Here is a 71,589-nt window from a genome sequence, read left to right as displayed (position 1 = left end):
TTTTAAGCGATGATGGCTAAGTAACCGGGCTCCTTCATTTGTCCAATGTCGGAGTTCGCGTCAAAATGCTTGAATGGCTAAAAACTAAGCATTCCCCCTGAAGAAAAAAAAAATCAAATAAGTGGGGATATTCTAGAAAAGAAAAAATATATGCTAAAAGTGAAAAATGGGAAGTATTTGAATGAATTGTTAGCCCGCTAATCCATGAATTTTATTGTTGAGATTTTGCTTAATAGTCGAACCATTTGCTTATGGATGCTGGTTGAATATTTTATATTCTTAGATTAGTTAGTCATAAATTGGAAGAGTCCTTAATCTTGAAAGCTAACTGGAGAGATATTGCTTAAAAAATAACCACTAATACTTGACATATGTTTTAATTGTATCTTCGCAATAGAAGATTTGAACAATAGCCATTGCTTGATTTTATTTGTTTGATTTGTTGTTCTCATGCTTGAGGACAAGCATGGTTTAGGTGTGAGGGAAATTGATAGGTTATAATTTGTTACTACATTTATAATTATTTTTCCCCTTTATTTTAGCCAAATATTATTTTAATTGTCGGATTCTACTTATATTTGATTAATGGTACCAATTGTAGGAAAATGAGCAAAACGTGATTAAAAGTGGCATTTTTCCAATTCATTGGATGGTGGCACGTTTGGGGTTGGTTTCCAAGCCCGAGTCGAATTCAAGGCAATTTCTGAAGGAAGATTTTGAAGATTTTAATCTTCATTATTAGTTTTAATATTGGATTAGAAAACTTGGGATATTTTCTTTTATGGTTTCTTTTCCTATTTAGGAGATTAGTTTTATTTGCTAGTAGATTTCAATTAGGAAACAAAAAATAATAAGGGAAGCTAGATTCCCATTTGATTAGGACTTCAGCCAAAAAAACAAGAAAAAGAGCCGTGACTCTTTGGGAAAAGGAGAAGGCCGGATCCCGCGTGATTGAGAGTTGAAGGCAGCAACAAATTCGGGAGGAACAATTCGGCTGGGACTGAGGTCTTTGTACTTTTCCTTTTTAGCCGACCTTGGGCAGGACAATTGCTTCGTTCTTATTACTTTTTCTTTGGCTAGTTGGCCGATTTGGCCAGTAACAATTTTGTAAGATTCAGATAGCTTTTTCGCATGGTTGTTCTCCATTAATGGAGGACTAACCTCCTAATTCTAGTCAAGGGACAACTGAAGATTTGGTTCTGCAATTACTGTGAGATCGAATTTATTTTAATCGTTTTCTCATTTATTGGTATTTATATGATTCCTGTTTTTAATTGTTATAGCTCTTGTGTATGATTGATTAGTGCGCAATAATTAATTATTCATATAGGCTATTTTGCTAAATAGGGGTAATTGAATCCGTAATTATTCGTTACCTCTATCCCAGTAGCAACTGGCGTAATTGGGTTTATGTCAGGGAAACATACGATCTAATTTAAACAAACCCTCTTAGCGTGTTTGTTAGTTAGGATTGGGCCTTTTTAATTTTTAATGCAATCTAGAAATTAAATCCTACGGTCGTACCTAGCATTGTTTTTGGGTTAGGGAAATAGTTAACGGTCGTACCTTGACTATCGATAAATTAAGGAAGGGTTGGTTGTTTATCGTGTGTATGACAACTATAACCAATCTATTAATAAATGTGGAATTATCTGTGAATCGATGATCAGTGTATGAACCATTTCTGAAGTGTACCCTTGGCTAGAGTTTCTTTTAATTATTTCTCTTAATCAATTATTTTCTGCAGTTAATTTATTTAGTTAGTATTTGATCCAAAAATCCCCCATACTTTGGACTCTAGAAGAAACGAATTATCCCCAGTCCCTGTGGATTCGACCCTACTCACCGCTATATACAAAATCTGTATTTTTCTCGAGTAGGTTTTTATTATTGCACAGGTTCGGCACCTGTCACATTTGCTGAATGCGAAGTCTCCTCGAATTTTCCAACAACGAAATCCAAAAAAAAAACAAAAAGAAAACCAGACCTCGCATTTATGAAATGCGTGGTCAGGTACCTCGCATCTCTTAAATGCGAGGTCACTGAGATGCGAGGTCAGTGAAAAGAAATAGAGCATAGGATTTGCTATGTCCGCGAACAGATCCGAGCTCGGATAATATCTGGCATCCCTCGGATCCAACAGGGTTCGGATCCGTCTCAACATATGATCAGACGAGCCCGCGGATCTAAGTGAACAACTATGGATCCGAGGTCGTATCACCCAATTTCGCCTTTGATCCTCAAAGGATCCGACGTCGGATCCGTCTGGGTTGAGTCGGATCCGAGCTCGGATCATGCTTTTTCTGGACTAATTGCAATAACTGCAAATAAACTGCAACAAATTGGAAACAGAAAAATTGCAAGAACTCGAAAAATGTAACGTATATCCTCAAATTCACCACAAAAATTGCAAAAATAAACACAACCCACATCAAATTTAAACCCAAATTTCACAACAAATCTGAACTTGTCGTTGGATTGAAGTATTCAAGTATTAATTAAACTTAAAATGCTATAAGTGAGGCATTGCAAATGGAAAAGGCTCACCTTTATACTGTTTGAGAGTCGCAATGGGACGACAATGCTGGCAAATTTTGGGTCGACAATGAGGCGGCAGTGGGTGGTCAAAGGCGCAAATGGGTCGGCAATCTGGTGGTTGAAAAAGCTCTGCAAAACCGGCTGCAATCTGGAGGGCTTGCTTCAGCGAGGCACAAAGAGAAGGAGGCGTGGCTTCCCGCGGGGCAGAACAACAGAGATAGTGGCGCCGCTCCTCCTATTTCTGCCGTCCGGCGTTTGGGCAGCACAAAATAAGACAAATGGTGGCCAGCTTCGGTCTTTGGATGCTTCGATGTGCAGAACCCAGCTCTGTTTTCTTTGTTTTCCTGTTCTACAGCTATGTTTCGATATTGCGTTCTGCTTCTTTGACTTACTTTTCTCCTTTTTTTTTTTTTTTTTTTTTTGAAATGGGGCTTGGCGGTCGGCGAGCTCGCACTGAGCTCGCATTCGCGGAATGCGAGCTCGCACTCAGGGAATGCGAGCTCAGTCAGCTCGCATTCGCGAAATGCGAAAATTCCATTTGTAGAATACCCTCCAAAAACCGCCCCAGTTGTAGAATGCCTTTTTATTTTCATCATAAACTAAGAATTCACCCTGGATACTTTCAACTGATATGATATGAGGATACCACAACCAAGTTGGCGTGGATCCAAGGTGTGCTAGCAATACTTGGGAAGTCAGGTTATAAAGCAACTAGTCTTTATTATCTGAAGGCAAGCAAGAGAACAAAGGGGTTTTGGGCAATTCAGTCTACCCGCGAGTTTTCTAGATATACCGGGATCCATTTTGAGCTCTCCCTTTCAGCGGAGATTCACGAAGAAGTCTTGCGCTATTTACTTGGGAGAAAGAAGTCAAGCTACAGGCACTCGACAACAACAAGAGGCCAGTCACTGAACACCACGCCAATCTCGATTCAAGTACAAGTCTCCTTCAATGTCAACGGACGCTTTCTTATCTTATGATATTTTGAGTTACCTCCGATCTCATTTGAGGATTGTACTAGCAAGGGCCAAAAGATGATTAATCAAAGTTTATGATAGGCTAGAGTCATAGGTATGGCTTACGAAAGATTTATTGAATGAGGATGGCTCAGAAACCACCAACTTTTGGGTTGGTGGCCACCACCAAAATATTAAAACTTAGTAGGTGGGAGGCAAGAGTTCAAACCTTGACTTCCACCAATTACCACATTAAAAGTGGCTTTGCTTTAAAAAAAAAATCCAGATGGATGCGTAGTACACTCGTTTGGTTTGGTGGTGGTTCAATCCCCTCTGAATTACCCCTGAGCCTCCTTAGGTCCGCTCCCTCCCTCTAGTATAAGATAGAATAGGTTATACAACAGTTATTGTCTTTTAAAAAAAAAAAGAATGAGAATGGTTCAGGGAGGCATTTGAATGGACAAGCGAAGAGAAGGAAGGTTGGAAACTCTTCCGATTGAAGCGATTTGCTGCGGGGATATTCCCCAGTCAAAGGCATTAAGACATGCCGATTTTGTGAATACCATGGAATAGGATTAGGACAAGGATTCCAAACCTTTTGATCGGTATTCGCTTTCTCTTAAGAAATTGTGAGTTTGACAAAGGGGTGAAACTACTTTAAATCAGTCCCAAAGTGCCCTTTCGCCTTAGCGCACACTCTTATCACTGCAGGAAAAATGAAGATTATACAAGTAGCTACTGAAAGGAAGGGGTCGACTCCATACTGGTATTACATGGGTGCTTTTCTTCAAGTCACATAGTGGCAAGGCATACGCTTGAAAGCCCTCCCAGGGCTTCCAAGTAGCCTTGTTGGAGACTGAATTTGAAGAAATAAGCTCCATACCAAAAGGTAAGGCTAGCATAGTGAAGCCCTTGCTCGCGTCCAGCAAAACTAGGAATTCAAAACTTGTTCAGTAAGGGAAAGCTGCTGATTAGCATACAAAAGAGAAAATGATATAAACCACATACATCCGCAAGACATCCCCCGTGCTCTTAATTGAACTGTAGGGGCGAAACTAGGAGGTCAACTATTTGGATTCTAATCTTAGTAAAGGCAAGAAGGAATGTATTGAGCTGTGCGAAAACCGTTGCGCTAACGCGTCAGTAGCGTTCAACTGATTGACTGTGGCTGGTCAATTACACTTTGGGCGCTCAAATCGGCTATATATTTGACACGGTTTGCCGTAATGCTAACATTGTGGTGAATGCATCCATCTAAATCCAATGGGCCAGACCTGTTCGTGCTGCGGAACAAAGAAATTCCTTTGGGCAAGTATGCAAGAAGAGCAACCTGAAGTGAGCTACTAGAGTACCTAGGAATTTCGACATTAGGGCGAGCCTATTTAATTAATGTGGTCATGTAATAGATTTCAATGGGAAGACCTCATGGTAAATTTATAGGATCGTCCTTGCTTGGAGCTATGTATTCACCTCACCTTCCACTCAGTTTCCTACAAATTACACATTGCCATTACATGAAATGCACCAAAACCAAAGCAAGCCACTCCTGAAAGAAATAAATGAATTTCAAAGATCTTAGGCAAATCCAAAGAAGGTTTTCTTGTACATTCATAGCTCGGGGAGGCTTCCGATCGAGGCGATAACCACGTTGAGAGGAAGGTACAAGCTAAGCTTGCTTAGCAATCCCGCATTCAACAGAACTTCGATAGGCAAGAGGTGTAAGCACCGTGAGGTGCGAAACGATCTCGTACTAAACAAAACGACTTTCGTCGCCCTAAGACAGGAATCTGATAAAAGCTCAGTCCAACGCACAAATTTGGGAATTGCTCAATAGGGGGAAAGGGATATTTTAGTGTAAATCAATGGGCCCGGTCAGCTCAAGCTCAACTCGTTCCGCCCGAGAAAAAATTTGATGAGCTTGACCTTTCAGTGAGCCGGTTTGATTCTAGTTAAATTTGAGCTGAGCTTGGGTCTTATTAGGCTCAAACCCGATATAAGCCTAACCCTTAAATTACCTATATATATAATATTTATATTTTGATATTATATATAATTATGTATCCAATTATATTATTATTAAATACTAAATATATGCAAATTACAAAATACAAAAATACATTTGAAAACTTCTCTACTAGCTTTCTTGAGAGCCAATATTGGTAATGCATAACTGAAATTCTAACTTTTCTTATTGGTTGAGTAAATTTTTGTATTGACATAATATTGGTTGATTTCTTTTTGATTTAGAAACACAAATCATCAAGCATGTTTGGATTCAAGTCACAAAATTATGAAGATGTTCCAACCTTTAAAGATATATTGGTTTATAATCACATGTTTTATTACTATTTTTCTCATACTTTGAACAAATTAGATATAAATATTATTAAAAAATTCTTGATTTATGTACTTTTTAAGAACTATTATTTGTTCATGTTTAGTTTTAATGTTGTAGTCCTTTGAATGTTGAATTAGTTTTACAACTCAATAGTTATAGTAATTATATTAAGAAAATTGAGGAGCAATAAGTGAGTTTGAACTAATCCCGAATAAGGCTCAAAACCCAAATAATTTCGGTGAATTTCTTAGAATATTGCTAAAACAAAAAACTATCATAAAATTGGTGTGAATTGAGAGTTGGTTTTGATTTTAGGGTTGCCGCAATTACGATATGAGGCTACCAATAAAATTAATTTCTATTTATTTTGGTGGCTTTAGTTTCCTAGAATTTCTCCCCCTTTTTTCCCCAAGCTTTTGCCGAGTTGGTTCTGATTTAAGCTTTGTGGTTTTTTTTATATTTTTTTCCTGACGCCGCAAATTTGATTTACGGCATCAGCTTTTTTTTTTTTCCTGGACAGTCATGCACCATTGATCACATTGTGATCAACGAACGCAGATTGCGGCCAAAATAATTTTTTTTAAAGTGAAAAAGCAATTTTTTTAAGTAAAACCGCATATCTCGATTGCGACGATAGTTTTGCCACCGTCCATCCAATCTAACTTACGGTAACCAACGGTTGTAATTGCGCCTCTTAGTATTTCTTTATCAAAAAAGTGCTAACGGCCATGCACTAATTTTTTTTTAAAACTAATGCCACAATTTGAATTTTCGGCATTAGTTTTTACACCATCGATCGATCACAAAGTTTTTAGATCTACAAATCAAAGGTAATGATTCAGTCAAAAAACAATTTCTAGTCAAACTAGCACTACTCCAATTATTTGTTCAAATTAGCATTAACATTAAAAAATATGACTTAGGCAAATTTTAGAGTGTTTTTAATAGCATACTTGATTATCATCTAAATTTATAAAATTAACATAATTCTAATATTGTATATTAAATTTTTTACAATTCTGATTTATAATAGGATTTTAATAACACAAATTAGGGATTTTGATTTTAAAATTAGGGTTAAAGGGTTTATGTTTATATTAAGGGTTACACTGTGAGGGTTTGGAAATCAGGGTTTCATATTAGGTAAAATGCTAAACCCTAAACCCTAATTATGCCTAATTTATTATTATTTAAGTTTATATACTAATTATTACATTCTATAAATATTGTTCATGCTGCATTATTTATCATTATTTAAATTAACATTAACATTAAAAATTTTAAAAATATGACTTAGGCAAATTTTATTAGTAATTTAATAGCATACTTGATTATCATCTAAATTTATAAAATTAACACTATTCTAATATCATATATTAAATTTTTGACAATTCTAGTTTATAATAGGATTTTAGTAATAGATTTTTAGTAATACAATTTAAGAATTTTGATTTTAAAATTAGGGTTAAAGGGTTACACTGTGATGGTTTGGAAATTAGGGTATTATGTAAAACGTTAAACCCTAAACCCTAATTAAATTAAGCCTAATTAAGGTTACGTTTTATGAAAAAAAACTTCGCTGCAGTTACGTTTTATTAAAAAGAAAAAAAAAAAGAATGTATCGACTCTCATGTCATGACCGGCAATGAAAAAAAAATAAAAAAAAACCGCCGCTCATCAAATGGGCGGTGATGAAAACGGCCCAATTCCTTCGCCGCTTACAAAAATAAAAAAAAAATAAAACTAAAGCGACCCCAAAATAAATGAAATTTAAAAGTATTTTTATTACCCCTTATTCAAAACCCCCCTCAAAAAACACCAATTTTTTTGACAATTTTCAATTTTGACAATATTCCAAGAAATTCGTCAATAATTTGTGAGTTGAATATGTTGATCACATTTATTAATCTGAAATTTACAATCCAAAGTTCGAAAAAAAGTATTACAAATTAAATAAATTAAATCTGAATTTATGAAAATCCGGGTCATATAACCCGATTGACAGGCTTAACAATCCAGACCTGCATCTCAAATCACAATCTCCTGCTCAGTGCTCGCTCGCTAGTCTCCCTTACTAACACTTGCGTAGCCACAACCCCGACTTCCACCGATACCACTATAAATACGTCTTATTCCCCAATTCCCTGGAGGCCACCGGCGCAATTTCGCTCCAAGCATCAATTCCCAGGAAGGAAAGGGAATAGATTTTGAATGTGATTTTTCTGTAATGGCGGCTGCGTCAGCTTCCTTGACGAGCCTTTTGATCTCAAAAACCTCGCCCTGGTCGAACCTCTCATGGAAGAACCAGCTTCCGCTTCCTTCCGCCTTCGCCACCATCTCCCTCTGTGGCCGCGGCAGCAACCACCGCCACTCCCCCAGGCTCGTGGTTTTCGCTATGGACGACAAACCTACCGTCCTGGTTGCGGAAAAGCTTGGCGAAGCTGGAATAAATATCTTGAAGGACTTCGCCAACGTCGACTGCTCCTATAATTTGAGTCCGGAAGAGCTTTGCACCAAGATCTCGCTTTGCGACGCGTTGATTGTTCGCAGTGGAACCAAGGTCACTCGTGAGGTTTTTGAGTCCTCCGCTGGAAGGCTTAAGGTCGTCGGACGAGCTGGCGTGGGGATTGATAACGTGGACCTGGCCGCCGCCACCGAGCATGGATGCCTTGTCGTTAATGCTCCAACCGCTAACACTGTCGCCGCGGCAGAGCATGGGATCGCGCTGCTAACTGCCATGGCTCGTAACGTTGCTCAAGCCGATGCCTCCGTCAAAGCTGGTTAGCGTCTATCGATGCTTGCTTTTATCAGTATAAATGTTTTCTACAAAATTTGCTCGTTGGATCCTGTTCGAATAGTTAGTATGGTCTCTGCTGAATAACATTTTCCTTTGTGAAGCTCTACTTTTGATTGCATGCAAGCCGTTTGTGCTGATAGCGTGGAATTTTATCAGATCCGATTGCTTTATGCCATGAAATATTATTCTAATAAGAGGAAAGTAATGGAAAAGTAATCGGATGGTGCAAAAGCAATCTAGTGAAATATTTTTACTGAAATTTGAAAGTTTACGTCTATCACTAGTTTCCGCAATAAGGCAAACGCTATTAATGTAAGGGTCGAGTAAAATCTTGGAAAAGTGGAGAAGCAACAAAATTTGCTTTCTGAAAAGTGACGGTCTTGGTAATTTCGCATCGCAGAAGGGCAAATTACAAGTGCAATAGTTCTATGTTGCCTTTCTATAAGTTTTTGCTTAGTTAGGAGATCATATTGTTACTATAACACTGGGGCAATAGCATCTTAGCAGTTAGCATACCAAATTTGCTGTTTCCTGTTGCTCTGTCCGTCTGCCATTGATAACTACTTTTCTCTTGTTAGGCAACTCTTCTGGCAATAGTCACCTCCTCTGATTCAGTAATACATAATGTTCTTAGCATAAAAAGAATACAAATTTCCCAGGTTTACGTGATAAGAGGAGTTCCTTGTCTTTGTTCTCTTTTTCTGTCAATATCTACAACTATCTTCTATGTTAAGTGCAGTGTGAAACTAAAACCTTTATAAATACCCTTCGACCTCTAGAAACCAGAAAGTCTGATGAAAAAGAAATGCATGTTTTTTTTCAACATTTTCCTTTGCTTATTTTTTTTATTTTTTACCCTGATTTCTTATGATTGTTTTTTCAAGTAGATTTTTCCACTCCAGATCTGAAATGATGTTTGGACTGGCATCATTCATGAGTAGCATCTTTTATCTACTCTTTTAAATACACTTGCATGGCTAATCTGCTTGTTGTTCTACATAGACTGTAGTTTATGGTTGTTAAGTCATTGAATTAAGTTTGGAATGATACCTTGGTGAGAAACTGTTGCTTTGAATTCAGGATATATCGACTGTTATTAGACTAGAGATTCATGCTGAATAGGTACTCAAGACATACATGGTCTTTTTGTAAAGACCATATTAGATCTTAATTAATTAGAATTTAATATATGTAGGGAAATGGCAGAGGAGCAAATATGTTGGTGTGTCACTTGTTGGCAAGACACTTGCTGTAATGGGGTTTGGAAAGGTCGGGTCTGAGGTTGCTAGGCGAGCAAGGGGACTCGGGATGCATGTTATTGCTTATGATCCATATGCCGCAGCAGATCGTGCCCGTGCTATGGGAGTTGATCTTGTGAGCTTTGATGAAGCCATCGCAACCGCAGATTTCATTTCACTGCATATGCCCCTTACTCCTGCCACTTCTAAGATTCTTAATGATGAAAATTTTGCAAAGATGAAGAAAGGGGTGCGGATTGTAAATGTTGCTCGTGGAGGAGTAATTGATGATGATGCACTAGTGAAAGCGCTGGATGCGGGCATAGTGGCTCAGGTTCTTGCTTTTAATCTTTGACATTCAAATCAGTTGATAATGTGCAAGAAAATTATTCATATTTGTGCATGTATTGTATTTCAGGCAGCTCTTGATGTTTTCACTGAGGAGCCACCTTCAAAGGACAGCAAGTTGGTGCAACATGAGAATGTAACTGTGACTCCACATCTAGGTGCCAGCACTATGGAAGCTCAGGTATGCTTGATTATGTAAAACCAGATCTTGCTTTTCGTTGTCCTTAAACAAACTGGTTAAAGTTCTTTAATATGATTTGCAGGAAGAAGTGGCCATTGAAATAGCTGAAGTTGTTGTTGGAGCATTGAAAGGGGAGCTTGCTGCTACTGCTGTTAATGCACCCATGGTTCCTGCTGAGGTATCATATAAGGATACTTATTTACTTGTATTATCTTTAGTTTTTCATTACTAAGTTTATTTAGAGACTCGTATTATTGTACCTTCAATTGAGTATCATTTAGTTCTGCATATCATCAGAGATTTGCCTTTCCTCTTTCTCTTCTTAGTCTTTGATGAAATCTAGCCTCTTTGGACATTGGGCTACTTTGCACCCAAAAGTTTCGTTTTTAGGGTTTCCCGCTTGGCTTTGGTTTCTGAAACCACTTAAGTGAGCTGCTCTTTGTCCACTCATTTTGTCCCTGTTTGCTAAGAAATGGACCGGCTACTCATCCTGATCCAACTCTGGTATGGGATTTGGACTCGAGGGAAATGTGCTGTCAATTTAGGAATTTTTACATTCTTAATATGAGGGTTTCAATTTGCATGAAGTTCTTATCATGCTTCTTCTTTCATCTGTGTTTTGTCCCTTGACTAATTCAAGGTGATCAATATGTTGCGCTAGAAATTACCCCTTCTACAAATTCTGTGCAGTAAGTTGTTTCTCTAGTGACCAGCTCTTTGTTTCAATTTTAATTATAGCTTCATTCATAGATCTCTTTCCAACTCCTTTTTTCTACCTTAGTTTTCCCGTTTCCCTATAATTTAAGTACTAAATGGAAACAATTAGATTGATCTTATTTGATTACCTGCCTGCAGGTCTTAACGGAGCTGAAGCCGTTTGTTGTACTAGCTGAAAAACTTGGAAGACTGGCTGTCCAATTAGTAGCAGGAGGAAGTGGGGTGAAAAATGTGAAAGTCACTTATGCATCGTCAAGAGCCCCTGATGATCTTGACACAAGGGTACTCCGTGCCATGATTACAAAGGGTCTAATTGAGCCTATTTCTAATGTCTTTGTGAACTTGGTAAATGCAGATTTTACTGCTAAACAGAGAGGACTTCGTATAACTGAAGAACGAATTCTTCTGGATGGTTCACCCGAAAATCCGCTTGAGTTCATCCAGGTTCAAATCGCAAATGTAGAGTCGAAATTTGCTAGTGCTATTTCTGAGCCGGGGGAAATCAAAATGGAGGGACGGGTTAAAGATGGAATCCCGCATTTGACGAAGGTTGGATCTTTTGAAGTGGATGTCAGCTTGGAAGGCAATATCATTCTGTGCAGGCAGGTTGATCAACCAGGACTGATTGGAAAGGTTGGGAGCATTTTGGGTGAGGAAAATGTGAACGTTAGCTTTATGAGTGTTGGAAGAGTTGCTCAAAGGAAGCATGCTGTAATGGCAATCGGAGTAGATGAACCACCCCGCAAGGAATCATTAAAGAGGATTGGAGAAATCCCAGCAATTGAGGAGTTTGTTTACCTTAAGTTATAGTTAAGTTTTTAGCCCCACTGATTTTGACTGTCATTTCCACTGGCAAGGCGACAACTCGGTTTTAGATTTGAGATTGTGTGATATGCATTGAGTTGCTGTTGTCACCTGACAAATTTTGAAATGCTGCTGTCTGTTAGTTAATTTTCATTCCTGTCAATTAGCAATTCTTTCAACTCTGCTTTCTTACAGTAAAAAGCTGAATTTTTCTGGTATATTTCAACCTATATTTTGCTAGTTAGAACCAGTTAGTATTGCAGGAAAGTTAGTGTAAACAGAAACTTGAAAATGGACAACTTCTCTAGGTCCGTTTGTTTCGGGTGAAAATATTATCTTTTCCAGGAAAATATTTTCCTGGAAAGTATTTTCCTAATTTTTCATGTTTGGTTGCACAAAAGTTACTGAAAATATTTTACTGTGTAAAAGATTTTTACTCATTTTATGGAAAACAACTTTCCATCCAAACTTACTGAAGTTGTTTTCCGAAATGCATGCATCCCGTCTGATAAAGGTATCTGTCAAACTTTCAAAACTTGTAGTATGTTCAAAATCAAAAAAAGACTTCACCCTACTCATCCTATGCTAGTAATTAATTATGTATAATAGGGATATTCTTTTCTAGAGAAACTTTCAGCAGTGAGAGTGTAAGATATATGTCACAATAAGCATTGCGTGTGATTGTTATTTGAGAATAAATGGCCAGCAATTTGTTTATTGCTTAAGGAGAAATTTTTTTCCATATACACATTTCTCCAAGATTTTTTTAAAGTTAAACAATGAGATAAATTTTTTTATTTTGCATTGGAAGAAGTATGTGGTTATAATGTGTAGAAAGTAAAAATAGAGGTAAAAATGAAAATATTTCAAAAGTTAAACAAACACCAGAACATGAAGTAAGAAAATATTTTCAATAGGTTAACTAAACACCTGAAAATGATGAAAGGGAAATGATTTTTCAAGAAAAATACTTCCATAGAAAATATTTTCCCAAGGAAAACATTTTACTTCCAACCAAACGGACCCCTAATAATAAAAGTCATCTGGAACTAGGCTAAAAAGAATAAAATAAAAAATCCTAAAATTATCTACTTATAAAAATCACTATCCTAAAATTAAACGTCTTTCACTCGAGGAGATAAAGAATCAAATCTTAGACCTCCCATCATTCCTTGAAGGAGGGACATGACTGACTGAACTCAATAATGTAAACTTTCTTTTTTCCTATACTTGCCTTTGGTTAAAAATCAAGAAAAAAGTGATTTCTAGTCTATTTCTTCACTACTCCTACAAAGCTTAACGGAGTTGAGTTGTTTGGAAGAAATCATTTTGGGTATGTTTGGTTCTTATAGAATTGAGGTTTAGAATTGGAATTGGGGCTCCAATTCCAAATCTGTTGTTTGGATACTGTTTCACTCAAAGAATTAGAATTGAATCTGAATTCTATAAGGTCCAATTCTATTATTTGAATTCTTTATTGATCAAAAGAATTCTAATTCTAATTCCACAGCTTAACCCTGCAGAACGGGTCTACACGCGGATCTCGTGGGTAAAAAATTAAAACCGGGTCAACAATGCAAGCAGCCCTCTCTCCCGAACTAATTAGTCACTTTTCCTCAACCGCAACTGCTTCTGCTCTGCGTCATCGCCTTCACCTCCACCCTAACATTTTGCCTCTTCCACCACCGTCTCCGGCATCGCTTTTTGCTTCTCCAGCCATCCCTCTACCCTTCGCCGCTCCTGTCACGCATCTACCCTCACCTCACCAATCGCAAGACTGCTGGAGCGAAAGTGAATTCCCCTAAAAGGCCTTTCCTTTCATTATCGGAAGTTCTTTCTTCGCACCCTCCTTCTCGCATTCTCACCACTGGACTTCAGTCCTCTGTCGATGGAACTACTGACCTGACTAAACATCAATCAACGAACTATCAGCTCCTGCCACGCATCTACCTATCACCTCACCAATCGCAAGACTGCTCCGAGTCCTCTCTACTTATCCGTGCTTAATTTTCTTGAACTGGGTTCTTCAGTCCGGAAGGTAACAACTAAAAGCTCTCCTTTGCCTTCGATTTTTAACTTTGCAGCATTGAATATTGAATTCTGAATTTCTTTGACTGGCAAAATCTTTGTACAAGAGAGTGATTTGATGTCTTTCTTCAAGAGAGTTTGGTTAATTAATAGGCTCTAGTGCTTAATTACAAACCATTGGTTGTGAAATGATTTTCCGGATATGAACCCCATATGAAAAATGATTTTCAGGGGATTTTTTTAAAGTTATTAAATATTTTAATCGATTTGGACATAAAAATTTTGGGTGTGAAATGATAGAATTAGAATGAAATCTGGAGGAATTTGGGATCTCAAAGCCATGCTCCTAAGATTGATACGTACCAGGTTGTTGCCTAAAGAAGGAAACTTAGGTCCAAGAGGATTGTTACTGATATCTAGCTCTTCAAGCTGTGATAGGCCTTTCAGATCTGGAATACTTCCATTTAACAGATTATCAGCCAAAACAAGACTTTTCAGATTCTTGAATGTGGCAATCTCTGGGGGGATGCCACCCTGAATGAAGTTGGAACTAATGTTTAGCACCTCTAGAGAATCAAGCCTATCAACCTTGGCAGGCAATGGTCCCCATATTCCCAGGGATACTAATGACAACTTTTTCAGATTGGAAAGCTTAGTTATGACTGTAAAGAATGAATCAATTGAAAATCCCTGGGACAGAGTTCTCTGCGGTATGGAAAAGTTTGCAGCAGATGGTTATACCACAAAGTTCAGTTTATCTTTACTGCAAAAATTAATATAATAATCACTTTAAAAAATTAAGTGGGTTATTTTGTAAAAAAAAAAAAAAGTAGACCAAAGATATCTAAATTTGAGCAGCGGAATAATCTTTGAGCAAACGAATTAGAGCTTGAATTAACACTTGAAGTGACACTTTGAGCGACTTAGCATGACTACGCCCCAACTTTCAGGCTGCTTCTGTTCGTGACAGATTTTACCTGCGGGACACTAAGCAGATCAACTCTGCAAATGATTTAACATAGAATGTTATGGCTTCTATGCTTCTAGGAGGTAACAGAAGAAAAAGCTCTTCCTTCTCTTTAAACAGGAAATAATCAAACAGAAGAAACTTTAATGTACTATCTATATAGATTACTGTTGGATTTGATTCACATGGATTGATAATAGAATCAACAATGATTAGAGCATCTTACACCATCTAGATGACATGCACAAAATATTCTAAATTGCCGCATTGGTCAAGGCATCACCATGAACCTTCCACTTCTTAAACTCAGTAGAGGCTAACATAAATGAACTCGCATTCCGATGGCCTCCACCACCGAATTCCTGCATGTGATTCTATGATGTATTAACTCTTAACTCTAGCTATGCATTTTCATAACGGAACAGGAGAAGTGCTATGAGTTGTGAAGATATTAAGAACCTGTGAAATTTGTGTTGTATCCTCATTCTCAATGCTTCTTAAGCTTATTTTCAGCAGTCGATCATTTTCATATGTTGTACTAATGTCTGTTTCTGAAGAACATGTCACATGATGATGTTGGAGTTTTCATTTAGGTTGCGATTGGCTGTTTGATATCCTACTGTGATGTAGGTTGCATTCTAAAATTCTCTTACTTGACTCCTGAGACCTCTTCTCCCCAAACCTGCAGCTGATATCTTGCCATATCTGTTGGCACTGAATGAGTTTTTCTTCATTTAACATATGTATGAATTTTTCAGGTGCATATTTGCCTTTCATTTTTAGTTCTATAATGCAGTAGCTATTAAATATGTTTTTAAGAACATGACATTGTGATGTTTTTCTGGTGCATATCTGCCTCAGATATGGCATCTGAAGCTAAACTTGCTTAGCTCCTATTATTTATGATGGTCGAGTGAGATATTATGTTCTGCCATGTCTGCTGGTCTTGTTTTTGTTATTACGCTTTGATTGGTACAATGGAATTACACTTGCATTTTTTAGGAACATTGTCTTCTGATGACTACTAGTTGTAGCTGTGTAGTTGAGCTGCATATATATATATATATATATATATATATATATATATATATATATATATATATGCCCTTTTGAATTTGATGCTTGTGTAAGTTCAACATCAGAAGAACTAGAACAGTAGAACCAAGGTCCATAGTTGCGAAGTGCGTTTGAAAATGTGAACAGGTATAGCTAAAAGTAAGATAATATATTCCCTTTGGCATGACAGAAAGAGCCTCAACTTTCCATTGATAGCTAAAGGATCCAGATTCAAAGTGAAAGTAATGGAAAAGATGATTATGTCTAATTGAGAAAAGAAATCTACATCAAAAAGTGAAAAGAGAGAAGATTAAAGAATGCGGTAATTGCTACCAATTGGTAGGTAATGCATCCATAACAAATGCAGTAATTAAGCAAGCAAACTAACAAAAGAAATATAAGAAAGACACACATAGTGCTGCTTTTATAGAAGTTCTCTGAAGCTCTAATATACATGGATTTCTATAGGAGTAGAGGGATATTTAACCTGTCCTCTGTTGCTGCAGAAACAACATCTAGAAATATCATGACACAGTCAGTTCCTGATAGTTCTGAGAACAACATCAGTTTCGGTACTGGACGGTTGAATTCCAAATTCTGTTACACTTTTTATTCCAAATCCATGTTACGAACCAAAGCACATTGTATTGATTAGACATCAAATACCCAAATTCAATTATCCTTTCCTTGCGATGCATAAGATCTTTTGATTCGTTATAAATTCACGCTTCCTCCCTTTATCCACTCATCACCAACACCCTTCACAAACACATGCATGTATTGAAGCAGAACAACAGTTCTAAATCCCATCTGAACACTAAATACAAAAATCTGCATCAATCAGGATAGACTTTTCTTTTATTCTCATCCACCATTTCTCGTTAAATCACGCTTCCCTCACTTTCTCACTTCACCTATGCTGATTTTTTCTACCTTCCCTCAAAAGAAGAATGGGGAAGCGATCATGTTGAGCACTACAAAATTCAAAGTAAACCAAAATAACCTCTTTGAAACCTAATCCTAACAAAACTACCCAACTTTTAAATCCAACTATTTTTCTCTTTAAATATGAAAATTAAACCAAACACATCTCTACCCAAAAAATTACCCGATGCAGTACCCACAAAAAAAATCAATAAACATTCAGCAGGAAATTAGACATAGCATTTTCACCTTGATATCAATTATAATTAATAGTCAACAAAAACAAAGAAATGATAATAAATCAGCGAATTGGGCAACTTGTTTGCTGACCCAAAAATTTTTTTTTTTAAGTTGCTTAATTTATTTATTTATTTATAGATTTTAGACCAAAAAAATTTATTTTACAATTCAACAGGCTAAGAAAATAACGAATTATGGAGGAAAACTTTGAAAAGCCGAAAATAATTGAGTTGCAGAAATGAACCTAGAATTTGTGAATCAAGCGATCGTAAAACCCTAGTTCTCCAGTAGCTGATTTTGGGGGTTTTGAGATTTTTTGAAATTGGTTCTGAAGAGAATTTACTGTTAACCCCAGTTTCTAGGCTGGATACTGGGCCTCACAAATTTGGGCTTCATTGTGGACCTTCTGATTTTGGGGGTTTTGAGATTTTTTAAAATCGGTTCTGAAAAGAATTTACTGTTAAGCCCAGTTTCGAGGCTGGATACTGGGCCTCACAAATTTGGGCTTCATTGTGGACCTTTTCCTCTGTTAAGATCCTTTTCTAGATAACGGAAATAGAGTTGATTGAGTTGGGCCAACAAAATGATAAATATCCAATGCTAACAAAATGAATTACATAGCCTTATTATACAACTCAATAAATAAATTATTATCAAAAGAAAAAAGTCATAATTATTGAATAGGTTCACATGGTGAAATCAAATAGATATATATATGGGTTTAAAATAAAATTGTTAGCTTTAAATTCATGTATATATCTATTGAATAACATGTGTACAACTACAATTAGCCTGTTTAGGTGAAATCAAATAGAGATATATTATATGTTATTCGTACTGTTTAGGTGAAATCAAATAGTTATATACATGGATTCAAAAAAAAAAATTGTACATATGATCAATGAGAGATAAAAAAAATTCATTTTATGAAATGTAAGGGACTATGGATCGGATTATATATAATTTGATTTGACAATTTAGTCCCTTAAAGATGATCACATGCAAGGCACGTGATGAATTCCGATGAAAAATTAGTCGAAAACCTAGGTAGGGACCAAAATTTGTAAGAGATATAAAATTACACTTTTAAAAATGAGGAACGAAAAAATCATTTTACAAAATGTGAGGGACGTTTTGAATGATTTTTTCTAAAATTTATTTATTATCCTTCTTGTGGTTGAATATAAATAGAAGTGAATTACATAATAAAAAATCATTCAAAATGTTTCTCACATTTTATCAAATGAATTTTTCATCTTTTATTTTTAAAATGATAAATTTATGTCTCTTACAAAAAATAAAGTAGATAAATTTTGGTCCAAACGTAGGTTTTCAAACACTTTTTACTATGAATCCAACATGTGACCCATATTCGGTCATTTTTTTAAGGACAAAAAGGTTAAATCTCATTTGTGGTTAAGTAAATGATATGATCTATATTTATTTTTTACCCTAAAAAAGATTCGATCCGAACCATATTCTTTTTTTTTTTTTGCTAAAAAAGTTAGATTTGCGTAATATATTCATTTTTGCTACTAAAAAAGTGGATTCTAACCTTTTGGTATAGAAAAATAGTTGCATGCAGTGATTTCAGGATAAAAAGTGGTAAAAAACTTAGGTTAGGACTAAATTTTGTTGATTTGAATTTGTAAGGGATTTATAGTTAATATTCATACTGAAGTTGAAGTATGACTGATAAGTCTTTTAGAGACATAAATTCACTTTTAAAATATTAACTGTAAGAGACGTAAATTTATCATTTTAAAAATAAAGGATGAAAAATTCATTTGATAAAATGTGAGGAACATTTTGAATGATTTTTTATTATGTAATTCACTTCTATTTATATTCAACCACAAGAAGGATAATAAATAAATTTTAGGAAAAATCATTCAAAACGTCCCTCACATTTTGTAAAATGACTTTTTCGTTCTTCATTTTTAAAAGTGTAATTTTATGTCTTTTACAAATTTTGGTCCCTACCTAAGTTTTCGACTAATTTTTCATCGGAATTCATCACGTGCCTTGCATGTGATCATTATTAAGGGGCTAAATTGTCAAATCAAATTATATATAATCCGATCCATAGTCCCTCACATTTCATAAAATGAATTTTTTTAATCCCTCATTGACCATATGTACAATTTTTTTTTTAAATCCATGTATATAACTATTTGATTTCACCTAAACAGTACGAATAACATATAATATATCTCTATTTGATTTCACCTAAACAGGCTAATTGTAGTTGTACACATGCTATTCAATAGATATATACATGAATTTAAAGCTAACAATTTTATTTTAAACTCATGTATATATCTATTTGATTTCACTATGTGAACCTATTCAATAGTTATGACTTTTTTCTTTTGATAATAATTTATTTATTGAGTTGTATAATAAGGCTATGTAATTCATTTTGTTAGCATTGGATATTTATCATTTTGTTGGCCCAACTCAATCAACTCTATTTCCGTTATCTAGAAAAAGATCTTAACAGAGGAGAAGGTCCACAATGAAGCCCAAATTTTGAGGCCCAGTATCCAGCCTCGAAACTGGGCTTAACAGTAAATTCTCTTCAGAACTGCTTTCGAAAAATCTCAAAACCCCCAAAATCAGCTACTGGAGAACTAGGGTTTTACGATCGCTTGATTCACAAATTCTAGGTTCATTTCTGCAACTCAATTATTTTCTGCTTTTCAAAGTTTTTCTCCATAATTCGTTATTTTCTTAGCCTGTTGAATTGTAAAATGATTTTATTTGGTCTAAAATCTAAAAATAAATAAATTAAGCAAGTTAAAAAAAATTTTTTTTGGGTCAGCAAACAAGTTGCCCAATTCGCTGATTTATTATCATTTCTTTGTTTTTATTGACTATTATAATTGATATCAAGGTGGAAATGCTATGTCTAATTTCCTGCTGAATGTTTATGGATTTTTTTTGTGGGTACTGCATCGGGTAATTTTTTGGGTAGAGATGTGTTTGGTTTAATTTTCATATTCAAAGAGAAAAATAGTTGGATTTAAAAGTTGGGTAGTTTTTTTAGGATTAGGTTTCAAAGAGGTTATTTTGGTTTACTTTGAATTTTGTATTGCTCAACATGATCGCTTCCTCGTTCTTCTTTTGAGGGAAGGTAGAAAAAGTCAGCATAGGTGAAGTGAGAAAGTGAGGGAAGCGTGATTTAACGAGAAATGGTGGATGAGAATAAAAGAAAAGTTTATCCTGATTGATGCAGATTTTTGTATTTAGTGTTCAGATGGGATTTAGAACTGTTGTTCTGCTTCAATACATGCATGTGTTTGTGAAGGGTGTTGGTGATGAGTGGATAAAGGGAGGAAGCGCGAATTTATAACAAATCAAAAGATCTTATGCATCGCAAGGAAAGGATAATTGAATTTGGGTATTTGATGTCTAATCAATACAATGTGCTTTGGTTCGTAACATGGATTTGGAATAAAAAGTGTAACAGAATTTGGAATTCAACCGTCCAGTAGCGAAACTGATGTTGTTCTCAGAACTATCAGGAACTGACTGTGTCATGATATTTCTAGATGTTGTTTCTGCAGCAACAGAGGACAGGTTAAATATCCCTCTACTCCTATAGAAATCCATGTATATTAGAGTTTCAGAGAACTTCTATAAAAGCAGCACTATGTGTGTCTTTCTTATATTTCTTTTGTTAGTTTGCTTGCTTAATTACTGCATTTGTTATGGATGCATTACCTACCAATTGATAGCAATTACCGAACCCAAAATGTATGCATCTGTGTTGAGATCAGCCCTATGTGCCGCTTGTGTGAGGTATTCGTGAAGTGTCTATGGCTTGCATGGATCTTGATGAAATTTGCTTAAAGTATTTTTTACTTTTCATTGTCCCATTTTGTCCAAATGTTTCCTCCTACTCTTCATTTCATTCCTTGTGCTGTATGATTTTGTCTGACTGAGTCACTGACTCAATAAATTTCTTTTTACATAGCAGTTTTGAAGAAGCAGAAGAGCTTGAGATTGCTTGTAAGATGGCTGGTTTTTCAGCATTTAATAGCCTCGCACCCAAGACCAAGAACCTGGTTGTTGCTGGTGGCTTGACAGCTTTTGTTTTTGGGGTGTACTACTATACCATGCGAGCTGTTGGAGGTACTGATGAGCTGCAGGTAGCCATTGATAAATTTGAAGCAGAAAAACGCAAGACTGAGACACAAGAAGGCTTCGCACCAAAGGCCTAATGTAATATTTGTTGTGCATATAATAACGTGACTTGGATGGAATGTGGAATACAAACTGTTTTTGTAATTGTTCTTGCCTATCAAGCTTTGTTCAAGAACAGTTCGATACAAAGACCTACATAATTTTTCATTATTGAGCTTCTTGCATGTAGTTATCTTGTGGAAGTGCAATTTTGTTGAAGTATCCACGCAACGTACTTTCTCTGGAACCAGCGAATGTCATGGTCTAAGGGTCTGTGTGTGTTCATTTGTTTAGGACACAGTAGTGATGATTTGGGACCTGAAGCTTTGGTGGACTTTGGATCATACGATTACAACAAACTCATGTTACACAGGAGAATTGGCTGCAAAAGGAACCATGAGTTCTCTTTGACATTTTTACCACATTTATAATAGCCAGGACGTTAATGGAAAGACTGATGATTTTGTGTTTTTGACCATCAAATTGTTGGTGAGGCGTACCTATTATGAGCATACAAATCAAATGCAAATAAACAGCAGTCGACAATAATGATATCAAGTTTATGAATGGTAAAATACAATTTGCCAATATTTCAGCTTGCCATATTGAGATTTTCTAGAACTACCAGGAAGATGCTGCATTGTGATCTCTTTCTAGCTGGTGTTTGTGAAGCAACAGAGGAACTAGTGTCTCAAATTATCAAGGTGCATCTTCACATTTTCCGGTCAACTGAAGTTATCTCACAGGCAACACGGCAATTAGTATTAATACCTAACAAACTGAATTCAAGTACTTGAATTAACAAATTTATTTGATTCTCCATTGATAACCACGAGATGTCTTGAAAATATGTGCTTACTTTAATGTTCTTTGTATGGTAAGTCCCTCCGGTCACTTGCTGCTTAGGTCATTTGTGACCATGGTTCAAAGACTCGGTCGAGATCGAGACGAGTCTCGAGTTGTTACCGGAGCGGGGCTTTCTGATTTGATATCGGAACGAGATGATTTCGAGATAATGAATCGCTGAGAACTCGGCCGAGATGTCTCCGAAACGGATAGAAACGGTCAAGTCGCTCCGAGTCATCCCGAATCAACTCGAATTTTTATTATTTTTGCTAATTTTTTTAATTATTTTTGTTTATCATATTTTTTACAATTTTTAGAATATTAAATATTTCAAAAATTTGCGTCTCGCCGAGACCGTGACCAATATGCCAAGACTGATGTGGAACGATCCGGATCGCGACCACGACTTTGAACCATGTCTGGGACTCAACATACTGTACCGTTTGCCAATGGATATTGAACTTAAAAATGGATTTTTCTATATGAATGTTGAGCTTAATCCTGTGCGTTATAAAACCATAGTATAATTTTACATGCTGGTGCTGTTATTTTTGCAGTATGGCCATGGTTTCTTTTCCTTGGCATCTTTTTGTGTATCGACTTTCTAATCAAATAAATGTTTTCTGCAGTTTGCAGTTTTAGTTGTTAAGCAAATGGAGGCCTTGCACCCAATTCCTGGAACTGGTAGTTGCTGCCTATCTCTGGGCCTTTAGGCTTTTTGCTTGTTCACATTATACAGGATGATTCATGCTCATAGTCATGCTACACCACCCGTACAGGGTGGAAGAGTATCATGCTAGAAACAAGTTCTCAAAGTTTTGTATTGCCTGAGATGCTCGGAATTGCTAATCCGGAGTCTGGTATACCAAAATTACCCTTGATTCTGGTGCACCAGATTTGAGAAGGCATGTTCATTTTCTATGCATAAATCTTGAATTATAAAATTTAAAAATTTTGTATTATCTACTATTGAACAAAACAATATGTCGTCGGATAGGATAAACTTCAAAGATTGCCTCATCATACAATGGCATAAATCAATATGCTGAAAATGCTCTATCAGAAGGGTTAGAGTTGTTTATCAGCGTATACAGCTGAATTCTAAGGTTTTGCACCTATTCACTGAATGAAAGAGCAGTTTTCAGTCTATCGACAAGCGAAGGCAATGTCTTGACACTGTCCTGGACTGACTGATCAACACATGATTCTAAATCCTTCATGGCATCGCCCCTGCTTCGTTGGAGCTTGGCTGTCTCAAATTTGTCTTGGCAGACCATCAAAGCCCTATTCAGGCGTTCCTGAATCAAGTAAAAAGATGTTTAGATCTTCCAATCTCAAAGCCATGAAAAAGAACCAAGACTTCGCAATATGACTTCTATCACACGTAAGGGAAAGGCATGCATTCACTATGCGATAAAAGAAACAAAACTAAAAAGAAACTCTGGAACTTTAAGCTCTGAAGAAATTCACACGTAACTCAACAAAGATACAACACCAAACAAAAACCAGAAACAAAACTCAGCAAATAGCATAACTTCTGCAGACATGAGAGGTAATTCATCACACTGTGCAGGCAAGGCTGAAACTTCTTTCTTGTGGAAGCTGCACAGGCATGGACGTAAAGGAAACACAAGGAATCACTCCTTCCCACTTAAAGAAACAACAGTTGACACTAACAATAATAGGTTTATGTGAACCAACATCAGAATAATTTGTCTGACTATGTCAGCAATTTTGATCCCAAATGATATGCAATTTGCAGCAAAATCAGAAAACATGCAACAAACATCTTGTTCTTCCAATAGACTAATTTCTGCCTGTGTTTCTTCACATTTACAAATTGAAATTCTGCACCTACATCTCTATGTTTCCCTCAAATCTTATGAATCTGCACCTCAAGTGTAAAATGTATCCATATATAAGCTAGTCTTCAGAATCTGCAGTCAGAAATGATGAAATACTAAACATCCACCTGTATCATTGAGCTTTACAAAACTTAACTGGAAAAGAGAAATTATGGATGCATGTTTCTTCCAATCACATTATACACTTGACATTACAAGAAAAGTTCAGAGTACGATGACCAACTGAAGGCAAAATGAAAAAAAGAAAAACAGAAATCAGCAGATTGCATAATTCCCTCAGATTAGAAAGCTGTTTCATCAAGCAGCATTCAGACAAGGCTGAAACACTTATATTTGGTCCAATCATTGGGAGCTGCCATAAGCAAGGATACACAAGGAACAGAAAAGTGATAACTTTCTATCAAGCAAGCAACAATATAAACTACCATAACAAGTTATACCACCTATACTGAACTAACTTGTCTTGAATATATGTGCAATTGCTTCTGGTAGCAACCACTAAACACCTATAAGTCTAGATTTAAAAAGACAAAACATTAAGAACAGATAAGATAAAACCTTGTGCTCTCCCTATTCACTTTTTGTTTGGCAAAAAGTTCTTCCACGTAGAAAAGAGAAACAGAGCTCAAATCCATATATCTCTATCTGCTTGTAATTCAACTTTGACATGTTTAAATTCCTTGTTGAGAGGAAAAAGATAACATACATCTGGCAACTGACAAGGATAAAACAAGAACTTTCCCATAGTACGGTGTGTTTACAACTTAACTGGAAGAGTATGCTAAGATCAATGCATCTCTCGACCACAGAATAAAATGTCAAGTACAAATATTGCCCAACTTGTAAGATCATCAACGAGGCAAGATACAGAAAAATGAATACCGCAACTCCCTCAGACTCAGAAGCTATATCAACAAACTCTATTCAGGCAAGGCTGAAACTTTTATCTTTGATTCAATCATTGGGAGCAGTATGGGCAGGAAACTACAGATTAATGTCCTCCTCTTACATGAGTAACATTGACACAGCTTACAATTTTATGTTTGCTATCCAAACAAAAGTAAGTTAGCAGCTGTGTCAGGTGACAGTAACTGAAGCCATACCTGCACATACAACTGCAGCAGGCAAGACTACATAAACAAGTTTTGTTCAACCTATAAGCATTTTTTTCCCCTGGTAACGTATATCTTTTGAAGCACAAAAAGAAAAATAGAACTCAGAGTATTGCATAACTCCCTCAGATTTAAAAGGATTTCATCAAATTGTATTCAGACAAGGCTGAAACTTTTACAAGGGGTCCAATCATTGGGAGCTGCCATAATCATGAAGGCAAATAAGGCAAAAAAAAGGGCATATCACAAGCCCTTCTTACACAATATATGGCTCATGCTCACCATAAGAAGCTTATATTAACCAGTATTCAAATAAACTGTCTCAACATATCACAGGTTAACTAATGAACAAGACAACTGAGACAGATAAATGTGAAAAAAGAAATCAGCAGATTGCATAACTCCCTCAGGTTTAGCAGTAATTTCATCAAACTGGATTCAGACAAGGCTGAAACTCTTTTCTTTGGTTCAATCATTGGGAGCTCCACTGGCATGAATGCAATGCGGGGGGGAGGGGGAGGAGTGACCTGATGACTTTCTCCACAACGTCACAATTAAACAATCAAACAATCAAACCAACATTCGAAGAAGGATAACCTCACCCATTTTGCCATTCAAAGCCCACAGGAAAAACAAATACACTAAGAAATACTTAATCAACATCCAACGTCAACTATCTGCACAAGTATATTCACAAATTCTACCGGAAATCATATAGTAAAATATCTTACAACAGACACCAAGGATTCAAGAACCTACAATCCACACTCAAAACTCTGCAACCAAAAAGGCCCAAACCAAGAAAAGTAATCATAAAAAGTAACCTGAAACTTGGCCATCTCAGATTCAACGAGATTCTGGGCTTGAAGAACAGGGACGCTACAATGCTCCACACAGTTACTTATCTCCTCATTCTTTCTTCTTCTGTCAAAACACTCATATGCACACTTGAAATAAGCTTGCTGCCTCACCAAAAGCAAAAAAAAAAAAAGCAAAAAAAAAAACATCAATTGTCTCAAATATTTGAAGAAAAAATGAACCCAAAAAAAATTGTGCAGAAGAAGACCTGAAGGGTGAAATTAACATGGTCTTGGACAGGTGAGAGTTCGGATTGAGCAGCTGTATTGACTTCATTCAATTTTTGCCTCAATCTATCGTTTACTATTCGTTCTTCTGCGGCTGCTATGGCATCCATCGTTTTTGGTGGGTTGCGGTTCTGATTAGGGTTTTAGGTGGGTTTTCAGGGTTTTATGGTGCTTTGCCCCTTTTTTTTTTTTTCCTTTTTTTGGGGAGAATAACAAGTAAAGAAGGAAGAAGGAAATAAATGCATGTTTAGTCCTCAAAGTTTGGGGTTTAGATTAAATTTGTTCTCAATATTTCAACCAAAACGAATAGAGTCATTAAAGTAATTACCTTATAGTATATATTTAACATTTTTAGAGTTCTTCAATTCTTTATTATTAAATTCTATGAAAACATTACATAGAATTAATGAAAAAAGTCACAAAAAAAATTTGATTATAGCAATAAGAAAAATAATTATCTTCATTTGATGAAAAATTATTACCTTACACATATTTTACGTTTTTATAGTTTTTCAAATTTTTGTTTTTTGTATAATTATTTTTATAACTTTTATAGAATTTTCTGTATTTTTTTTGGTCATAGAAGTAGATGTTTTTAAGATATTAAGAACCAACTTAGCCAATTAATATACTTAAAGGACTATATTTGTTTAAATGAAAAATTAGGGATAAATTTGGTCAAAATTATGTACTTTGAAGACTACATTTGTTTTGATTAAAATACTGGATACCAATTCAATCCAACCCTCAAACTTGGTTTAAAACAAAAGCTATTTTCATTTTTAATTGGATGAGGGGTTTTTCTCCCGAGAAAATACCAGTTATCATCCCAAAACTTTGGTCCATGGACATATTTCGCTCTCAAACTTTTTGGCATAATATATTTAGTATTTGAACTATTATTTTTTGACAAATTTTATCCTCAAATGGGAAATTAATCAATTTGGATGGGAAAATGCCAACTTTATCCCAAAAATTTGGGCCATGAACACATTTCATAGTCAAATTATGTGTTTCAGCTTTATCCCAAAATTTTGGGTCATGAACACATTTCGTAGTCAAATTATGTGTTTCAGCTATGATGTTGATTCTATCTGTTATTGGTAGCAACCGGCATGCAGTTATTTGAGGACGAAATATGTCTATGGCCCAAAATTTGAGAATGAAAACTGGCATATTCCCATTAATTTTCTGTCTGAGAATGAAACTGCAAAAAAATTCATAGTTCAAATGCCAATTGTGTTATGCCAAAATGTTCAAGGACAAAATGTATCCATGACCAAAAGTTTGGAGATGACAACTGGCATTTTCCCTTTATTTTCCCTTGGGCAGGGATGAGGAAGGTGCACGAAGGCATCGAAGCATGATTAAAGATTTTACAGGAACAGATTTTGGGTACTTTTTAATCCTAGAAGGTGGATACTTTTTAATCCTGGAAGGTACAAAGTTCAAATTTTGCGCAACGTGTGTCCAATTGTGCATTAGACTGAATAGTGTGGAACAACCAACTTCACACTTTTTTCTGGAAAAACTACCATTACATATATTTTATTTTTTGGACATTTCACCTACAAAAATCCTAGGCCATCTCCATTCAAATCATCACTTCCCATCAAAGGGCAATCATTGGCATCATGACCAAAGTGGCCACAGCAAGAAAATGAACATCGTCTTCTCTTGCTGTAAAAGTCTAGTCCATCTCTGGATCTTCTCTCTTTCAGTTTTATCATAGATTCATAAGCAGAACTTTGAGCCACACAGTCAGAATCTTCAACTTCTGGGAGAATAAGTGAGTCGGAAGGGCTGTCACAAGGGATTTCTTTAGTACCATTCGATGGTCCCGGTAATTCCTTGATCCGTGCCAAAATAAAATCAACTTGCTCACAAGCAACATCAAGGCGTTCGTCTGTCTCAATTGATTCTGCAATAAGTGTTGAAATCAACGACTGAAACAAATGGAGCTTTCCCGGATGGTCCCCTGATGAGGAAGAAGGGGCCTTTGAAGATGCTGATAGGACTTCACGCCATCGCAGGGGCAAATACTGATCGGGAATATGAAAACAGTTGTTTGTTGACAGAACACGGAGAACATGTCTACATAGGATGCCTGTGAACTCAAAATGGTGGCAGCTACAGCTAATGAACTCATCATGGGGAACCCATAAAACCTTGCACCCTCCATCCATTTCGGTATGGTGTCTGACAATGAAGTAACTCTCATCTACCATAAGGGATGCATATTGTGGTGCTAAGACAAGTTCCTCTTGTAGTTTGTTGAAGGCATATGGTGTGAGAATATTGGCAGCATGCAACTCAATTGGGGAACCTGTTTTAAGCAAACCTTTCTGCACCTTCTGCTGCATCTTTTGTTTTCCACCTGGTTGATCTTTAGCATCTACAACTGCTCCAACCTAGACCAAGTAGTAGAACGAATCATATACAGGTAACTGTCAAACATCAAACATCAGTTGCAAGTGACTGACCTGCTCCACAAAATTATCAACTGCAGATTGTGCACTGAGAAATCGTTGGATATAGGAATTTATCGACTCTGAATGTATTGTATTTGTCATCCCTGCAAAGAAGAAAGTTCTCACGTACGGCAGTGCCCAGAACATACGCAAGGCATACAAACTGACTGCGTGCTTATTTCCATGGAGTCCATAGCTGTCAATCATTTGTCTCCATCCTACTTCAAATTCATCAACCGAATGCAAATTATAAAGCCGAAGGAACTCGGATTTCCACTTGTCATACTGTGATGCAAGTAAGGTGGAGAACCAGTCAGAAAACTTTGAGATGATATGCCAGATGCAGAATGCATGCTTGGTCCTTGGCATTTCAGCAGCCAGCGCTTCTTTAAGCCACATGTTTTGGTCAGTCAAAATGGTCCCCGGAGCTTTACCATTCATGAAGCTCAAAAATGTCTGCTACACACCAAAAACAGCAATTCTTTTGTAGTGGAAGAAAGAAGTTTATCAGAAAAACCAACTTTTTAAACAGATGTAAATATGGCAATAGACCTATAACCCAGTATAGCAAATCAACTGAATTTTACTCCCAGTTGCCACCTTAATGGTGCTCAATCATAAATAGGGGCATGATCAACTTGGTGCCATCTTAGCAAAAGGAATATTTGATAATTACCATTCACAGCAAGGGCGAGACTAATCTGCAAGTGTACACATACATGCATGGAAGAGGGAATGGAAAGGGAGCTGCTCACGTTCGTCATGATTCACTTTTAACAGAGCACAGATTTGGCTAGATATTTGTGTCCCTCTTAGTAAATGCAGTGTGGTCAGCTTTGAGTTTACTATTAAAGAAATTTTGGATGATGAAGAGACGAGGATACTCATCAATAAGTAAATACGCTAACCAAATCCGAGGTAGACAACTGAAATTGCATCCATCTCCAACAAATTTGTCAGGATCAAAAGTTTAGGTCGTATCAGTACTGGTCTCGGCAAACTTCATTTCAAGAAGCCTTATCACATCAATCTTTTTTTTGCGTACAGTATTAACTCCCCAAGGCACATGGAGATCCAACCTCCAAGACAAATGGTACTGACGACAAGCAGACTAGGTACAGTAAAGTGTTTCACTAAACTCATTATAAAGCTAAAAGACAACCCAAAAGCAAGCAGAAAAATGCACAATAACTGAGGATTGCTGTACTTACCTTCAAAGCCCACGAGAAAGATTGCATGTTTTCATCTCGAAGAAGTGCACAACCAAACAAGCAAGTCTTTCCATGATTGTCCACTCCAATCCAGATCCCAAGAAGCATATCATAAGCATCCAAGCGGTGAGTCGTGTCAAATACTAAGACATCTCCAAAAGCATCATACAACCTAATACATGAAGCATATGACCATGCAATGTTCTCTAACCTGTTGCTAGCATCTATCTTAAAGTTATATTTGAAGTTTGGATCTTTGTCTTTCTTCTCCTTGCATAACTTGAGAAGGTCAATGGGGTCATTGTCATGATCCACATTTCTGATGGATTGCAGCAAGTTCCTCACATCAATCTCAGTGAATGGAAGACAACCAATTTTAACACCCTTTTCTAACTCCATTAACCGTAGCATTTGTCTGACTGACATCCCAGCTTTAGCAAACATGCAAATACGACTTTTATCATCAGCAGATATCATGCAGTAGGCTGGTAGCAGCTGCACCTCATTTGATTTCAAGAGTTCATGGTTGTGGACATTGTTAAAACCAGTTATACGCCATTCAGGGACATCAAAGTCCATTCTTTTAACTATCCTCATATAAGCTTGACATCCACAGCGGGATGATTTTCGATTCCTTTGTAATTTTCCATCCTCAGAGGGTTTTAACTGAGGAAACCCACCCCGATGGCAGGCAAAATCCCTTCTTGTAACTCCCCTTCCCACACCATCTTTTCCACGGGTGCGATGACGCCTGATAGAGAAGCCATATTGCTTTGCAAAACTACAATAAAATTCATAGGCAGCGTCTTGTGAGACAAACCGCTGGCCAATGAATGGGACAAGGTTCACGGATGTTTGGCGAGACAAAATAGTATCCTCAGGCATCTCCTCAATGGCACCAACATCATCTTGAGAAGAGTCGGCACCATATTCAGAATTCTCTTTCACAATGCTTACAATATCAGGCATCTTTTAGAAGAAAATAAGACCTCAGACATTGTAATGACATGCTAAGTTTTTAAACAACAAAGATGGGCACACCCAGCCAAAATAACAGCCACTATCAAGAAGCACCATTTTCACCGATATCATTTAAGAATATAAAGGAACCTGGGGAGAAAAGGAAAAAGGAAATTATCACACAACTCTGAGCAATCAACCTGCACACTGATAGGCCAAAATCTAGGGAACTATAATAAGATTGCAAATTCATGCAGCTTAAAATTCCAGCAGTAGAAATGTAGCCAACAATGCCAAAACAATATTCTCCGGATTGGGGAAACAAAAAAGTTCATGCAGCATGTACATTTTTGCTACAAGGAATTTTAAAACAAAAAATGGCCTTCAATGCCTCAAAAGGATATGAACCAATTGACTAACTGCTCATATTATAGCTGTGTCAGATATGGTTAGAATCTTTCTTACTGGGTGTAACAAATCTGAGCTTGAGATGAGGTCCACATCAAGCACCACAGATATGTGATGCTGAGTTCCGGCACTTCCTTAAAGAATAGATTATGAAGATAACATTTCTGAAAAACTACTGAAGAATATGGGGCAATTAGCAATCATGTTTAATTACCTAGAGATAAGGTAAAACAAGAAAACTTAAAGATAAAGAGGTGGGGATGACCAACAACTCAAAAAGTGTTGCACTTCCGTTTCCAGAAAATACTGCAAGTTGTTGTAATGAGTTATCATGCCGCATGGTCATAAAATTATTCAGTGAGAGAATTCTGTGCCATACACTACATCCACCTCAGAAGTAAGCATTTGCACTCCTATAGGCTTTTAGCATAAAGTACATTCCTACCCTTTTGTTGCGCTCCTATAGGCTTGTAAAAATTATCCTACCCTTTTTTTTTTTTTTTGCTACTACATTCCATGATTGGATTTCAACTCCTATGTTTCTTATCCGCAATTTGCTGATCATGATTAAAACCCACTGAACTCCTGCAACTAGGTAAGCAAAAAACATCGTAATTACATCATAGGAAACAACAACATTCCAACCATCAACATCCACCATTTCACCAATCAACAAAACAATAACACAACCTAACACAATCAGTGAAAAGGGCGTCCAAAGACGCTTAATTCATAAAATGACCTAATTTTGCGTTACTTAACATCAAGGGCAGTTATACTGATTTTTGGTACAAAATGCTCACCTTCAGGGCGTACATTTAGCTTCACATTTTGCACAAAAATAAGTACAAATGTCCTTCAAAACAGACAGCCTAAAACTACACCATCTTCATCTATTAGACATCCAAGAACGCCCTTTTCATAGAATTTTCCAGTTACATTGAGTATAACATTAATAAACCGGTGGATCACCAGCTAAATGACATTGTCAAATTCCAAAATTGCGCCAATCTTTAGGAAGCAGGATAGACGATATTGGACAATGATCTTACAGAAACAGAGAAAAATTAAAATATAAACCTGAAAATAGCAAGGAAACGAAGAAGCTAACCAAAGAACAAACTTTAATTGAACTTACCTAAGATTTATAGTTTTCCACAATTGCCTCGGATTTGGTAGTGCTGAAGAGCTCGAGGTGGTTGGGAGTCCACGGAGGATAAAAGGGTTCTCGTCGGCGGTGAAGGAAAGGCTGAACAATTGCAACTTGAGGTTTTTGACGGTGGTGGGTAGCGGCGGAGCGCGGCGGTTGAAAGGTACTGATGGCTCTGTAATGTAAATACCGAAAAGGAGTCGTACGAGAAAGGGAAAATCACGTAACTAGTCCCTTTTCTTTATGCTTTGTACGTTTTTAGTTCATCGTATATGAAATGAATTGTTTTGGTCCCTCAAAATTTGAAAAAAGATGCGTTCTAGTCCAAGCTCTATTTGTGGTTTGTTACGCAAAACAACAAATGATTCGAACAAATTTTTTCTTGCTTTTTTTTCCTTGATGATTTTTGGCCCTCTACAATGTAAGCTGCATATGAGAGACTTACCCTTTTTAGGGTATGGTAGATTTATCTGGGCAACCAGGGTTCGAGCCCCCTTGCTACCATGCTCGAAGTGGAGTGGGGCCTCCTCTCTCGGGTCAAAGTGGGATTAGTCGAGTCAAAAGCCCGGATACCCACTCCGTCAGAAAAAAAAAAAATGCATATGAGAGCTTTTCATTAGAGAATTAGGTTGAATATGGAATAAAACTACAATTTAACATTTTAAACTGTTAGGGACTAAACACTTCAAAACAAAAGAGAGGAACTAAAAAACAACATGGTTCTCCCATTTCCTTAATTATCATTTCTGTTTTCATACATCCCAAATTATTTTTCATGGCCTAAAAAGAGGAAGGAAAAAAAAACATCTGTATTTTGCCCTTAAAATGGAAAAAAAAAAAGAAACTAAAGTCATACTTCAACATAAAAGACTTAAATGATTGAATTTGAAATTTCAAAAGACACTAATAAGATTTGAGTTTAAATTAAGAGCATTTTCTTAGGTGGTCAAACGTCAAAACTTTTGAACTATGGACAAACCTGACCATAACAAATAAAATAAGATGCGAAGAACTTATAAAGATTATTTGTTTGATTAGAGAAAAAATTATGTAGCAAAGTAAATGAAAGAAAGTGAAGTAAAGAAAAGAGACATTCACTTTCTCATGCATGTTTTTTTGACAAGAAGAAAAAATTTGAGAGGAAATAGATACAGTAACCCTCAATAAATAACAGCCTTTATTAAATAAGTAATTTTTTCAATCCCAATTTGGGCTAACGAGTTAAATTAATAATTTTAACAAAATAATAAGATAATAAATTTTTTTTGAAAACCCTACATAACCTTTGGTCCCATTCATATCATAATTCAATAATCCACTAAATTTATATATCATAGTTTCCTCAACTATGAATCTATTGTTGTTTCTTTTTTCCTTAAGATATGAGTCTAAAATGACATCAGTTATGTACGTGCATTGAAGACATCAATAGAATTAAATTATAATTGAAAATAAAAAAGATATGAATTGGTTTGTGTTCCTCAGACTTTTAGCCTCCTTTTATCAATAAAATAATTCATATTTTTATAAATTAAAAAAAAACTTTAGTTGAGTACACTCGATAAATTAATAAATTAGGAAAATGTTTATTTGCACTCTATCTTTTGTTAATTTACACTCCCAACATTTATTTTATTATATAGTCTAATAAATGAAAATTATATAACTAAAATGATAGTGGGAGTGTGAATAACAAAAATAAGAGTGCAAATAATATTTCCCATAAATTATTAATTTATCGATTAATTAATACGTCATTAAATTAATAGAATTTGTGTGATCCCAAAGCTATTAATTTATGGGGATTTTACTATAATTAGCTATAGTTATTAGGAATGTTGTGTGCAACTAACTTTTTTTCCTCCAAAGTTACAAAAAAGGTGCAAGAAAATTTTGTAACTTTCCTACTAAACAAAGTACTTTGTTTGCGGGGCTTGGTCTAGTGATTAAGCTTGTTGAAGATGGAGCCTTAGGTCCCTAGTTCGAACTTTACTGCCTTAGGTCCACTCCCTCCCTGCGGGACACCTCGAAAAAAAAAAAAAGGTACTTTGTTTGCTTTGTTTGCGTGCAAAAAGGGAGAAAAAAAAAACTTATTTTCCGTCACTTTCCTTCACTATTACACACGAACAGACACTACTTTAAGGAAGGAATATTAAAGCTTCGAATTGAGGTAGATTTCGATTAAAGAGCTAATTCGAATAAATCCTCTTGAAAAATACTACTCTTTTTCTCATCTTATTCTCCTTAAGGTTGAATTGCACCAATCTACCCAACATTACAATATTTTCAACTAGGTGCAATGGGGTCGAACAATTCAATTTGTGAAAAGTTCGATCATGTGTACCTCATATAGTTCTGTAAAGTGACCAGATTATCCCCATGAAAATTAATAATTGACATGGCTAAAATATATATATATATATATATATATATATATATATATATATATAAGAAGTGAACTATTACAGTCTAAGCAGAAGTTGTCTGATAGGAATTTTCTTTTGTTATACTCACAAGTTTCAATCCAATATATTCTGTATTTTTCATAAACTAAATAATACCAATTATTTTCTAACTGCTCTAATATTATTTTTTTATTAATTTCTTTCTCCACAGAAACTCAACAATGGTACTTGGGGTAACTAATTGATTGTAATATTAACTTTCTACTTTCGTCTTTTTGTTTTCATATTATTAGCCAAAATAGCAAAACAAACATAAACTAGAGGAAGATTAAATGATCAAAATTTTATGAAGTAAAGGACAAAAGACCACTTAAGCTTGTCGGCCGAACCTTACTATTTATCCCGCTAAAGTTTGAAGACTAATGCATTGATTTTTCATTTATTAGGCTCTAGAAGATTGTTTTACTTTATCAAATTACTGTAGAAGAACAGGAGGCAACAACATTATCCACGGCCAGGAGTCCAGTAGTACTAAAACTTATGTATAGAAGGAGAAAGCTCAAGGAGAAAGAGGCAAGCCCTATAATTAGAGTTGTAAATCGAAACAAGCAACTTGGCACTCGGCTTGAATTCGATTCGAGCCAACCTCACTCAAACTTGTTTATTTAGGTATCAATCCAAATTTGAATATGATTTCAAATTCAAAAATATTAACAAGCTATTCACGATTTTCACGTTGTCCGACTCGACATGTTCAGAAATATATATAATAGGTAAATTTTATAAATATATACCTATAGTTTTTCTTCCTTAACTCCACTTCTATTCCTTCCTGTATATTGCTTATCTTCTAAAATAGCAAGCATACAATACAGACTTAAAGTCATCTATTACTCAATTAAAATATTAGTAGTGGTGCTTGTATTTAATAAATGAAAAAGATTGAATGTTCACTTGATTAGCGGACAAATTGACAGTTAATTATAACTTGTAAGTTTATAAGATTGTGCAACTTTTGATTTCAAATTTTGAAAATCCAGACTAGTAACTATAAGACACTGAACGAGCTTTGATTGTATGTACTTGAACTTGAGTTCGATACTTTAACAAGTCGAGTCAAGCTTTCTATAAGTCAAACTCGATCAGTTTCTTTCCAAAAATTTTCAAACATAAGTTAACTTCAAACATTTTTTTTTTAACTTTCGATTCAATTCTGAACATACCTCTGTCCATCTCGTTTAAACTTGTTTTCAGTCCTGCCTGTGACAGAGAAAAGCATATGGTAGACTGGACCAAGGGCATGAAGGCTATGTGCATTTTGCACACAGCGTGACTCTATTTATACATGGTGTAATTTATTTTCCACAACGTGTAATTTTAGAACAAAATTTTGTGGGTCTCACACATGTTGTTACAAACGAGATACAAGATGATATCTGAATAGTACAATTATTTTTTACCAAATCTTGGCCGTGAACTACTTAGGACGGTCCACCTGATGACTATCCTTGTCCCAGATCCAGACTGGACTAGTAGCAGGCAGGCCAGCCACTCGAATACTTACTTTATAACAAGCCAATCTAAGATATTTTTCGAATTCTTAAACAATGAACACCCTTGTCCTTTGTCTTGTAAACTATTAAACTACAGGCAGTACTTGTATTCTAGTAGGTTTGTAGCTAGAATTTTTACCCGACAAATAACATTCAATAATCGGCATTTAGCAGTCAATATTGTCAGTTGATATTCTGTAAGTATGTTAAAGAGTTTAGAATCCAAACTTAATAGATTCCCCTCTTTTTTGAACAATTTATCATCGGTGCTTCATATTTCATTTGCGTGAGATTTTAATGATTTAGAGATCATAACAACAAAAAATCTTATATAAAAAACTTGTCCAAAAATTGTTTCATTTTTTTAGTTGATAAGTTTATCTCAGTCCATTATGCTAAAATCATAAATTAATTCGGCAAGATTCCCGAATCTATTTTGTGTCTAAAAGCACTCGTTCAGGTATTAAACTATTTAAGGGATAAATGATTTTACTAATTTAGACATGTCTAAAAGAATTGAGAAATAATTTTACTATAAGGAAAGATGGACTTATTGATATAAAAAAGGGCTATTGAGAAATTCTTTGCTTCAGTAGTAATGACTCTTACTATTTATTAGATCAAAACTACTATTAAAGAAGTAAAAATTTTTCACAAAATATGATAAATTAATCAATTGATTAAAATAAGGTTGTAATCTGGGAATTTTAAAACTTTTTACCAAAATACTATAGGACAATTTGGGCAGTAATTTATAAAAGACAAAGTTGACTAGCATCTGAATTTGAGCAATTGTATACGGTTGCTCATGCAACTATAGAGAATCCGGTTCTTATTTGTTGTCTTCATACTAACTAGAATTTTACCCGTGACTTAACATGATTTTTGTTATTTATTGTGAATTTATACAAATATGAATAATTTAAATATAAAAATTAACAGCAGTTCTACATGTTCATTCATATTAATTTTAAAAAATTAATGTATTTTAAATGTTCAATTATGTACTAATTTTTAAAAATTTGTTGACATACTTTCTCTATAATATGATAGTATGCATCAAATAATGTACCCTATATCCAAAACTTGGTAGATATTCTTTTTTATATATATTTTTTAGATAATTTAAATTTTTATAATGTCCATAAACCTAGAATTATATATTCATATTTAATTAAATAGAAAAAGATCCATTAATCCATTTTTCTTCATCAATAAATATTTAATTTTCAATAATATTGATAAATCTATCGATGTAACAGTTAATTCTCTTTTTTACACTAAGTTAATTCAAAATTAAGAAGAGATGATGAACAATTTGAATACTAATCAATGATATGGTGGTGAAAGGAAGTAATTTATGGGATATATCAATAAGATTTCAATAATTTTGATTTAAAAAGGATTTACTATACTTCTATGTAATAATTTGGTAGAAAGCAGATATTATTAAGATGAGATTAGTTATTTTTTAAAGTTATTTTAAAATTAGAAATAATTTATAATCATTGTAATAATTTGATAGAAAGCAGTTAAGATAAGATTAGTTGTTTTTTAAAGTTATTTTAAAATTAGAAATAATTGTTAAACACATAATATAATCCAAATAGGATTCAGTATATGTAAAACCTAAGTGATCCATAACCTGTTAATTCTCTTCAATTAGGCATGCCACACAGGAGTGAGAAACATTGTGATTAAAATAGTTACTTTCATATATATATATATATATATATATATATATATATATATATATATAAGTCTAATATATTGTATTAAGGTAGAGGGGCACTATTATTTGGGTCTGTCAAAAGAGTATTTATTAAACAAGATATTAAATTCTTGAAAAAGTAAAGTTAATTAAAAAAATATACAAATGAGATAATAATTGTTAGTATATACATTCACATGGTAGATTATGTATATTTACATGTGCATCTGTTAGAAAAACTATCATCTCAAGAAAATACAAATATTTAAGGTGTCTATAAAACCATGATATTCAAACATAATTTGACGTTATTATTGAATAACATTGGAAAGAATTATTCAATGTACGAAGGGAAGTTTAATTTGGTTATAACGAAATAACAATAGGATATTAATGACATTCAATTATTAAGGATACTCTTGCAAAAGTGGAATATAGATATAATATTCTATGGCCCCACGAATAACTTTAATTTAGAAATAAAAACATTCTCAGAATTAATTAATCACCAGAAATTAAAAAAAAAAAACCTTAACATTGCCAACCTTAACATTGCTGTAAAGATGCATATCCACCATTTTTATTCATGCCCTGGCACATTTGCCAAGAGCAGAACCGTCAGTATCTGATTGTCCATTACCCAATTTACCTTGGCATGTGTAACCACCACAAAATCTGCACTCTTCATTACTTCTGCAAAATGTTACTTCCCAAGAGCCTCTAAAGGCTTGTTGTATCTTAGGTTTGAGCAAACCTCCATCTCCCCTTGCCGATATTAAAACTGCGCATTGCACACCATATCAACAAAAGAACACTAGCAAAATATCGTACTTAAACATTTGATGGCATAATTAATTGCACTAATAACAAAAGTTCAATCTTGTCAATAAAGCTCCCAAATGTTTTATTTCATAAATTTTTCTCTTCAAACAAAGATGTTGTGCCAATGTAACTCCTTGACCACATATGAAATAAAAAAAAAAAATTTGTTTCGAACGTTGTTCCTCCTACTAAAAGGAAAAAACTGTTGCAAGTTGAAGGGGCAAAAGTAGAAGAACATTACAATTAAGAAGATGAAAATGGGGGCTTTCGCTAGGGCTACAAACAATGCACGTATATTTTCGGTGCTAAATTAAAAATATCTAGTAAATTGGAGTGCCAAAACTAAATGAGAAGAAAGTTTTGAAGGGTTAGTGGAAAGGAATTTTGTAATAGAGACTTCTGTTGAAATTTCTTGAAGGCTTCAAGCTGGTAATTGAATTTGAAAAAATAATTTTTAAAAAATATGGTGGTAGGTATATATATATCCTTCTTTAAGGTCTAGTAGAGACTGTCCTACTAATTTTTCCGTAGTCCCACATCGTTTCTTCGGAGTTGGGGGGTTGGGTAGTTAAATCCCCAGGTTTGCCTCAAGAGTTGCCGGCTTTTGGGATTAAATCTGGGATTAGGTTTAATTAACTAACTTCAAAAGTTTGAAAAAAAAGATATATATATATATATATATATATATATATATATATCCTATCAAACATGACTTTGATACATAGAATGCCAAAATGCTGTCAATTTGCTCTCAAGTTGTGAAACATATAGGTCAAAAGAGTAACGTTCAGTACTTTAATGCTATTAAAACACTCTTCTAAATAGTGGGGAGATAGGATGTAGGGGGAGAGGGGAAGAAGAGTACTAACAAATTGAATTGATGAAAAGAGCCAACAGGAAAATGAAGGTAAGCTGCTTCATGACTTCTTGTTAATCACTGCAAATGGAAATGCGAGAATGGTTTTGGAAACAATTTTCGCTGAATTTATAGGAAAACAAATTTTTATCTTTAGGATTTGTTTTGTAGGCAATGAGTTTATACCATGCACTTTTATTAGTCCATGTGGCCTGCGGTTAAGACTTGAGAGCCAGCATTCAGCCCAACAAAACAAGTCTAAAAAGTTGCCTTTTTGCCATTTATTTATTTGTTTTTGGAAAGGATGGTACTCGTTATTCTTCAGCTACGGGGAATCAAAGAATTGACGTTTGTCAGGTTTGGTCCTTTAATTGTTTCCAAAAGTTCATGGTCAAAATTTGGCTAAAAAATATATATGGGGTTCATATTTTATTTTGTACCTCACTTTTCACATTATGTATGAGACTCATAAAATTTTATTCTATAGTCATACGTTATTGAAAGTGAGTTACATTGTGTATATTTTACATAAAATCGCTCTGAACGGTTTTCTGATAATCGTTCGGACTCTTGTTCGTCCTTAAATGGATTGGATAGGTACCAATTCCTTTTTTTTTTTCTTTAATCCTTCAATAACACCACCATCCCCCTCCCCCGCCCCCCAAAAAAAAAACCAAAAAAGAAATGGGAGCCAGCAAACAATAATATATTCAGAGGTATTGCAATCACCGGCACTAAAAAAAAAAATTTGTTTTTTCTACCCATAGTAAACCCAATATAGAGGTAAAAAGTTAAATCTTACAAAGATAGTTTACAAATGTAATTAGTTCAGAAAATGTACGTCCATATTTGAAAATTGATGAAGAGATTTCAACTTTTGGAAATACAAAGCAACACCACTTAATATTCCTTCAGTTAATTATTTTGAAATTAAACCGTTTTGGCTGAATTTTGTAGCAATGGATTTAATCCATTTTAGTGGAATCGACTTACAGCCTTCATGATGTCAATACATAAGACAAGACTAAAAGTTACCCTTTACTATTTATTAATTTACTTGGTGTAGAATAAATACAAGTCCGCTAGGTATTCTGCAGCAATTGGGATTCAAATAAATGGGGTTTGCCAATTTTGTGACTCGATTATATCACTTTTGCTTATTTCTTTTTCACCAACAGGACCTGAAGAAGCTGATATTTGTCAACAATAAGCATTCTTAGCAATTTTGTTTTGTTTTTTTTCCCTCGTACCCATAGTGTTGAGTTGCTAAAAAGGTTTTGGTATATGATAATCATACTCCACATTTTTTAAAAGTGGACAGGTATTAAAAAAGTGAGCTGGCTTAATGATAATGTAGATGATGAGTCCTTCTTAGCTATAATCACCAGAGATATTAGACAGCAGAAAGAATTCTTCTGGAATTGTACTTTTACTTTAATTTGTAGAAGCTCCAATAGAACTAGACCAATTTTACACGTGAAGTGGGAATTAGATTTTCCCTTGTGGCTTGCAAGAGAGACACATAGTCTTGATTAGAAGTGTCACTGTGGGTGACTTGGATGGATTGAAATAGGTAATGAGTATAATTGAGTCAATCCATTTACATTTATTTAATTAGGAATGTATACGAGTCGAGTTTAAATTTGAGTAGTGCTATACTTGAATTCGACTCAAACACTATTGACACCCTACTTAAGCTCGATCAAGCTCAGAAATAGAGAATTGAACTTAACTTGTTGAAACGGTAAAAAAAACTCAAACTCGACTCGATATGGCTCGAGTCAAGATCAAGCCATATCGAGCTCAAGTACTCGATGATGCTTCAAGCATAGAACCTGGATCAGACCCATTTTTGAGCCATTAAGCTCTAAACTTGGAGAATGAAATTGAATTGTGTCTACAAATTCTATTACCTTTTTGCCATTAAAGAATTTTATTAAGTATGCAAATCAACTTGTAAATTATCTGAAAGCATAAACCCTTAGTGGTAATGGCATATTTAAAAATATATATTATTTAAATTAATAAGTACTTGATGAATAGCTCATCAAGTTCCACTAGTATATATTTGGGCTTGAAATTCGACTTGCTTCCCAATCAAGCAGCTTGAGCTCGAGCCCAAACTTGGTCAACCCGAGCTGAAGCCGAGCGATTGATCGAATTGCTTGCGAGTAGCTCGATTCACAATCACCCTTACATTTAATTAGATGGATACAAATGAATAAGTCAAAAAATGAGTAGGATAACTCAATTACCATTTACAATCCATTTATTTTATCTTTTTACAAATTCATTTATAAACTAAGTTACCAATTTATAACCTTCTCTGCACTTATCACTAATTTAAATATTTCCTTATAATATCCAACAAGACTAATTAACATTTTTTCAACCCGTTCAAATGTTGCAAAATTGCAAACTATTTAATAATTAAATGATAATAACACAAAAATTTGAATTAAATAATATGTAATTAGTAGATGGCACAAATTTCATTTAAGAAAATAAAACAGAAATGAGGGTCTCCAAAAATCACCAAAAATCAGTCATGGTCTCTATAAATGGTGCCACAAAATGAATCAAGTACCATTCCAAAGAAAAAAAAATATAACATCAAGTACAAGTTAATGATTCAAATTTAAATCTTGTTAAAGTGTCCAATTGTTTCCCAGAAAAAGGACAAAGAAAAATGAAAATCCACATGGCTAATTTCTCTAAACAAAGAATTCCTTTGTTGAATCACGCAATATGTCACCAACATCGAAAAAGGAGAGGAATATATACTGAGTAGAAGATAGATAGATCAGAGGATGTTACGAGAAGCACCAATTGGAGCTAACAAGAATTTGGAGGACTTCTTCTTTCGTTCTTTTAGTCAAACCTTTCATCTTGCTGAAATGTTCACTGACTTTAGCAAAGAAAGGAATTCATTAGTTTCAGGAGAGAGTGATTGGTGGAAGAGATAGGGTGATGGGGGAGGGAAACAAGAAGTGGCAGAAAAGAGGAAGTCGGGAGAGGACTTACTGGTGGAGGCGGAGGAGAAGACAGTGGTGGGGAGGCGGGGAGCTCATCAGAGGAGGAGTGACAACAGGTGGCCATAAATCCGTGAGTGGTGGTGCAGAAGTGACGACTTACGGGAGAGACGTGGCTTTTACTCAAGACAGTTCTTTTTTTTTTTTTTTTTTTTCCACAGTAGGCATTTAACAAGCGAAAAACTAAACTACACTCAGTCACATCAAAGAGAGTCTCACTCAACTTAAGGGGGCATTCATTGAACTTCACCATCCAGGCATTACTGACTGGAGGGAAGCTCTGAGGATCTTAAGTCTTGCTACTCACCCATACTAAATTTCGATGTGGGACAACTCCTAAGGGAAGCACTCATCCTTTTTTCCAAGAGCACACTCTCACACTCTCACAGTTCTAATTGGGTTTAATTGAATTTAACGGGTTATGCAATTATACTCATTTAATAAAATGAATATAATAGACCAATCCATTTAAATCCAAATTTAGAAATTTAAAAATATCCATGCCCCCTCATTTGTGGGTGTGTATGGGTAGATTTTAGTTAAAAAGATTTGTTTGACGCCTCTAGCCTTGATAGAGCAGTTGCTTCCTTTTGTGAATGTGTGAAGGCATGTTTATATCAATAGAAATACAAATGACATTTTGGCAAAAAAAATGAAAGAGATTAACATTGCAACTTGAATTGTAAAGAGGTAATTAACAAATGTATAAGTTCGGCTAAAGCATAGCGAAATAAAAATACTTAAATACATAAAACTTTTCTTATATTTTGTATTCAAAGTAAATGAATGGCAAAGACAATGAATTTATGGCGAGTAAGGTACAAAGAAAATGGATTAAAGGAAAATTATAGCGTTGATACAGTACTACTATAGGCTTTGCTATGTTTTGACAAGGTATTTCTAATATAAAATTGTTTTCTTATACAGTAAAAATATGGAAAAAAAAATTTATGTGAAGTTGCTTTAAATTATTATCAATCTAAAGTAGAACTTGACCTTTTAAAGCTCCCACAAGAACCCACAACTTGTTTATTGGCATCAATTGGTCTAGTAAAAAAAGTCTATTCCTTGATTTGAAGAAGGTAGACTTTACTAACCAGGCCAAGGCTGCTATAGTGGTGGTTCTTGAAGATGATGCATATTGCATTCTTTGTCAGTCTGCTTTGGAAACCATTAAACATCTACGTTTTACTTGTCCATGTTCTTCTGAAGGTTTGTTGGAAACAGGTTCTGGCCTGGAAGTTGATTCCTAAGAGACTTACTTCCTTGTCTATTAGAGTTCGTTTAGATTGCTATTTTCTAGAGTTTTTACAAAAAGAATATACGATAACGATTTGATGCATGTGAAATAAAAAGGTTATTGAAAAATACGTTCATAAAAATTTTTAGAAGAAAAATTACAGTCCAAATAAGGCCTTAAATTTCTGTGGTAATTTAAGCATGGTTTTCAGCAGTTGTTTGTTGGATTATGTCTAGAGGGCTTTCCTTGGCAGCTTCTGTTGATTGTTCTTGGAACGTCAGAAATGAAGGGCATTTCCAAGAAATAAGGAAGGGATTCTTTGATATCTGGTTCACATTGATCGTGCAAGTATGTAGTTAACATTGATATGTGAGTGATGGGCAATAAGAAAGGGATTCTTTGGATAATTGCACCATACAATTGATGGATTAAAGTAGGCGAATTTGAAATTGCATAGATAAGATTGATTATATGAACAAGTTTCGAGAAGGAAATAACCGTGTTAGATCTTGGGGGACTTTTTGAACTCTTTTTTTTTTTTTTTATCTATATCCATTAAAGTTCAAAAGAAAGAAAGAAAAAAGAAAAGAAAAGAAAAAGCAATCTCCCTAAGAAGGCGAACAAATATTTGGTAATTACCTACATTTAACTCTATGCTACAATTATTCATCATCTATTTTAATTTTTCATTCAAAATGAAGCTATACAGCAATAAATCAACATAAACAGATACATAGTTCTACTGCAATTCTTGAAACTCAATCTTGGCTTATATTTTATATTATGGTACTACTACTAGTACATTATAGGCACCAAAATGAACCTATGCAGACTAGATTTCATGCACTCATCGCACAATCAGGGAATATACCCCAAAGGGATGGAAGTAAAACAAGAAAGCACCAAGATTGCAGGAAATTCAGAGATGAAACCCTGACAGAATAGTTGGCTACTTGTCTACCTATACAGTATTAAGTAAACTATCCCCCCTAATTGCAGGCATATAAGTTGCTTTCTCCTACAGTTTCAGGCATTCCATCCAGTAAACAATCGATTGGAGGTATAGTTAAGGTCTCCTGAATCCCATATGCATTCCAGCAGAATGGATCATCTACCAATATACCTTCGAACGGAAGCAGCTCAACTTCAGACATTGTTATATTTGTGCAGGCCACTGTATCACTGCAGGCAAAGTGAATTGGAGGGTTTCTCACATCATAAGTGCCCTTTATGTTCCTAAACGATACGTCCGATAGGTAAACGGCTGAAGTCTGATTTCGACACGCCTTTGACAGGCAGTAGTATTGGTCTATGATTATGCAGTTTCTAACATTGTCCATCTGGATGTCCTCAAAGTATATGCCTGTTACAGATCCCGCACCTCCCTGCCATGTCTTTATCCTGACTCCGTTGTCTGAGTCCTTTATGATGGCATTCCGGACTGTTATGTTCGAAACACATGCCCGGGAATTGTGCACTCCTAGGCTCCCAATGCTGCAAAATCGATGGCGAGGTTAGTGTTACATTTCTGAAAGAAGTATACAAATTTTGTCGAGCTAGTACGGAAAGGACAAAGAAAGCTGTTCTGTTTCAGATGTACTGTGAACAGAATTTCCAAGAAAAATGTTGCTTATGATTTCTATCAGTGATCAACATTTTGGATACAATGAAACTGCGCTTGGTTATTATGTACAGAGATAAATTAGTGCACTTTTAGGCAGCAGCGGAGCTAGGACCCTAAATCAGGAGGTGCGACGTGTAACTCTCATGTTTGATGTGATAATACTGTTTGATAGATATTTTTGTCACATGTACCATTACATCTAATTTTTTGACTTTAATTTGGCAGTAAGATCATTCTACTTATTTGAGTTAGGAACATAAAAATTTAGAAAAAAGTTAAAAAAAAAAGCATTTCTTATTTGTCTAAACACACATTTTCCAACAATTTTTTTCATCTCACATACTTCACAAAAAAGGGCAAATTACAATTTACCCCCATGTGATTTAGTGTTTTATTACATAATCCTTCTATGATTTCAAAAACTATACATGGCTCCCTCATAGTTTGAATTAAAGTGTCAAAGTGACGGAATTTGCAATCCATAACAGAGTCAACTAAAATATAAAAAATACCCCTATGTAAAATTAAAAATTATTTATTAAACAAAAGGGAGTTATGTATATATATTGAAAATCATAAGGGGATTATATGGTAAAGCACTAAAGTATAGGGGGTTATATGGTAAAGCACGAAAGTATAAGGGGGTTATATGATAAAATATAAAATCATACGGGTTAAAGTGTCATGCATATTATATTTATATATTTCGGTCACTTAAGTCATTTTAGCTTTTAAACAAAGGTAATTTCGACATTTTCATAGGGTCCATTATGGATGATCATTTTTGTCACTTTGACGTTTTAATCCAAACTATGATAGCATTATATATAACTTTTAAAACTAGAGGGGGGTTATGTGAAAATTAGCTATACCACAGGCGGTAAAGTGTAATTTGCCCCCAAAAAAATGCTATAGCAAAGAAAATTTTTCAAATAATATTCAATTCAAATGGATCAATCATTATATAACTTGAAGTGGGTCCAAGAGTCTAACAAAAGATAACCATTATGATATCTTAATAGTTAAGGGGGCAATGGAGCTACTAAGTGTAATTGCACAAAATTTAGAGAAGCCAAATATAATGTAATTCAGAAACTTCTCAAATTTTCTAAGGCTATTTTGTGATTTTACCAAAGTTGAGAGGGGGCAATTGCCCACCCCCAACTATATTTGGCTCCACCACTACTTTACGCATTGATCATTTATGGAAGAACATATAACAAAATTAGGTATCTGTTCTGCTACAATTTTAGGCATTCCTTTCACTCTAGAGGGGATTGGAAATTCCAACCAATTGCATAACATCATGTCAGTGATTAGCATCCCAATCTGGCCCAGTCCCGTGAATCAATTTAGGCAATTCAGTTTCAGGTCTGCTGTCTGTTATGACAGTAAAAGAATGCAGGTTCTTGAAAAAAAATGAAATTTCATTGGACTAGGCTAAACTCTGCATCTGGCTTGGACATCTAGTATTTCCTTCCCTTCACTCCTATATAAAAATAACCACCCAACTTTTGCAATCCAGCATTAAAATAAAACGTTGTGGATTCACTATCAGACAGAGTAGATACAGGCAGGACAAGCTAAAACATGCTGAAGTCAAGCAATTCGGCTTGTCATTTATTCAATTTTAGTTGTATATAGAGTAAAAAGTTAAGGCAGGGCACACACCTGATCCCATGGCTAGGTCCACAAGTGACAGATTCTATATCGACATTTGAACAACCAGGACCAATCGATATGCAATCATCGCCTACAAAATGAGTGAATACATGAATCAGTGCAGATTCAGATTAACTGGAAGGTTATTAAACAAGAAGAAAATCCAATGATTCAAGGGCATTTGAACTACCATTTGCGATTACTGAGTTGTATATTCCAACAGATTTAGTGTTCTCGACGTGAATTCCATCCGTATTCGGGCTAAGCTTAGGGGAAGAGATCGACACTCTATCAATGATCACACCTTCACATCCATCAAACTTTACATGAAACTTTGGACTATTTTGGATTCGCAAATTTGTCACCATCAAATTGGAGCTCATAAAGAACCGTATAAGCTGCAGCAAGGCAGATTGAATTTAAGTTCAGTACCACTTCAGAATTTCACTATATTGAATGCAGCTCATTAAATTGGATGTTTGGTTGAATTTACTCACAGCTGGGCTGTCACATGGTCCAGGCAATGTTGAGCCATGAGGTCCCTGAAAATGGGCATTCCATAGCATTTATTAGCCTTTGATCAATATTGAGTAATTGGAATAGGCACTTGTATTACTTTCAGAAGTACACACCAGAAAACTAATATTAGTACTGCAAAATGAATGCAGTTAAGCTCATTTAATGGCATGAAAATGAATACAGAAAAAAGTAGGCCACTGAGGAAAACTAAAACTAAGTACCATGTGAGGTTTGCAAGGTAGCGACCACCATTTTTCACCATTGCCTTCAATTGTACCAGTTCCAGTCAGTGTCATGTCATTTAGCCGATAAAATACAAGCCATTGTTGAGGGCTGTCACCTTTTGGCCAGCAATCAGGTCCATTAGGCGCCATTAGGACCCCATCAACCTTGAAAGAAGTTTAGTAATATGTTAAGTAATACACTTTAAATTATCCTAAAATTGTATCTATCTAAACCAATCCAGTATAACAACTTACAATGTAATAACCATAAAACAACGACAATTTCGAATATAGCATTAGATAAAACAACTTAAACATTACTTGTTCCTTCCCTAGAACAAGCATTTGATAAATTCTCAGCTGTACTCCATTTCTAAAAGTTTTAGAAAGCACGAACAAAAACAGACGAGGGATAAATTTTGCTGTCTTACTTGAAAGACAAGACCAGGTTTGCAAGGCCCTGAAAAAATTGTTGAAGTGATCAAGAAAACATAGTTTTCAGGAACCAAAAGAACACTTGATTCTGCTTGACAAGCTTCCTTCCAAGCATCTCTAAATGCAGCAGTGTCATCAGTTGAACCATCACCAACTGCCCCGAAATCCATGACATTGAAAGTGCATCCTGTGGTAGAATTTCCAGGATCAGGAGACACAGGAGTGCCGGAATTTCCAGGGTCATCACTATATGGAGGATTGCTCGGGTCTGAAGAAATAGGAGGAGGATAATCAGGATTATCGGAGCCAGGGTCACCAGGACTAGGTGCATAGACAGGGGAACCAGCATTTCCATTATTGCTCTTATGCTTCTTATGACTGTGAATATGATGCCTTCCTTCCACATCGCTTGAATTCTGAAGCAGGAAAATTGCAATGATCCCTATAAACAAAATCCATTTACGAGAATCCATTTCCTGTGATGAACTAAGGAAGTGTTCTAAGTGTAACAATGCTTCAAAATTAGACCAGCATTTGAATAGTTCGACCAATGTGGAGGAATTTCTTTTTCCAACTGTGGAGAAATTAGTGTGAAAATTAAAGTGAATGAAAGAGGAAGAAATGAGGCAGACACTAGGTGGGAAAGAAGAAGCAGAAGATGTCTAATGGCAAGAATCATGTGAAGTAGGGGCTACAAATTTATACCCAAATGTACCTCACTTGGAGAATGTCTAACATGCAACGTACAGACACGTGTTGTCTTTAGGCTGATCCAAATATCACTGTCAACTATTACAAGAGTATACTCCTCTTCAATAAACATCAAACCATGGGCAGGTATGGCTTCTGTGGCAATCTTGGCAGAGGGATCTCCTTGTTTCTTAGTGCATTTCTTTCTCTAAGACCTAATTTTCATGGTTATTTTTTGTTTTCAGATGACCAAGAAACCTCTCCATGGTATGACAGAAAAAGTACCTATGCATTTACACGTAACGCCTCATATTTGAGTTGATCTAATAACTTTTTACGGATAGTTTAAATTTGTGAGTTATTATGTTAGACCAAAGTTGGGTGTTACAGGAAAATCATTATGATTTATATGCAATGTATTTTTTTCAGATTGCTTTAGGGTTCAAAATTACGAGATTGTTGATCCAAATATACAGTTCCATTACCGTAAGTCGCCAATGCAGGTATGATGGAAGGTTTTAGTGAACATAGTTCTTCATCATATTGTAATTGACTTTGCTACTTCTCTGGATGGTCTTGTGATCTGTTTTGAGGTTGTAGTGTTCTTAAAAAAGGTGCCAACATCGACAGCCACTAGTTTCAGATCAAACTAAAACTTTAAAAACAGTCTGCTTTTTGCTTGAAAGTGGATGCAGCAAAACTATAAAACTAGTCATTATATTTTTAACATTTGTTAGGTCTGTAGCCTAGCCTATAATAAATTGCATACAAATACAACCAGGCTGTTTGTTATCAGGAGTTTCCAGATTATTAAGAATGTGAACGAAAAAAAGCATTTCTTGGTTCCCTGTGGATGTTGCCTTTCCTTTGTCCCTTGCCACAAACTGGACCAAAAGAAAATCTTAAATTCCTTCAGCTCCGCTGCCAAGAAATTGTATTTTGTACTATTCACTGTCCTGGACATGGTTAACCAGCCCTTTTGACCACATTTTCACTTGAAGGACAATTTAGGTCCTCCTGACTTAGAAACAAATTTTATCTCTATTGTTTGGTCAGTGAACTAGGCAATTTCCTTAAGCTGATTTGAGCCAAACCAAAATTTTTTTTTTTTTTAAATTCTAAATTCAAGACTATGAAAGTGCTATATACGTGGCCTCAATTCATTGATTTGAAGACAAATGATGAATCAATATGAAATTCATTTATTTGGGTTATCATAGATTATTTATAGTTGGAATTTCAATCAATGTGAAGCCTAAAGTTTTTGTACTCCAATTTTAAAAAGTGAAGGGTGGGGGGGGGGGGGGCAGCCACACATGTGTGATTGTGAATGAAGATAAGCAATAAAGAGAGAATTAATTTGGAGGATGAGGAATAAGAAAAAAAAAAAAAAAAAAGAGATTCAAAAACAAAAGACAGATTGATTCTAGTGAAAGTGGTTTGATGTAAAAGGAAAGTTGGTCTCGTGACTCTTTGTTGTTTGGTAGCATCTTGTGGTCATGGAAGTCGGAATTGTGTAGTACATGCAGACAACAGATTAAGCCTTTCACGGGTGCATGTATCGATCCATGATAGTGCCCTAAAGCAATTATACAATCCTGTGAACCCAAGAGATACTAATTGCAAATAATTTCATAAAACTAACATAATCAGTCCATAATCAGATCTACGATAACTCCCTAAAATAATAATCATAGTTGTCGTGATTTGTGAACCCCCAAGATACTACATCAACAATGTCATTAGATTAACATGTATAATAATTAGTTAATAATAAACATCCCCAGAAAAAGAGGTTGATTAAAAACACAAAACTATGCATAACTTCAGTTCTCACCTAAGCCATGTTCGTAGGTATAAGTGAACCCTGAGCTAAACATGTTACTTATAAACAACTTTTTTTTTTCCAGTGTAAGCGGGAGGACTCGAATCCGAAATCTCTTGCTTACACTCCCTACCCCTGTACCACCTAACCCAACCCTTCCCAAAAACAACTTAAAAACAACTTAGTATAAGATAACCATGTTTTCAAATAACAAAATTTTTTTTTGGTTTTTTGTTTGTTTGTTTGTTTTTTTGGGGGGGGGGGGGGGGAGCAACTGTTCAAGACTGTGTCTAGTTTTGTAACACAGAAGTAGGAGTAAACCCAAAGTTGAGAAATGACATTTGCCCTGTGTATTAGTAATATAACATCCATAGAAGTTACCATATATTAGGAACTGAATATCTATCCGTTTGGGCTGTATTCTTTAAGAGTTTTTTTTTTCTTTTTGCTGAAAAATAGCTATAGTGCTTTAATAAGGTGTGACATATGTGAAATAAAGAGGTAGCAAGAGAATATTTTTTATTATTCAAAAAAAAAAGAACATTAAAAAAGCTCAAAAAGAGAATATTTTTTAATAAGGTGTGACATCTGTGAAAATATTTTTTTATCATTGAAAAAAAAAGATAATATTTTTAAAACGCTCAAAAAAGTTTCGACAAAAAATAACAATCTAAATAGGACATTAACATTTCCTCTTGCTTGGTTTAGCCATTACAAATTGAACTTGAATGTTCTTAAACTTTTTAAACTGTCTATCTAAATAGATATACTTAAGTTGGTAAACTTTTCCAAATCTGTTGGCTGACCATCAAATTGTGTATCATCACATTGTTTAATATATAAAACAGAATTCAGATCATACTTTTTTTATTTAACTATTAGTAAACAAGAACTAGGTAGTTGAACAAATTTGCATATTGGAACTTGAATTTGGTGTCAGAACAGATGAATAAGTATAGATTTGTTCATTGTCTCTATGTCATCACATCTTATAAATTTGATGAAATCTGTAGGCTGAGAGCAAGATTTTGAAGGGCTACTATCGTGAGGAGAGAACACCGTAAAATAGAGTTTCTGCCTAATATAATCCCTTTTGCTGGGCAAGATTGTACTGCTGCCACGTAAAAGAAATGGAAAGGAAAATACTACCATGACTATTATTTGTTTCAATAATATTCAACCCTTAATTGGACACTGAAAATATTATTAACGAGATATATATCTTCTCACCTTTATATCTAGTATGAAGTATGAAAATATAAAAAAAAAAAATTACAGAATTCTAAGTTAATTAAGGGTCGTTTTCATAAATGTTATGCCGTCTGTCGGCCAAAAAATGTAGTGATGTATGCAAAGGTTGTCCTAATTTGTCACGGGAAATGTAGCGGCTCGTTCTTAAGGCCCACTGATGGCAATTTTCTGTTTTTATCAGGAGTTCTTGAATTCGTTGCTCTTTTTTTTTTTTTTGAATTGAAGAAGAGGTTTCTACAGTTAAAATAGATCTTAACTCTCAACCGAGTAGTTTTCTATGGAAAAAGGCTGCTTTGATTATACTTATTTTCATATATGAGTGTATCAATTGTATCTAGGAAAGGATCGATTAGGTGGTACAGACGCAGAGAGTATAAGTGAGACGTTCCAGATTCAAAATCTCTTTTTTTTTTTTTTTTGTCTAACCCCGACAACGGGGAGGGACGCCGCCACCCCCGCTATTATTCATAGTGGAAACCGGAGTACAGAAAGAAGATCAGAGTACAGAAGATCGAGAATTAGGAGTTTCGCACCTTCCTAAGGAAAGGCAACCCCATGCTATCGAGTCTAACTCCTCCACGGGCTAGCCGCGACCAGTCATTCCAGTGCTCATAGAGCTGAACAGCTTGATGAGGGTGAGCTACCCCTGCATTAGCCAAAACCTCTACTTACATCTTACCAAAAAACAAAGAAAGTACATCAGTTTTAGTCCTAATTTGTCACGGGAAATGTAGCGGCTCGTTCTTAAGGTCCACTCATGACAATTTTCGGTTTTTGTGAGGATTGAGGAGTTCTTGAATTCGTTGCTCTTTTTTTTTTTCTTGAATTAAAGAAAAGATTTCTCCAATTAAAATAGGTCTAGACTCTCAAGTGAGTTGTTTTCTAGGGAACAAGGCTACGTTGATTATACTTATTTTTTGTCTCTGAAGATTCAGTGTCAACCTGTCTTCTTCAGGTGGTCCTTAAGAGCTGCAGTTTTCCATTTTTCTTAGTATAAGCTTTTCATTGTTCCTTCATTTTTGTTAATCCAGCCTTCTTCTTAATTCCCTTTTGGAAATTAAGTCCAAATAAGTTTTCACGAGGAGCACTTTCAACTTTTTAGGCAGCCTTTACATGACAAAAATTTACTTCATTATCAAATTAAGAGACGCTCGTGAAGTGACAAATTATTGTATTGGAATAAGCTCTAAGACAACTCACCTGTAGGTTAAAGCCACGTGCTTGCATGATTGTGGTTTTCATTATTTTATTTTATTTTATTTTCAAGAACATACAATGGACTTCATTACGTTTCAGCAAATATTTACACATGTGCCCCCCATCAAATGGAAATTCTTTTGATCATATGCATCCTTTTTTAAGAAAGACAAAACACAAAAATTTCACATTCATCATGAAAAGGCATGTATGGAGTATGCTACCAGAGAGCATCAGCACCGAAGAGACAATTTGGACACATTATCAAGGTGGCTCGGCAGACATTGATCAGATTTCTTCTCCTCTGGCTCTGATCACTTGACTATCAAATTGTACATCTGCAGAGTGCATCTTATGGTTGATGCCTGTGTTTTGAAACTCGGACCGAGTTGTGACTCGGTCGAGATTAGGGATTAATGGGATCGGCCAGAGGTTGATTCATCTAAAAATTGAATGATGTTATTGTGGTGTCATAAATGTATTTAATTTTAGAAATTAATATACTATATAAAATTTCTAAAAATGTATTAATATGTTTGATGTTTCTAAGATATATTACAAGAAAGTACAAATAAAGTAATATAATCAAGTAGCACTCTATATAATTTAATGCGTATTCAACAAGTTCAGAATTGAATTGGTGGGCTTATTTGAAAAGTAGTACTAGAATTTAGGACTGTAGTTGTAAATTACAAAATGTTTCTAGCTGTATTAACAGTTTTCTAACACTCTAGGGGACAAAATAGAATATTAAAAATTATTAGGGCGTCCAAAGCTACTATCAAATAATGAAACCTAAATCTTGTGTTTTTTTGTTGAGTAAATTTTATTTACACTAACAGTATATACACTATCACCGTTGGATTCATGACGTGTGTAAAAGTTGAATTTCAAATTCAAAATTTGCATAGTTGTCATTCATCCAATACTGATAAAGCTGTCAGTGTAGGAAAGATTAATCATTTCTTATTTCTCTTGCAACTCCAAGTCCTAAGTTTCTCTCAACCGAATCACACATGCCCCTTTCAAAGGTATGAAATCTTATCTCTCTCATTTAATGTCTTCCCCTCCTCTCTCTCTCTCTCTCTCTCTCTCTCTCTCTCTCTCCTAATTGATTTTAAGGATTTAGCTGTCATGGTGGTGTTGTGAGATGGAGGCCATGGTGACAAACGCACACCATGGATGGTGTTTGGTTATATGATAGAGGATGAGATCAAGAGACAAGGGGAAAAAAAATCAGCACAAAAGGAGGAAAGTGTCTGGGTGGTTTGCTTCTTGCGATTAACATAGTCAAAAGTGAAGCTTCGCTTGGACCAGAAAATGGTTCGTTGGAACTGTGTTTTTTTTCCCTTAGTATAAGTAGGAGTGTTCGATCTCTCTCCCGAATCATTCAACTCATCCCTCTATCATTCGATTGTCAAAGAAAAAGAAGGAAAGGGTAAAAAAAAGAAAAAAGAAAAATAAGAGTCAAAGAAGCAAAAAATGGGGAAACTTGACACCAAAGCCAATTCTGTTCTTATTTCATAGCATTTTAACATGATGTTGGAATTTATCCTGGTGTTTGTCTCATGTCCAATAGTCAAAATATTCAAATGATCATTTGTATCAGAAAGGCAGGGGCTAGGAATGTGATGGCATTTAAAGAGTGCATGTAAAATAAACTAATTCCATGATCTTTAAGTGAGTAATTTAAGACTTTTAGGGTCCGTTTGTTTCGGGTGAAAATGTTTTCCAGAAAAATATTTTCCTAATTTCCCGTGTTTGGTTGCACAAAAGTTACTGAAAACAATTTCCTATGTAAAATATTTTCACTCATCTTATGGAAAACAACTTCCCTTTCAAACTTACTGAAGTTGTTTTCCGAAATGCATGCATCCCGCCTGTAGTATGTTCCAAATTTACTGAAAACATCTTGTAGTATGTTCTTTTTTTTTTTTTTAGTGTAAACAGGAGGACTCGAACTTAAGACCTCTTCCTTACACTCCCTTCCCCATACCACCCAACCCAACCCAACCCTCCCCCTAGTATATTCAAAAAAAAAAAAAAACCTCATCCTGCTCATCCTATGCTAGTAATTAATTATGTATAATTCTTTTCTAGAGAACTTTCAGCAGTGAGAGTGCAAGATATATGTCATAATAAGCATTGCATGTGATTGATATTTGACACTAAATGGCCAGCAATTTGTTTATTGCTTAAGGAGATATTTTTTATTCATATATACATTTCTCCAAGATTTTTTAAAGTTAAACAATGAGATAAATTTTCTTATTTTACATGGGAAGAAGTATGTAGTTATAATGTGTAGAAAGTAACGATAGAGATAAAAGTAAAAATATTTCAAAAGTTAAACAAACACCAGAAAAATGAAGTAAGAAAATATTTTCAATAAGCTAACCAAACACCTGAAAATGATGAAAGGGAAATGATTTTCATGGAAAATTACTTCCACGGAAAATATTTTCCTAAGAAAAACATTTTACTTCCAACCAAACAGACCCTTAGTCCTTTTAAATTTAATAAAATGTTATTTATAAAGTTTAAGGAGACTTATGGTGTTATCATTTTTGCCATCTTTTGAAGTTCTTATTTTACTCTTACAAGCAAATATACAATGGTCAGACCTTATTTTTTTTAAAAAAAAGAGAAATTATAAATAATGTTAGTTACCATCAATATATACTAGTGGAACCAGAATTTCAACTTCGGGACTGGGCTTTGGGGCCGGGGGGGGGGTGGGATCATAGGACAATAACATGTTCATTAATTAAAAAAAATTAGAGATCTTTATAACAGACTCACAATAAAATTGTGATACTATGTATGTGTGTATATATATATATATATATATATATATATATATATATATATATATACCTCTGTGTGTGTTATAATTGAAATGTATCGAGTACCCTATTTTTTTGCTCTAGTAACTCAATCCTCAAGCGCTGCTTTATCTTTAACCCAATTTTCAGCTATCCTAAATTTATATGTACTATTCAAATTTCTTTTCCAAGACTGAATATAATTTTTTGTTTGTTAATGAAGAAATACTAAATTAAAATATTTTTTGTCAGCATAAAGATTAAAGTCAAATACATTATATTAGTTACTGTAAGATATAGCTCAAAATCTAAGATGATAGTTATTAAATATCTTAAAGAATTTTTACTCATAAATTAATTATACTAGAAAGCAAAGCATGTAATTAATAGACTCAAAAGTTATCAAGTTTGGGGCGGCAAAAACTAAATATCAACACAATAAGGTAAAATAGAAGTGCAAAATAAGAATTCTCAAACTTCTGGGGAGGCGACTACCCTCTCTGCCCGTCTTTGTTCCGCTAGTGATCCTATATAACTACCAAAAAATTGTACATCTATATATTTATATTTTTATAAACTTCTTAACAAATTAGTTTTTAAAATGTAAAACTAACTCCTATTAAATTAAAATCAACAAATAACTATAATATTATAGATTAATCTTCTATACACTGATAGTACATATACTATTACCGTTTAATGTATAATAGCTAATTTGATTTTGAATTTGAAACTAAATTTTACATGTGTGTCATTCATCTAATGATAATATTATATACATTATTAGTGTATATAAGGTTAATCCCAATTTTCTTGTATGCACATACATAAAGTGTAATTTCATCACTATTCAAACGTAAAATCTATATCTAATACTTTTATCCCTTGCGGAACTAGTGGGTGGAAGAGAGTTACTTCTTTTACTTAGTTTAGGGGTGTAAACGAATACCCTAGTATTCAAACTTGTTTGATTATTTTAATGAATTTAAAAGTTTGTTCAAGTTTGGCTTGTTTATTTGCGAACCGAGTTTGAATGAGCATTTTATCGAGTTTGAATATTATTGAACATAAAACACTGTTTAAATTTGGATTGAATAGTTGGTGAATCGAACTCGAATGAGTTCTTACCAAACCGAGTTCGATTCGAGTATTGAGTAGTTTGATTTATTTTTCAATTCAATCCTAACATAGTTATAAGATCAACAATGAAAGTTAGACATTTTGTTGCAATTGACGCTCAAAATAACAAATGTTTCGAGTAACTGCCCTTGTTACATATCTCAATTTCAGATCAATTCTTTGTTTTATTTTGCCTAGACATAATCTATGCCCTTAGCACTAGTTTGTACATAATTTGATATCAAGCTACAATATTTACCAATTTTAGTGGTTTTATGCCAAAGATGACTTGATTTATTGACTAAAATTGAGACCCAAAACTTTGAGGTTTCAAGGGGAGGGATGGCTTGATGGTTCTTAACAAATTAGTTTTTAAAATGTAAAACTAACTCCTATTAATTAAAATTTACAAATAATTATAATTTTATAGATTAATCGTCTATACACTAATAGTGCATTCACTATTATCGTTGGATGTATGATAACTAATCTGATTTTGAATTTGAAACTAAATTTTACATGTGTGTCATTCATCTAATGGTGATATTATATACATTATCAGTGCATATAAAGTTAATCCCAATTTTATTGTATGCACATACATAAAATGTAACTTCATCACTATTCATATGTAAAATCTATATCTAGTACTTCTATCTCTTGCAGAGCTAGTGGGCGGAAGAGAGGTACTCCCTTAACTTAGTTTAGGGGTATAAACAAACACCCTAGTGTTCAAACTTGTTTTGATTATCTTAATGAGTTTGAAAATTTGTTCAAACTTGACTTGTTTATATGTGAACTGAATTTGAATGAGCATTTTATCGAATTTAAATGTCATCGAACGTAGAACGCTGTTCAAATTTGGGATGAATAGTTGGTGAATCAAATTCCAATGAACTCTTACCAAGCTAAATTCGATTTGAGTATCGAGTAGTTTGGTTCATTTTTCAATTCTAATTTATTTATAAGATCAACAATGAGAGTTAGACATTTTGTTGCAATTGATGCTCAAAATAATAAATGTTTCGAGTAACTGCTTTTGTTACATATCTTAGTTTCATCTCAATTCTTTGTTTTATTTTGCCTAGACATAATCTATGCCCTTAGCACTAGTTTGTACATAATTTGAGATCAAGCTACCATCCCTTACTAAAAAAAAAAAGAAAGAAAGAAAAGATTTGACTAACAGGTGCCAAATGGGTACCCCTTAAGAAGGGCTTCAGGTGTGCTTTCATATAATAAATTGGGTATAATTTAAATGTATTAACGATTACCTACTAGACATCTATTAGAAAATTTTGAATTATTATTATTTTTTGTTTAAGCTTTTTTTTTTTTAACCTGTCATCTCACCTCAATTCTTTCCCAATTTCCACCCACCACTACCCAGGTCCAAGATTTAAATCCTGGAACTAGCAGTAAAATCCAATGGGCCTTGGTCGCTGATGGTGAGTTTCTCATTTCCTTCTCCATATTTCAGGCCCAACATTTGCTAAACCAAAATCATATATATGAACAAACCAGTACCCACCATTATTATTTGCCAAATCCTTTCCAAAATTGTTTTTCAGTAAATATAATCTTTTACCTTGCATGTTCATAGCTAAAAATTTCCTTAACAAAATGACTGAATTGTTTTCTAAATATTGATCAATTACTCAAAATAACTTCTTGGTGTCAAATATGATTTCAGTACGGAAAATATTTCATCTACAAGAATACATGGATTGCGAGAGAAAATCATGTTGTCCCAATTACCCAAACAAATGTATTCTTTAAAAATGCATTTGTTTTAATGCTGGTTTGATGATTTTTTCCCTCAACTTATTGAAAATTGTACATACTACGCTGACACATGTCAAACATAGGGAATAAAGTGATTAAACTATAAACTTTGTGAAGCAGATATTTTATGGCACAGTCAATGCATCGGATACACAGGGAGATGAATGGGTTGGGTTGTATAGGAGGATAAAGTAGAAGTAAGAGATTTTGGGTTCGAAATCTACCATTTACATTTAAAAAAAATGAAAATCATTGTGAAACAAGAATTAGGTGCTGCTGCTGTTGTTCCTCTTTCAAAATATAATGCACACTTGCCTATACGATTATGTTCATCCATGAGTTGGTGTATACGAAAAAACTTTACAAGTACGTGTAACAAGTTATTGAAGTATACACAAAATTATGCATACGAAAACTTTAGACTGTACCTGCACCAAGTCCCTGATATACAAATATGCTCCTGCCTTAACATATTGACTAGTGCAATGATTTTAATGAGTTTGCAACTAGAACGTCTTCTTTCCCAAATTGGAAGTTTCAACTAGTAAAGTCCAGACCCAAATCTCATGGCCTAGACGATCAACAACATTATTGCCTCAATTGTTTACCTGTTTTTTAAGTGTTACCTCAAGATCCTCCAGTCATTAGACACTAGGATCTAGATAATTGTCTCCACCCTTAACATACTAAGCAGTGCATTGATTTTCATGAGTTTGTAGCTTGTTCCTAAAACGGGAACCTTTAATGATATGCCGGGAACCAAATCTCATGGCCTCATTGTTTAGCACTTTTATGGGCGTTAATCTCCCCCGAGATCCACAACTCAGTGGACAATGGGCAGCGATGGCGTGCTGAGTTACTTATCCTTATCCTCCTATTTGTATATCTATTTATTCTGCACTGTTGGTGGATAATAAATTGTAGACCAGTTCTAATTTCTTGACCAAAATGAGGAAAACTTCATTCTTCCTAAGGCTATGTTTACAAATGGATCCCGGGCCTCTTCAATTGTCAGTCATTAGTAGACGAAATAATATAGTATACGCTAACACAAATAAATATAGACGATAAGACAGTAACGTGTGAAAATACAAGAAATAGTAGTTACCAACCAACCTGATCTGCGTACATCTACATATAACATGTAATCCACCATAGCCACCTTCCCTATTGTCCCAATTGCCATATGGCTTTGCATTATGGCATTTCTCCTTTTTCCCTCTGCTTTCTTCTCCTATTACTGCTTATCAGCACTCCATCCATAGCCAAAACATCTTTCCGGCCCAAACATGGTTCGCCGTTACGGGTCGCGGTTGTGGTTGTTTCACCCGTTGCAGCATATCGGTTATATTTCTAATGATACACATACTATAGCACATAAAATTTCCAAAACTTTTGGAAAAAATTACTAAAAATAGAAAATATCCTAAAGGGCATAATTTGAAAAAAATATCCAAGTCGACTCCAGTCGATTTGAATAGTTTGGTCGATTCCATATATTACGGATTTGAATTGGTTAATATCAGTCGCGTCAGAGCGAGTCTCCACGGATATAAAGTTATCCACGATTCGGGGATCGATATCATATTAATCCCCTCCGTTCCGATATTGACTTGACTGAGATGACTAACGATAGCACTTATCCTCCCCGTGACCAAAGACTCCTCCGCACTTCAGTACACCACCCTTATTCACCAAAGGACACCCCTAGTCCTCGTAAAACTAACTGCTGATCTAGGTGGAGAATCGGTATGGGTGGGTTGTGATTTGTGAAGAAGGCTACAAAAACTCATCTTATAAGAGTGTGAACTGCCACTCAGCCCATAGTATTCTGGTTAGATCTATTGCTTGTGGAGATAGCTGCTTTGTGAGTGGTCCTTCATAGTACTGCACATTTCCGGTTAATTTGGTCAACGGAACTTCCTACAGCGGTGGTGAGGCTGCTGAAGATGTTCTCTCAAGTCAATCCACCACAGGGCAATCTGTTTCGGTTCCACCCTTTGTCTTCACTTGTGTGCCTACATGGTTTCTTGGGAATAATCTATGTTGGTACTAGACCAAATTAACCATATAAGTAATAGTAATTTCTCTGGTAAAATTTAACAAAGAAATTAACAAAATCTCATACCTCAATATTGCATTAAATAAATGCAAATAATTGGTACCATCAAAAGTTATTTTGGCATGGGTTGATGCGCGAACTAAATCTTAAAATTATTGGATGAACAGCTTCTGATCTTCAATCCGACTACCTTGAATTGACAGCTACTAAAAAGTTCGGTAGGGTTGAGGCGCGTAGAACGCTCTCTTTAAGACGATACGCGCCCCTACGGTATTTTTTAAACTGATGCAGAAGGTCTAGCACGCCGTCTCCAGGATACAACAGCCCAACTCTATAGTTGTTGCTTCCCTTTGATCTGCACAACCAAGAGAAGCAGAAGCTTCCCAATATCTTACTTTGCCCAAAGAAAATAGAATGAGGGAGAAAGAAATGAGTGTGAGAAAAATAGTATCTAGAATGATATTTTGTTGAGAGAGGTGTGTGTCAAATTCTTTGGAGAATTTCACTATTTATAGGCTACAAAACCTTAAGAAAAGGAAATCCAATGTGTAACGGTTTTTTCATATTAAATTGTAGTTAATTGGTAGAATTTGTAACCTAATAATTGGTAGAATTTGTAACCTAAAAATTAATTCACATTTGAATGGCTTATAATGACTCAATAATTTCTCATTTGAACAAATAATTCATTTGTAACTCTAATTCAAATAATTGTACAATAACTCCATTCAAAATGCATTGTAACTCCCACAATTATAATTCCCATAACTCCCAAATAAATTATTATAACTCCTTGTAAAGATTTGGTCAAGGAAAAAGTTAAGATTTTATTAAAATACACCAACAATCTAGCTAGAGGAGTTGAAGGAATGGCAGGGTTGGGAAGAAGCTTAGTTTCTCTTCCAAAGCAATTAACTCAGACTTCTAGTTTCCAAAGGAAATTTGCTATTTGTTTAAGCTCTTCGGTCAAAGCCAGTGGCTTCATAGTTTTCGGTGATTTGCCCAATAATCTTATGCTTTCCCATACCATTGATATCTCCAAGTCTTTGATTTACGTACGCCCCATTGCTCTCGAATCCAATTCGTACGCGATATGGTGGACAGAGAGTTTTCTCTGACTACTTAATTGGGGTGAAATCTATCAGAGTCAGTGGTAAAGCAGTGCCATTGAATGCAACATTTCTGTCCTTCGACAATGATGGCAATGGAGGAACTAAAAGCAGCACAGTTGATCCTTATACTGTCTGAGAGACTTCCATTCCATTTACATGGCTGTGAAAGCAGCTTTCATTAGAGAACTTCCCCCTAGTGTCACTGGAGTGACCCCAGTGGCACCTTTTGAGGCATGCTTCAGAGGCATTCCTAGCTTGAAAGTCGGTCCACAGGTACCTCCAATTGATCTTGTGCTCCATAAGAAAAGTGTGCAGTGGAGGATTTCTGGTGCAAACTTGATGGTTTTGGATGTCATGCGTCTTGGTTTCGTGGATTATGCTCGTTCTGCTTCTTTGCCGAAGACCTCAATTGTCATTGGCGCGCATCCGATTGAGGACAACTTACTACAGTTTGATCTCCCAAGATCAAAGGGTAGCCTTTAGCTCTTCACTTTTGTTCCACAAAGCAACATACTACATCTCATGTTTGATATACTCGAGTCTATGAACTTTCTGCCATGGATAGAGTTCCTCCTTCAATTGGAAATCAAGGAAGTGGGAAAAAAAAATCAAGGAAGTGGAGCTCCAGGAAAGTTTAGATTAGTTAGAATTCACGGGTCTACGAAGGATGGGGTAGGGTTAGGAGCGTTTTCAATATGATTTCTTCATTGATTTGTACTTGTTCCTGATAAATGCTTTTCTCAGTTCTGAATATATAATAAAGCCATCAAAATAATAACTAATTTAAGAATCAGACTCCAGTATTTTTTTTTTACACCAGTATATTTCCTAGTCTCATTTCCCAAAATCAGAAATCCCCTTCCCCCTTCCCCACCCACCCCCGAGAGCAGATCCTCTGTCCAATATTTTGTGTCCAATTTTCTGTCCAATGTGAGACTACGTAGTTTTATTTATTATATCTGTTGATGTGGCAATTAAAAATAAGTGGCTGTTTGGCTGCCTTATACTTCTTTTTATTTTTTGGATTTCCTTTGTTTACACAACTTTATTACAATTCCCATTTTTTTTAAATATTCTTTTGTATTTGAAATCCTTGATACTTTGTTTTAAAAAAGATGAGAATCGTAACAAAGTTGTGTAAACAAAGGAAATCCAAAAAAGAAGAAAGAAAAAGAAGTATAAGGCAGCCAAACAGCCACCTATTTTTAGTTGCCACATCAGCAGATATAATAAATGAAACTACGTAGTTTCATATTGGACAGGAAATTGGACGCAAAAAATTGGACAGAGGATCTGCTCTCCCCCCCCCCCCCCCCCTCTTCCCCTCAAGTTTCAGAACTTGTTGCATGCATGCACAACTGTGAAGCTTTTAATGTTGCACCAACTTACATGGTTTATAGAGTAATTAAGAAAGCTTACGAGTGGAAAATTTGCCGTGGGAAAGGAGGCTAATCCAATCATCATCATTAGCTAGACTGAAAGGTACCTAATTTAGGAGCTTCTAAGTCCTGACCCTTTTCCTAGAAGTGGCTGCTAAATGCGGTTTTGATAGACCAGTACACCCTAATCCGATTTACGCATCTCCAGCGTACTTGGGAAGTCTCGCTCAAATTGGCCATTTCTAATTTAGAACCTTTTTTTTTTTTTTTTTAATAATTTGTGTTGGGGGCAGGGGGGCTGGGATGGGGGTAAGCAGTTATTTGGAGACTTTGTCACATGGCTATTGAATCTTTTTTTAACAAGATTCATTTATTCGTCATATTCTCATAGTTAATAATTAATCTCGTTTATCTTTCTATACCACCTTTTCATTAGTTTCATTTATTTTTACTAATTTCTTAGTTTCATTTAATTGTCATACTCATGGTTTCTTTATATTCATATTAGGCATGATTTCATGCTCCTCCCTTAGGTTTGTGATAATTTCATTTGTCTCCTTTAAAGTTTTGAATATTACACGTAACTCTTCTATTTTAAATATCAATATAACAAAGTCAGTCCACTTATCCAAGAAATCACATAAGATGCAGAAAACATTTCCTTTCCCAAAGTATAAATCCTTTGCGTACTGATCATAAAATCAATTGCACTCATAGAAAGGACTTGAAAAATGCAGTACAAAAGAGTGGAAAAGAAGCTAGTGTCCATTTTGAACAGGTTGCACGGACAATTTTACTCTTAAATTGCTTCAGGACGAAAAACTCATTAAAGTGTTTGGGATTAAGGATGGCCACGGAGAAAATGCATGTGCTTATACCAATGGAGGCTGTTTTCGGGACAAGTGTTGCCCTGGTTGTGAGTGTTTGAGGTTTCTGTTTCGTTGTGTTGGCACCTGTTGAACGCAGATCCAATGCAACTGCTGGATTTCTTGGCCAGCAAACTCTTCCTGCTGCGAAGCTTATTGTCAATCTTTTTGCTGTTATTTCTTTGAAAATAATAAGCACTAAGCAGAACATTTTGGGTATCTGTGGGCTTTTCGAATGCTGCCATTAGTGGTGGAGATTATTGTGTGAGTTTGTTTTGTGTGTTCAGCAAAAAAAAAAAAAAAAAAAAGTTAATACAAATGATGGTAATATGCAGTACCAATCTGCTTGTAATGACAATCGAAATGATGCTGCATTCGTTGTATTTATTATATAAATCTCTTATTGTGGATACAACCCTTCTTCTCTAGATTTTTTCATTGTTAGCTACAGATTGTTTCATTTTCTAGGAGAGGGCTCTTATAATTTTCTCCGCTGTTAAGTTCAGCATTTGAATCGTGCATCTAGCAGTTGAGTGTGAGAGGGATGCGGGGAAGGGGAAGGGGAGGGTAAAAAGAAAAACTTTAAGACAAAATTGTCTTTTTCTTTTTTGTATTGTTTTCTAAAATTTTTAAGCAATTTCATTATTAACAACCCACCTCCCCCCCCCTCCCCAAGAAAAAAAGAGGTCATTGCCCTAACATTTAGGCGTGCTCATACGCGTGCACATATACATAGGTTTATATAGAATGAGCTTTTTGTGGGCACAACAATTTTTAACATGAAATGATATTTTCTTATCATAAATTAAACAAAGACATTAAGATGAAAGCCGTTGATTGTATTCTGAGTTATGAACAAAAGTTTTTGCTTGCAAAATGTTCAACTAACGTTTTTGGTAAATATACAACTTTAGATCATATCTATACATCTAATAAAATAGTTCAATGTGTGCTCGTATAAACGTGAATATTCTGTTTTGAACCCCCTGTTAGTGTATTTTAATAAAATTCAAATTTATTTGATCAAAATTTACAAGGACTTGTAATGCAATTTAATTTGAGAGTTATGGAGGTTACAAATCTTAATGTTAGGAGCTATAATATATATATATATATATATATATATATATATATATTTTAAATAGAGTTGTAATACACTTAAAAGTAGATGTTGTGAATAGGAGTTATATTTCATTTGGTCAAATGAGTTACATTTCTTATAATTTCAAATGGAAGAAGCATTGAATCATCCTTTGTGTGTGGATGCTATCGAATTGAGTCGAGTCGAGTCCAAATATCATTATACTTGAGCTCGACTCAACATACAGGAAGGATTCTCAAGTTTGAGTGAGTAGTATTACTGGAGCCTGATGTATTTCTCACAGAACTCGAACTCGACTCGCATGGGGCTCGAGCGAATCGAGTTAACGCGTGCCTTATTGAGCTCGAGCTAGGAAGGTTTGGGATTTCATTTTGCTTGACAATTTTTGAGCAAAAAAACATTATCACCCTTCAAAAAATTTCATATGATTTGAAACAATTCGTAAATTCAACTACTCTTATAGGCATAAGGGTAATTTCTTAATAATAATATATTAAAGAATTAAAATTAAAAAACTCGATAAGGTGCGACGAGCCTTTGAGCCCTATTACGGTCAAATTGACCTATGTCCAGGGATGGAGAAGACGTAGAATTTCACGTGAAAAAGAGATTACAGAAGTCCCCAAAACACCTAATACTAAAGTACAAGAGAGTCTAAAATATTTTTACTACAAAAATGCTTAATGACCCAATGAGTCCACTAAAACTCTCTTATTTTTGTGCACTTAAGGAAAAGACTTCCTTGTACAAAAACCAATGTGGGAGAAAGCCACACATATCACTATCTTATCCATTGAGCATTCTTTTTGATGAATATATATCAAGTTGTGGTGCATTATTCTATGTGTTTTAAGGGAATATTTCAAGGTTAAGGAAGGAATTTTGTGTAAATTAGGTGGATACTATATATAAGGGTAAAGTTGAATGATTTTAGAATTTGATGTAATTTGCACAATGTCGTGGTTGCAATTGCTCAAGTTTCAACTCTAAGTAACCTATTAGAATTGGTAAAATTTTGCTTTTGTACAATTTAATAGTTTGTTGTTTATCATTGCCAAGTTTCCTTCTTTCAAGTATTGTCTACCCATGTGAATTGACATGCAGAGTTGCCAAACTTTCTTCTTTCAAGATTGATAGCCACTTACTTGATGAGCAGAATTGGTCGAAATTGATATGATCACAATGGCCAAGTATCGATATGGCTGATGTCGATTTGCATGACAATGTCGATATGCCGGCTACTCATGACAATGTCGATTTTGCGACGAAATTGATCTACTCATAACTAAAGGTGGAAAGACTCCTAGATGCTTTTGATGGTCTTTAGGAAGTTGCTACTGATATATCTTCTGAAGAAGGTGATATAGAAGTTGATGATATAAACCTCTCTCATTAGTAATTGTTCTTCTCCTGATAATATATTCCTGAGGTTAGTACTTTTACTTCACCTTTGTCTACTACTAATTTCAATACAACTATTTGATATGTACTGTCTAATAGATCTAATTGTGGCAAAGTCACAAAACGCTATTCTCCTGAAACTCGTGTAAAACAGTTTATTTTTCAAATAGTTTAATATACTGTGAATATTTATAAAATCTCAAAACTGCTTTATCACACCTTATTTTTTTCGTGTAAGCGAGAAAATTCGAACCCAAAACCTCTCACTTACATTCCCTCCCCCCGTACCACCCAACCCATCCCTCCCCCCTTTATCACACCTTACTTATTCTGCAACTTTATCTAACAGTTTGAAAAATTCCAAGCTCAAAGAACTTTATCACACTTCAAATTTTAAAGGAAACTATTTAACAATCAGGGCAACCTGATGCACTGCGTCTGGCCCAACACTATTTGTAACTAAAACACTAGATAAATAGTACTAATTGGCTGCTTAGTTTTGTCAGGTTATGTGACCATATAATTAAATTCATTAGAGATGACAAAACTATTCAGGAACAAATTTATCCAGAAATCTTATCCGGAACGTGTTTCTTGTGATCATGCCAGTGAAATTATTGCCATCTACCCTTTCATTGAGCACTATATATATACACTTCTACATGCAAAAGTTTATGCACTCAAAATCTCACAGCAAATGGCTTTTAACCAGTCTTTCTTCCTTGTTCTTGTGCTCCTTGCATCTAGTTAGTCTCTCACACTTATTTTCTTAACCATCAGTATAAATGAGTTATTACTAGATAGCCTTTATAGAGTATTAATACTACTAGTAGAACTGAATTACCATCCATTACTAGCTAATTAACTACTAAGATTTTTTTGCTTTCTTGCTTTTGTAGGTGTGGTGTTGGGGAAAGCTGAAGCTGGGGAAGCTATAGGAACCACCAATGCTGTCAAAACTACTGCATCAAGAAAACTGCTGCCCATTGGAGCACAGCTTATAGAAATTCTTGGAGTTGAAGTTGATGATGGTCTGGGACAGAGCTGTAAACATACCGGGGAATCCTGCTTGTTAACGAACTGTTGTTCTGGCTGTGTCTGTATGTTTCCTGAGTACAGGTGTTACAATAGCTGCTGAATTATGCTAAAGCTCTAAGCATTTAAGGGAACAATTAGCAAATTGTTCTCGCAGCTGTAACATAAATAAATGGAAGTGTGGTTCTACTGTAGTATGTTGTCTCCTGCTATTGAAAAAATTATATGGTAAATGTTAACGGGCTGTTGTGCTAGCTGTGTCTGTTTGTGGCCTGAGTACAAGTGTTCTCGTAGCTGCTGAATCATGCTAAAGCTCCAAGCATTTAAGGGAACAATTATCAAATTGTTCTTGCTGTAACATGAATAAATGGAAGCGTGGTTCTAGTGTAGTATGTTATCTCCTGCTATTGAATAAATTGTGGTAATTATGGATTTTCAGTTGGAAATCCATTGCTGTTTGGACTTTTCATGGTAATGGATTTTTGAGTTAAAACTCCTTGCAGTTTGGAATTCCTTTCGGATGTCACGTATTTTGTCTAATAAAATTAATTTTGCTGGATATAATTACCAGGATGGAGAAAATAACTTCTTATCATATTTTGGCACGTTCAATAAGCATGTTTAGGGGTGATGCTAAACCAAGTAGCTCGACTCCAACTTGCGAGCTACTTGGTCAAATGTTCAAATCGAGCTCGCATTGATCGAGTTAGACCTTGAGTTCGAGCTACTCATTTGACCTCGCGAGTCAAACTCAAGTTCCAAATTCTTTTACCTAAAGGCTTAAAATACCCAATTGACGTTTTTATAATATATTTTTTAATTCCTTATATTTATTATTGTGAAATGTCAATTACATCATTTATTTAAAATTGTACATAAAATATTAATTTTTATTAGGTGAGATCAATTAGAGTCGAATAGGTTCGATTAAGTTCGATTAGACTCAAATAGACTTGATTGAATTTGATTAGATTCGATTAGAAATAATTGAACTCAATCTCTATTAAGGTAAACTGAAGTGGTGCACGCATGCATAGCCAAAACACACTGGACGAGATGAAGAAAATCTACACGAATTAAACCAACAGTTTAATTTTTGGTGATTTGACAAGCAACCTCGAATATTGAGTTGAGGAATTTACATTGAGGGCAGATTCTAAAGAAGAAAGAATGAAATCCTTCTAAAATTTTGCAAAGCTCGAACATTACCCGTAATGTATCCTGTCAAGGACAATTTTCAACTTAATTACCGGATCATGTACCACTTGATTTAAAATGGTCATTGCAGAAATGTAATATACTTCCAGAATTTCTTGAAAATCGTGACGTTTGAGTAGCAAAAAAAAAAAATTTTTTTTTGGTTGAAATATGACATTGTATGGTAATTCATTTTTCAAAAATACATTAGTACGAATTATTGACCTGGTAAAGAATAAGTAATCCTCCTGGCTAAGGTTTACAATAATAAAGGGCTCCAAAAAATGCAGTGAAGTCTTGAGTCTGATGAAGGTCATATGACTCAGTATTGACCCCACGGAACCTAGCCCAATAATATAAAAGGGAATCGGACTTGTTTGCCATTTTTTGTCCCAATTATTCTTCCTCCTACGACAAATAAAAGCCGAGATGCTGCAGATTTTAAGTGTCTTAATTCTATGATACGGTTTGAGTGTCGTGTATGAAGATCATTGACAATATAAAATTGAGTGCAGATTTCTTTTTTCCAATTCAGATTGAGACTGGATTTGTGAAATTCACGTTGCCAATCAATAGTTAGATATAATTAGTTTGACTTTTATGATACCGAAAGCTGATCTATTGTGCGTCCCCCTGTGAGTGTGTGTGTGTTTTTTTTTGCTTTTTGATAAGGGATTTTTTCTTTCCTTTTTTTTTTTGAGTGATCTGGTAACAAATCATTATGGTAGCATAGATTTATTTCAATGTAGAAAAAAAAAAATATCTTAGACATGGAAGTCGACTTGTGAATGTGGTTGCGCACCTACTTTAAACTGGTCCTAATGTTTCGGTCAAAACAAATCTAGTTGCCAAAGTTCGTGAATTTAGGTAAATTTAGGACAATTAGTAAAAATGAAACAATGATTAACAGTCAATATCAAATTGTCGTTAGTTATTAACTTTGACTTTACTCTTGTGTTCCCTAATGTTTTGATTTTGAATAATTATTTTTTTAATTTTTAAATAGTGATATTAAGAATTTTAGAATGAATTGAGATGCAAATTAGAATGAAATAGCATTAAGTGGGAAATAAAAATTCTAATCAAACTTTTTTCTTCTTTTTTATTTTTATTTCATTTATTCATACTAATAATAAACCATATGTTTCTTTTCTTTTGTATAGTTAATTTCAAATTTGTTATAATGTATGTACATTATTGTTTCTCACTATTAATTAAAACACTTTATATTCACACAACATGATCGTAGCCTAATTAGGATATCTTTGTTAAATAAGTTACAATTAAAGATAATATACCAATAATAAATAAAATATAAAGTAGTGGAAGAAAAGGAGAATTCTAGTTTTATAATTTAATTTTATTATAGTTATTATTATGAAAATTACTGCATGTTTTATACATGCAGGCCTCAAATTATTATAGTTATCTATTGTACTTATAAAAAACTAGTGAAGATAAGTATCATTCTCAAGTAATTCTAGGAATTCTTAAGAAAACTATCCTTTATTTTTTGTTGTCCTTCCTAGCAATGTAAAACTAACGTTCCATTATTGTAGTTTTGAAGTATTTATTTTAATATTTATGTACCTTGATAATCATTTAATGGTTCATATAATGTGTATAAAATATCAACTTCATTTCAAACTCAGTTGATAATATTTATCGACCTTGATAACCTTTTGAAATGCCAAAAAAACAACAAAGATCAACTTAATTTATGAAAAGTAAATATTCCTTATATTTAAAATGGATATTTAATTAATATTTAACGTGGATATTAATAGTAAGAAACAATATATGTGTGTGTGTGTGTGTGTGTGTGATATTTCTTATTGTTATAATCCATTGATAATGAGTTTTATTACATTTATTTAGTGGTTGGCCTGCTACTTGGACTCCACAAATCAAAAGAGAAGGAATTCAGAAATAAACATGCAAAGACAAATCCACATTGAAATTAAGGTGAAGAACTTGTCGGTAGAGGTGGGAGGCTGATTCCGGCGACAATAATGGAAGCTTATTCCCCCACTCTTTTTTTTTTTTTTTTTCAAACCAAGAAAGTTGTAACCCTTTGAGTTAACTTTCCAATGCTCAAGAATCATCTAATTTGGATTCTATAGGCTAATAAATGACCAAAATAGTCTTGACTAGTAAATCTTCTGTTTCAACTTTTGACAGCAAATTTGCCCAACTATATTTCAAATTTATGACTAGGAAAACTCATGAACA

General features: G+C 34.8%; 5 protein-coding genes and 2 long non-coding RNA genes across 8 annotated transcripts; 3 read left to right on the top strand and 4 right to left on the bottom strand.

Annotated features, from left to right (window-relative positions):
- The first annotated feature begins 7,917 nt into the window (after positions 1-7,917).
- Positions 7,918-12,096, top strand: LOC113735080 (D-3-phosphoglycerate dehydrogenase 1, chloroplastic-like). Its single transcript, XM_027262002.2, has 5 exons — positions 7,918-8,612; positions 9,825-10,201; positions 10,286-10,396; positions 10,479-10,574; positions 11,252-12,096. Exons 1-5 carry the CDS (start codon positions 8,060-8,062, stop codon positions 11,921-11,923), a joined length of 1,809 nt encoding a protein of 602 aa, XP_027117803.1. The 5' UTR covers positions 7,918-8,059; the 3' UTR covers positions 11,924-12,096.
- Positions 12,097-13,484: 1,388 nt separating this feature from the next.
- Positions 13,485-21,505, top strand: LOC113735079 (uncharacterized). 2 transcript variants are annotated; one of them, XM_027262001.2, is made up of 2 exons: positions 13,485-13,955; positions 21,112-21,505. In XM_027262001.2, the coding sequence occupies exon 2, from the start codon at positions 21,152-21,154 to the stop codon at positions 21,356-21,358; it is 207 nt and encodes a 68-aa protein (XP_027117802.1). In that variant the 5' UTR covers positions 13,485-13,955; positions 21,112-21,151; the 3' UTR covers positions 21,359-21,505. The 2 variants fall into 2 exon arrangements, with proteins under 2 accessions (XP_027117802.1, XP_071938845.1); XM_072082744.1 differs by having other exon boundaries at positions 13,488-13,955; positions 21,115-21,505.
- A 1,630-nt stretch (positions 21,506-23,135) lies between these two features.
- Positions 23,136-26,423, bottom strand: LOC113735078 (uncharacterized). The gene is made up of 3 exons (XM_027262000.2): positions 26,210-26,423; positions 25,968-26,105; positions 23,136-23,464 (listed from the first exon to the last, which is right to left on the bottom strand). The coding sequence occupies exons 1-3, from the start codon at positions 26,336-26,338 to the stop codon at positions 23,282-23,284; spliced, it is 450 nt and encodes a 149-aa protein (XP_027117801.2). The 5' UTR covers positions 26,339-26,423; the 3' UTR covers positions 23,136-23,281.
- Positions 26,424-27,681: 1,258 nt separating this feature from the next.
- Positions 27,682-32,581, bottom strand: LOC113735077 (protein FAR1-RELATED SEQUENCE 11). Its single transcript, XM_027261998.2, has 4 exons — positions 32,417-32,581; positions 29,911-31,020; positions 28,712-29,155; positions 27,682-28,639 (listed from the first exon to the last, which is right to left on the bottom strand). The coding sequence occupies exons 2-4, from the start codon at positions 30,877-30,879 to the stop codon at positions 27,797-27,799; spliced, it is 2,256 nt and encodes a 751-aa protein (XP_027117799.1). The 5' UTR covers positions 30,880-31,020; positions 32,417-32,581; the 3' UTR covers positions 27,682-27,796.
- Positions 32,582-42,376: 9,795 nt separating this feature from the next.
- On the bottom strand, positions 42,377-43,053 carry LOC140038150 (uncharacterized). Its single transcript, XR_011841970.1, has 2 exons — positions 42,800-43,053; positions 42,377-42,683 (listed from the first exon to the last, which is right to left on the bottom strand). It is a non-coding gene; the product is annotated as an uncharacterized lncRNA (long non-coding RNA).
- Positions 43,054-44,795: 1,742 nt separating this feature from the next.
- LOC113735075 (polygalacturonase At1g48100) lies at positions 44,796-49,168 on the bottom strand. The gene is made up of 6 exons (XM_027261997.2): positions 48,508-49,168; positions 48,074-48,241; positions 47,831-47,875; positions 47,524-47,731; positions 47,343-47,424; positions 44,796-45,541 (listed from the first exon to the last, which is right to left on the bottom strand). Exons 1-6 carry the CDS (start codon positions 48,982-48,984, stop codon positions 45,037-45,039), a joined length of 1,485 nt encoding a protein of 494 aa, XP_027117798.1. The 5' UTR covers positions 48,985-49,168; the 3' UTR covers positions 44,796-45,036.
- Positions 49,169-67,734: 18,566 nt separating this feature from the next.
- Positions 67,735-68,622, top strand: LOC140004482 (uncharacterized). The gene is made up of 2 exons (XR_011841742.1): positions 67,735-67,871; positions 68,025-68,622. It is a non-coding gene; the product is annotated as an uncharacterized lncRNA (long non-coding RNA).
- Positions 68,623-71,589: the final 2,967 nt, after the last annotated feature.

Source organism: Coffea arabica, chromosome 3c, assembly GCF_036785885.1.
Source record: "Coffea arabica cultivar ET-39 chromosome 3c, Coffea Arabica ET-39 HiFi, whole genome shotgun sequence".
Taxonomy (NCBI): Eukaryota; Viridiplantae; Streptophyta; class Magnoliopsida; order Gentianales; family Rubiaceae; genus Coffea; species Coffea arabica.
This window is presented reverse-complemented; position numbering and strand designations above follow the sequence as displayed.

What these genes read in the sequence shown, in the direction of transcription:
- LOC113735077 (XM_027261998.2), bottom strand. Translation starts at nt 30,879, where the DNA reads ATGCCTGATATTGTAAGCATTGTGAAAGAGAATTCTGAATATGGTGCC. An exon ending in CTTTCTCGTGGGCTTTGAAG is followed by an intron (nt 29,156 to 29,910) that starts GTAAGTACAGCA and finishes GGTGTGTAGCAG; the next exon opens with ACATTTTTGAGCTTCATGAA. An exon ending in TTGATAATTTTGTGGAGCAG is followed by an intron (nt 28,640 to 28,711) that starts GTCAGTCACTTG and finishes TACTTGGTCTAG; the next exon opens with GTTGGAGCAGTTGTAGATGC.
- LOC113735080 (XM_027262002.2), top strand. Translation starts at nt 8,060, where the DNA reads ATGGCGGCTGCGTCAGCTTCCTTGACGAGCCTTTTGATCTCAAAAACC. An exon ending in CGATGCCTCCGTCAAAGCTG is followed by an intron (nt 8,613 to 9,824) that starts GTTAGCGTCTAT and finishes TAATATATGTAG; the next exon opens with GGAAATGGCAGAGGAGCAAA. An exon ending in ATGCGGGCATAGTGGCTCAG is followed by an intron (nt 10,202 to 10,285) that starts GTTCTTGCTTTT and finishes ATTGTATTTCAG; the next exon opens with GCAGCTCTTGATGTTTTCAC.
- LOC113735075 (XM_027261997.2), bottom strand. Translation starts at nt 48,984, where the DNA reads ATGGATTCTCGTAAATGGATTTTGTTTATAGGGATCATTGCAATTTTC. An exon ending in TACCTTGCAAACCTCACATG is followed by an intron (nt 47,876 to 48,073) that starts GTACTTAGTTTT and finishes GCCCATTTTCAG; the next exon opens with GGACCTCATGGCTCAACATT. An exon ending in GGACCTAGCCATGGGATCAG is followed by an intron (nt 45,542 to 47,342) that starts GTGTGTGCCCTG and finishes TCGATTTTGCAG; the next exon opens with CATTGGGAGCCTAGGAGTGC.
- LOC113735079 (XM_027262001.2), top strand. Translation starts at nt 21,152, where the DNA reads ATGGCTGGTTTTTCAGCATTTAATAGCCTCGCACCCAAGACCAAGAAC.
- LOC113735078 (XM_027262000.2), bottom strand. Translation starts at nt 26,338, where the DNA reads ATGGATGCCATAGCAGCCGCAGAAGAACGAATAGTAAACGATAGATTG. An exon ending in ATGTTAATTTCACCCTTCAG is followed by an intron (nt 26,106 to 26,209) that starts GTCTTCTTCTGC and finishes TTGGTGAGGCAG; the next exon opens with CAAGCTTATTTCAAGTGTGC. An exon ending in CTGAGATGGCCAAGTTTCAG is followed by an intron (nt 23,465 to 25,967) that starts GTTACTTTTTAT and finishes TACTTGATTCAG; the next exon opens with GAACGCCTGAATAGGGCTTT.